The sequence below is a fragment of the Haplochromis burtoni genome, unplaced genomic scaffold (genome assembly GCF_018398535.1).
Source record: "Haplochromis burtoni strain Fernald_Lab_line unplaced genomic scaffold, NCSU_Asbu1 Contig_258, whole genome shotgun sequence".
In the NCBI taxonomy this organism is placed as follows: Eukaryota; Metazoa; Chordata; class Actinopteri; order Cichliformes; family Cichlidae; genus Haplochromis; species Haplochromis burtoni.
In genome coordinates, this window is record NW_024582619.1 from 1 (window position 1) to 71394 (window position 71394).

A 71394-nucleotide genomic window follows, 5' to 3' on the forward strand; every position below is an offset into this window, starting at 1 on the left:
CATATTATACATATTTCTATTGCTATTTAAATGATGTGCACCTTTATCTATCCATGAAGCTAAAAGACACAGCAGTTAGTTCCACAGTGCCTGTTTTACCTCGTCTTCCTCCTCCTCCTCCTCAACAGCAAAAAGCCGCCCCTCTCCCTGAGCCTGGAGAGTTCTTCCTGTTAAAAGGGAGTTTTTTCTTCCCACTGTCAGCAGTGGTTGTTCATAGGGAGTCATATGATTGTTGTGGTTTATTATCTATTACTGTAAAGTAATTTACCTTATAATATAAAGTGCCTTGATGTGGCTTGTGATTTGATGCTATATAAAGTAGGGCTGGGCCATATTATACCGTTCACGGTAATACCGGTATAATGTTAGGCAACGATAGGAAAATGAAATATCGCGATAGAATATGAGTAAAACGCGCATGCGCAGTGCCTTTGTTTTCATACGCACATGGCCGATTGTTGAGTGAAACAGATGAACCAGGTAAAAATGGTGACTTCTGATTAACGTTGGTTGTCAGATACACGACAAAGCACATTTTTTTGCAGAACATGCAAGCGGCCGTCGGACTAAGATGCCCTTAAATCTGGGAGTAATCTGGGTCCTAAATGCTTCAGGTCAAACGAACACTGCAGCATCTCTTTCATCTGATCACATGTTCACCAGCTGTAACTATAATAAAGCAGCACATGAAACGAGTTAGAGTTAGCAGGAAGCTAGCGGAAGTTAGCTCGCTAGTTTCGCTAGTTACCTAAGCATGATATAGCATGTTCTGACTGAGAGATTTCTAAAAAAATCAAACGTACAGCTCTGCTATCACTTCCAACATAAATGAAGACAGGAAACTAAACAGCAGTGACGTTTGTAGGGTTACTGAAGTTGGGCTAGCTGGTATATAATGATGTGCTACGTGATCGCTAGCGACACAGCTATGTTAGCATAACATAAACAGTGAAGCTGGACGAACACTAACACTTTTCCACTTATAAAAGTTAACGTTAAGGTTCCTCGTGGTTGGCCAAAAATCGTGGATGATGTGTCTTCAGTCAGGAGAACAACTGAGATAATCCATCCACAATACGAGGTTAGTCATTAATATACTGCAACAACATGGGAATAGAGCAGCTGCCAGAGAATTCAACATTAATGAATCAATGGTACAGAAGTGGAGGAAGCAAGAAGAATGAGTTTAATAAAGTTTGATTTATCTGACTGCTTTGTTTCGCTTAATGTGCCTTATAATCCCGTGCACCTTATGGTCCGAAAAATACGTACTGCACACTGCAGTTTAATGTTGCAAAGCACCTCTTTTTAACTTCAGTGGATATTATACATGGTTATGCTCAGGATATGTCAGCCCATTTCTACTGGAAATGCCTTTTGGTTAAACTTTCAGCAAGGAATTTGCATTTGCACTGTTACATTTTTATAAAGCTTTAATGTACATAAAAACCAGCTTCTTGTTTAAGTGAAAATAAATGATAGGTTGTCTTTTTGCGCTAGTAATGTTGTGGAGTTGTATTTTGTCTCGCATCAATTATATCGTCAGTTATATCGTTATCGCAAATTTTCAAATATATATCGTGATAAATATTTTTGGCCATATCGCCCTGCTCTAATATAAATAAAACTTAATTAAAACCAAACTGAATTGAAATGTCATAACTACATCCATGAAAGTAATTTATAATGTGACAAAACTGCAGTCATGTCATATATAGGTTGGTGATAAATGTCCTACTAGATAACTGACATGCTGCAGATTTGATCACTGTGACAGTTCACATGAAATGTACGTGTGAATCAGTTTATACAACTGTCTGCATTTAATCAGTAGTTATTATTAATCTCTGGCTCTCTTCCACAGCATGTCTTTGTTCTGTCTCATCCACTCAGCCCCTATGTGAGCCCGATTTTAGTGCAGGTTTCTTCCTGCTTGCTCATAGAGGGGTCATATGATTGCTGGGCTTTCCTCTATTTTCTGTATTATTGTAGGGTCTTTACCTTACAATATAAAGTCAAATCACAACTGTTGTTGTGATTTGTCACCATTTGAATAAAACTGAATGAAATTGAAGTAAACACTCAGTCTTACAGGAACTCCTTTTAAACCCCTGCAGATGAAGCGTCTGGGAATAAGAAACAACTACAAGCATTCTAAGATAAATGGATGAGAGCAAGTTGGTACAAATACAGAGAGGCTGAGAAAAGAGGATGCATTAAAAAAGAAGCAAAACTAACACGTGTGTCGTTTCTGACCTGTGGTAAATGGTGTCGATCATTTCACACCACGCTCTGGCCCTGTCCACTGCACAGCCATCAGAGTCTGTACACTGTGCAGTGAGAGAGACATATTTATAATGAGCAAGACAAACATGCTTTAACAAATGTTTTTGTTATTAGAACACCAATACATGCAAAAATGTCAAATGGAATAAACACAAATAACAGATTAAATAAAAATAAGTAATCAGGGCACATTACAGCAATGGCCAGAGTTAACCACTCACAGACATAAACTGAAAAATGATGCACTCACACAGTCCACCAGCATTTTGCCCAGCTCTTTTGCTCCTACAAAGGACTTGGCCAGCTCCAGTGGGTTGGAGGGTCGGAACACATCCACAGAGCTCACCACCACCTGAGGAGGTTTACCTGGAGACACACAGGAGCACGCGTACAAAATGATAAAGGGGAGGGGGACTTCAAATAGAGACACTGAACTCCAGCTAGTTATTCACAATGTGATAGGTATGTATTCCTGTGTAGCTCTGATACAACTGATATATACACCCACTGGCCACTTAATTAAGTACACCTGTTCAACTGCATGTTAACACAAATATCTAAATCAGTCAATCACATGGCAGCGATTCAGTGCATTTAGACATGATCAAGATGAACTGCTGAAAATCAAACTGAGCATCAGAATGAGGAACAAACTTTATTTGAGCGACACAGATGTTGGTGCCAGACAGGCTGCTCTGAATATTTCAGAAGCTGTTGATCTGCTGGGATTTCCCCACAAAACCGTCTCTAAGGTTTACAAGAGAATGGTCAACTTAGTATCAACTAAGGTAATTAAGAGCATTTCTAAACATAAAACATGTCAAACGCATGGGCTAAAGCAGCAGAAGACCACACCAGGTGTCCTTCTATCAGTTAAGAACAGCAAACTGAGGCTACAAGTCACCAAAAATTGACAACAGAAGATTAGAAAAACAGTACCTGGTCTGATAAGTTTCAAATTCTGCAGCAACATTTAGAGTGTTGGGTCAAAATGTGGCATAAAAAACACAAACGTCTGCACTGCTACTGGTCGTGCAATGGTTTCAAGGACACTTTCCCGGCACTCTTGGGCCCCTTAGTGCTAAATGACATCATTTAAACACCACAGTTACCCGACTATTGTTGCTGAGCGTGTCTATATTGTATGTCTATGTGGTTCTTTATCACCCCACTGTACCAATCTTTTGAAGGCTGTATCCAGCAGGATAATCTGCCATGTCTGGTTCCTTGAACATGACATCATTTATGTGCATCCAACCAATCTGCAGCAACTCTGTGAAATCACGTCAATATGGACCCAAATCTCTGAGGAATCCTTTCATCACCTTGTTGAATTTGTGCCACACAGAATTAGGGCAGGTCTAAAAGCAAAACAGAGTCCAACCCAGTACTAGCGATATGTACCTAATAAAGTGGCCAGTGTGTGTATATATCAGTTTACTTTGCATTTAATGAATATTAAAGACACAGAAGAAGAGATATGACTCACATAATTTAACATTTTGACACACAATTACTTGGCTCACCTGTTCCAAGAGAGACCACTATACCCAGCTTCTTTAAGTCCTTCTCGCGGCCCTAAGAGACACACGTGCAGAGAAGAAGTCACGAACAAATCCATGTGGCTTAACGTCCATTAAGTGCATAAAGGAAGGAAAGTGAATAGAGCTCCGGTTGCCTACCTCTGCTTTTAAGGCCTTATTGTACTGATGGACTTCTGTCATGGCATCTAGTGTCGGGTTATTGGCCAGCAGCCCTCCATCCAGAAAGCGCCCCATTGGTCGGAAGTAGGTGGGAGCAGCGCCGCTGGAGCGAGCAGCTCGCCATACAAGTTGTTCTGATATGAACACAAGGATATAAGTAAGAAAGTCATGCATAGTAAATGCAATTACACTGTTCTGAGTTCATAATTATCACTTCCTGTCTGTCTTTTTCACGACTTTCCAGGACTTGGTCCTGTACGCATACACACACCTTCATCTGTCACCTTCCTTATCTTTCTGGGTGGCTCTTCTGTGTATCCTACTATCAACACATCTTCATCCTCCCAGCCTGTAACAACAACACGGCTGGGACTCAAACAGCACAGGACACGACTCCTTCATGAACAGCACACAGTCTCAGTTTCAGTGTTGTGCTCACACACAGGCTTAGTTTTCAGCTTTTATTGCCTCAGTGAAGTGAAAGAACATAACCCTCACATTAAAATATGAGCTCTGAAAATTCCTTTGGTGCCATCCAGTGGTATGTTCAGAGCACTTCACTATCCCATTTAATACATTTGACATTTGAGGGCTGGTGCTGTAGCCGACAAACACAGGTGATATCTGACGTGCCTTGTGGGATGGTGAGAGGCTTGAATGTGGCAGTGGTGGTGTATGGGGCCTCTCTGGAGACGGATGGAGGGTCATAGTTCCTGAATATATGAAGCTCGCCTGGATGTCTGTCTGCCAGAACACTGGTCACCATTACCCTGTAAAGAAAGAAAGAAGTGAAAGGATGTTTGCCTGTTCTCCTTAAACACCTGAAAATTTGAACAGCAGCATTTCAACCAAATTACAAAAATATTTTTAAAACCAATCTGGCTTCAGATGTATTATTTTAGTGTTAAGAGAGCCATGCTACACATATCTAAGCAAGTCAGTACCTTTTTTTAATTCTCAGGAACTGAACCTCGGAAAAAAATTAGGTGACTCAATTTAACACATCAGGGTAAAACCAGCTCAAAGTTTTAAAAACTGACCAATCACAGCAAAAGAGTGGGATATTTAAAGCTTTTATATGACACTGTTAGCACCAGCAGAAACTGGGGCGACTAAATTCTTAGTCGAGTAAATAAGGAAAAATCTTTGGCTAATTGATTAGTATAAAACCTAAGAAACACTGAGGTCTGAACAATGACAGACTTAAAAGAAGATCCAGGCTGCATTAACAAATTTCTGGTGCTTTTCTATAGCAATGGAAAAGCTGCAGCGCCATCTTGTGGCAGAGGGCTGCATAACATTTAGAACGCAACAATTTGTCATTCTCTCTGTAAGCGTGACAGGTCGAAAAGTTATGAATGAATTATAATAAAACTTTGTAGGAGTGTAGAGTGGGTTCATGTTAATCACATTTGACCTCTGACCTCGCCTTCAATGTAAAACTCAAGGTTAAAGTGATAATAATTCTATTTAGAGCTATTTATAACTGTTTATTACCGCCATTGTCAGTATTGACAACATATAAATATATAGGGAATGGTATATGGGGATTGTAAATATCATGTTACTGTTGATCTCTGACGTCTTCTTCGAGGTCAGATAAGTTCAAACTTTCATAAAATGTCAATTTTCTTAAAATGGTGTTTAAAATTCTGCTGCCTTCGTTTGTATTGGCATTACTTAGGAAATGATTCTGCTATATGGGGATTCTAAATGTCACACTATAGTTACCATTTAAATATCATGTCACATTTGACCTCTGACCTCACTTTTACGTATCACATCTGCCTTTGTTTCACTTTGTTTCACACGATGATGAATGAGCTGCTAGTTGGTTAGAAATAGTTCCCAGTTTATTCAACTAAGATCATTCCGCTCTCGTCTATTCCCCGTCACCTCTGGTGTACCCCAAGGCTCAGTTTTAGGCCCTCTTCTCTTTATAATATACATCCTCCCTCTAGGTACCATCTTCCGCAAATTTGATCTTCAGTTTCACTGTTTTGCTGATGACACCCAGTTATATCTCTCTTGCAAACCTGATTCCTCCCTCCCACCTTCTTCCCTTACAGAATGTCTATCCGAGTTAAAATCCTGGTTTACCTCTAATTTTCTAAAGCTCAATGAGGATAAAACTGAGATCCTCCTTATTGGCACCAAATCCAACCTTTTGAAGGCAAACCATTTCTCACTCACCATCGATAACTCCACAGTTCTCCCTTCTCCTCAGGTTAAGAGCCTTGGTGTCATCCTAGACAGTCACTTTCTATAAATCCACATCAATAACTCACCCGTTCTGCCTACTTCCATCTACGTAACATTAACAGATTGCTTCCTTCTCTTTCCACCCAGTCTACGTCCATTCTTGTACATAGTCTTGTTACCTCCCGTATTGACTACTGCAATTCTCTTCTGCATGGTCTCCCCCAAAAATCCCTCCATAAGCTTCAACTGGTTCAGAACTCTGCTGCTCGCATTATCACCAGAACCCCCTCCTACCAGCACATCACCCCTGTTCTTCAGGAACTTCACTGGCTCCCTGTGAAATTCCGGATAATTTTCAAACTTCTTCTGCTCACCTTCAAGGCCCTTCATAACCTCGCTCCTTCTTACCTTTCTGACCTGTTAACCACCACTTGTTCTGCCCGTTCACTTCGTTCTTCTTCTTCTGTCCAGCTTACTGTACCTTCCTTCCGCCTCACCACCATGGGAAGCAGAGCTTTCAGCTGCTCTGCTCCCAGGCTGTGGAACTCTCTGCCCCCTGAAATAAGAAATATTGGTTCTCTCCCCCAGTTTAAATCCCAACTCAAAACTCATCTGTTCAAATCTGCATATTCACTGTGAATCCACTGTTTGTTCATTTTATCTTGTGCTTTATTTTATTGTTCTTATTCTGCCATTGTTTTACTAAGTGTTTTATCCTATTGTAAAGTGTCCTTGGGTGACTTGAAAGGCGCTCAAAATATTTATATATATTATATAATATTATTATTATTATTATTATTATTATATAATAAGCTCAAGTTATTTCAGTTATTTACAAATCAATACCTATTATCTATTGCCTGCTTGTACACAATGTTTTAATAGAAGATACATTACTCTTTGCTTAAAAGTAAATGCTGCCCAAATGACGAGCAGCTTGGGCAGAGGTCTGCAATTCTTTTGAATTTTAGCTTTTTCTTGGCATTTTTCTGCCTATTATCACATTCAGATATCTACCTGGGGAACTTTATGTCAGTCATCTTGGTGTTTTCTCCAAACTCTGTTTTGAGGAAGTCCTCTAGCGGTGCTGATTCATAGGGTCTTGATCCTTTGAACACCTGCTCCTTCATCCTAAAGTACAGGCAGCGCAGGTACTCCATGGATTTACCTACACATAGAAGAAGTGTCATTGTTGTTCTGGTGCTATGTGATGAAAACTCAGCACTGGAAAAGAGAACACAAACACACCGTGGATTATAGCCAGAGCCAGGATGCCTCCCGTGCTCGTGCCAGCTACCCAGTCGAAGAGCTCTCTGGTGGGTCTGCCCGCCTCCTTCTCCAGAGCGATCAGCATCTGGATCAGCACCAGGCCTTTAATACCGCCACCATCAAGACACAGCAGACTGTCCATCCTGTCGGATGGCCAAGACCAATATGATGAATTTTATCCAGCCAATCACTTGCATATCCAACTTTTTAGATCCTCTGGAACAGAGCAGAATCCTCGAAACAGAGTTTACTGAAAAGAGTCATGTGACCAGCAAAACCAAACATCACAACACACAGAACAGCAAAATACAGCAAAGCAAAGTAAACCTGGAGAGAAAGGCCTTAAACGCATGCAGGTCAAAGCCCACAAATGGTAAAGAAATCAAGGAGGGCAGAGGCTTCAATGCATACTGAACAATGGCATTACTACACTGTGAAACCTATTATTGTGCAGCACAGAACAGCAGAAGTGCTTTGACCCTGGATTCTTTCTAAAAGTGAGCTGTGGGTGTATCAGTTATACACTTTACAATAATATGAATTATTAATATTACATTTGTATTAAAGTGGTTTTAGAAACACTTTCATGGTGAGTTTATGGCCACAGTCACATTGTCAGTGTGCATGTGTATCTCAATCTGAACACAATATGATTATTTTATAAATGATGGTCCCACTTAGAGTTAAATAGACAGTATAGATAAAGCAGAGTATGATTTAGGATGAAGTATGAGGAATATCACATCCACCTGTTACCGTCACATCCACTTTGAAAAAAAGACACATAGTTACTGTGCTGTAGGTAAATATGTGTCTTTGTTACAGCACAGTAACTATACAGAACTATGATAACTGTAGGTAAAGTCACAACGGCCATGTCTGTCTTATATATTCAGTGTTTGCCTACAACCTTCTGTGTGTGCTTTGATTATGGGTAAGTAGTGGCAATAAAGGCGCGTGATGTGTAGTGTGCAATCAGAAATTTTTATACTCACTTTCTCGTTTCCATTTGGGGGCCGTCTATTTCAGATATGCCTCTGCTCATTGCACCCACTGCAGCCCCCACATACAAGATGTCCTCAAATCCTAAAAGCCAATCACAACAGCTGTTGGTACAGGAGCATCACATTTGTGCATAAACTAAACTAAACTAGGAAAAAACGGGGTCACCAGGATTTTGTGGAGGAAGCATTTACTGGTGGTGTCACTACTGTAAAAACCATCACCATACACACTCTGCCACAGTCTGCTGCTTTTGGGAAGTGTTGAGGAGCTCATCACACCATGCAGCTCACCTTTTACAGAAAATTTAAATTGTGCTGGGTCCTAATTTTTTCACAGCTCATTACCTGCCTTTTAAAAAGATTTAAGAGTAGTCTTTGAAGACTGTTTTTGTATCATTTAACCCCTTAACTGATCCCCTATCATATTATATACATGTGGTTTTTATGAGTTTTTGAGATTTCTACATTACAGTCATTTTTATTCTCCCCAAAGAACCTCTAAAAGAATTGTGCATTACATTTTTAAGGATAAAATTGCAAATAACGCACAATGTAACAAATATGATACAATTAAAAATCAACTATCAACTATATATATTTATATATTTTTTTAATTTGTGAGAAGGCTCAATAAACACTCCATTAAAAAAATTTCTGGCAATTATTTTATGGTTCAGGCTTAAAGGGTTAAATGTTATTTTAACTTAAATATGAAGGAACACTTGAATCCAGCTCTTACATTACGTTTATACTAAATTTGATCATTAAATATATAATACAGAAAGAATGATCTATAGCTAAGAAAAGTAAGGGTAAAAAACTGACTGACAACACAAACTCGAATATTTGAAGTGACAGAAAAATGGAAATGGAGAAGCATGAGGGAGGAGCAGGGGTGAGGGGGTGGTGGTGTTACCTATGCCTTGAGGCTTGACCTTCTTGGAGATGGGAGGAGGAGGAGGACTGCCGGGGGAGGGAGGGAGGCAACGCTGTACTCCTACACTACACAGCAAGTCCAGCAGTATCTTTCTATTAGGACCTTTCATGTTCCAAACACACACAAACACACACACAGAGCAGCAGCCAACAAGTTAGACGTGCACACACGCCACAAAGAGGAGAGACGGAGAGAGATGAAAGGAAGAGAGAGAGCAAGAACATAAGCAAGCTGTTAGCAATTATCATGCATTTTCATAATCAGTAAGTCAATACAAACTTAGTTTACTCCCATTTCTTCTTTGTGAATGGTTTCCTGCACTGTCTATGTATTTGAAAGCAAACATCCATTAGCTGGCTCAATTTAGCCGTAACATGCTCTGAGCTTTTCTAAGAAATCAAAGTGAAATTTTAAATCTTTGTCTTTGTCTCCAGCTTTCTGCCAAAAAAGAAAGTGATCAGAAAAATAACAGTAAACAGCTGCATATATCAACAGAAAGAAATTAGAAACTGTTTTTATTTCCTGTGGGATGACTAAGGCTAAGTTCACACTGCAGGCGAAACCGCATCAAATCTGACTTTTTTGACCCTGTGTGACCCATATCCGATCATGGTGTGACAGTGTGAACGGCACAAATCCGATATTTTCAAATCCGATCTGGGTCACTTTCGTATGTGGTACTGAATCCGATACATATCTGATGTTTTAGAAAGCGACTGCTGTTTGAACGGTCATGTCGCATTAAATCCGTCTTTTACGTCACTGACACAAGACAGACGCCAATTATCAGCGCCGGAGAAGACATCGCGAACGCTTCCTGGCCATCCAGTGTAGATGTCAGTGAAACTGTTGGGAAGACAACGTTGGAGAAACGTGAACATTTTATTTGTACTGTATAATCTGCAGATTATCTGCAACTATCCTTTGAAGCACCGCTCCTCTCTAAAACAGCAATAAGGATAATTATTAGGCCATATGTAAATAAAAAAATAACTTTATAACTTAAAGCAAAATTGGAAAACGTAAAGTCCGAAACAAGTCTTTATATTAAAGGCCATCAGTCAAACAATACTGTTTGGTCTAAACAGAGCGCGTTGTGTGTGACGTCTTCTTTTGCGCATGCGGGCCGCAAAAGAAACTAGAGCGCGTTTGCTGTCGCATTTTATTTGTAGTGTGAACAAGCAGACAAAAAAATCGGATTTGATCAAAAAATCGGAATTGAGCATTAAGACCTGCAGTGTGAACGTAGCCTTAGAGTTAGTGAGTTTATTTGTATGCTCTTTTCCATTTTCTGCTTCTGTGGACCAAAATCTAACCTAATCTAATCGGATATTTCACTTAAAGGCAGTGAAGCCAAGATGCTGCAATACTGCATACTCCAAAAAAAAAGCATGATCACAAAGTTTAACTCACTATAAGCAATAACTACGGTAATATTTTTTCATTGCTTCATAGTGATAAAGCAATATATCTGTAACAGGAAGTGTTATCATATCATATAATATTAATACATAATGGGATAAAGTGGCAGATAATAAAACCCTTAATTACAGCTCCAACACAACAGGCAGACTAATATCATCCACAGTGGACACATGCTTTCAAATCAGACTACATGAGATCAAACAGGGTTGTTAGGTCAGGCACATTAACTCCTAATTTCACTGTTAACACCACCAGTCCAAGCTCAGACTTCTATGTTCTTTATATGTTTAAATGTTTCGCTTTTAACCCCCCATCTCACTCTCTCTCTCTCATTACCTTTGCTGGTGCGTGCAGCGATGAGTCCAGGTGTCTCGCCCAAATCATTGTGAATCTCCACATCTGCACCAAACACTATTAGAGCTTTGATCAACTCTATGTGGTCCATCTGAGCAGTCACAACAAATGAGAAGAGGGTTTTTTTTAAGGATATGGAACAAAGGATAAAACAAAAAAATACAACCTCAATTCCAAACAAATTGGGATGCTGGGTAAGAAGTAAATAAAAACAGAATTTCTGAGTTTCTCAGAGGTGAAGATGGCCAGAAGTTCCCTAATATGGAAAAAATGTGTTTATAGAGGAAATCACTGATTGGGCTCAAGAAGACTTCCAGAAGTTTTTGTTGAAACTATTACATCTGGAAAGGTTCCACGAATGCTGGAAGGTGCTAGCAGGTTTTAGAGCAACATACGCTTCCCTTCAACAAGGCAATACTAAACCCCATACTGCAATTATTACAACAGCATGACTTTGTAGGAGAAGAGTCCGCTGAGCTGGCCTGCCTGCAGTCTGCAGGACTGTTGAGCAGCTAGAATCCTAAATCAGACGTCCAGCAACTGGTCTCCTGAGTTTTACGTACTGCTGTCAAAACAAGAGGGGCTGCTACTCAGTGATGTCGCAACAGTTTTTAAGATGTGTTGCTGCCATTAAATTCAAAATAAGCAAATGTTTTTCTCAAGCTGGCACATTTTCACAGTTTAAACATTTAAAACAAAATTTGTCTCACTGTTCTATTTTGAGTAAAATATGATTATCAGATTTGCGAATCATTACATTTTGTAGTTAGTTACATTTCACACAGCATTGAGGGTTTTTTCAGTTGTATTTGAACAATCAGTACTTGTTGCAATAGCTTAGCTGGGTTTGTACCCCCATTGTGAAAAACCTCAGTTATGCAGCTCACATTAAAATAATACATATTTTTAAAAATGGAAACACTGTGGCAATTCAGACAGCATTTCTCTAACCATACATTTATGCAGTGCTTTATGCTATACGCACTATTAACCTCACATGGCCAATTTACAATCACCAACTAAGCTACAATGCACATCTTTGGTTTGTGGGAGGAAAGCACAGGGAGAATATGTAAGCTCCAGATACAAAGCACCAGCCTGCCAGGACATTTGAACCAGGAATCGTCTTGCTGTGAGGCGGCAGTGCTAACCATGTGCCCACAAACAAACATTTGATGTTGAATAAGAACTCGTCAAAACAGACTGGAAAGAGATTTTGCAGTGTGAACACGCTGGCTGTAACACAGAGCATGACCTCAGTTTTCTTTATGAGTGTTGCAATCTGATTTCAAAGGTGCTGCGTTCTACAACTCCCGTAATCTCACAATGTCTTGCAAAGTAACCTTTCTCTTTTCTCCTCATGAACATTTTGCAGATCGTATACACACCTTCATGGCTAAGTGCAGAGCTGTGTTTCCATCCTGGCCCCTCAGGTTGGCATTCGCTCCGTGGGTGAGCAACACCATAGCCGCCTCAAAGCGACCCTTCTTGGTCAAAATGTGCAGAGCGCTCTCTCCGGTCTTACTGAGGTAGTTCACTTCACAGCCACACTCTAACAGCATGCGACACATCTATCACCCAGACATGAAGACAGAAAGAAACATGAAGTCAAGTCTCTAGCTCCGTGTTAATCCCTCGCAGATGTGCTGATTTGAGAGACCAGAGGACGCACAGCCATCACTGGCAGGCGGCTAGATTTACTCAGGATTAAACTCAGTGTGAATTTCTCAGGATGTTTGCAAGAGTAATGCCAAACTAAACAAACCATTATGAATTTTTACACAGCACACGACGTAGTGTTTCTAACCTCAGCAGTTTTAGCCCAGTGGAGAGGCGTCCCTCCATACAAAGAGTCCTCTGCCTGGAGCTGGTTTGGATCTGCTTTGAGGATCTCCTCCACACAACTAACAGATGAACACGAAATTAAAACAAGAATATTAAATATGTACTACATTCTTTATTATAGTGTAGAGAAGTCACACATTACAGACAGACAGACAGACAACTTCTAGAGAACCGGTAAAAAAGGAGAACCAGAGAAGCTGTTCCCATTTTCAGTGTTCTTTAGTATCGTACAGACGCACAATCGGCCAATTCTGCTCATCTATAGACACAAAAATAACTCATTGTTCCTCCCACTCACCCCTTCTCGCTGTATTTCATGGCGCTGTGGATGGGGTAACCTGTACCGCCAATGATGTCACACTTGGCCCCACCTCCTAACAGGGCCTTGACAGCCTCCACTCGGCCTGTACGGCAGGCCACATGGAGCGGCGTCTCTCCGTTCTTGTTGAGTTCGTCCACACCAGAGCATAACCGCGAGCAAAGGACCTGGATGATGAGAGAAAGGTGAGAACGAAAACAGCAGGAAAAGTGGAGAGAGGGAGAAATCATTTTAATGTGCACTTTAGAGGGTCTGAGGTCTGACTCTACCATCTTGCTTTAGCTGAGGCTCACCTGGATGATTACCGTAGAATCCTGCTTGGCAGCGTAGTGGATCGGTGTCTCTCCGTTTTGGTCTTTGATGTCGGTGCGAGCTTTGCTTTCTTCCAAAAGCTCCTTCACACATGTGGCGTCAGCTCGCCCACATGCCAGATGCAGCGGCGTCTGGCCTGATGCGTCCCGAGCATTGATCTGACTGGAGATGCAAAGATTTTGAGCTGATGTTGTGGGAGCTCTGCACCATGAAGCACCACAGAGGCTTTCTGTGTGCTTTAGTCAACAAACTTTCCTAAGCTTCTTTTTATTTTCTAAATTCTTCAGCTATATGTTTTCAAGTCATATCAGTAAAGCATGAGAGCTGGGGAGAGGGGGGGTTGTTGTTTTGTTTTTTAAGCAGACTTGTGTTATTATTGCTTTGGTCAAGGAAGGACTGCCTTTTCCTGTTTTTCCTCAGCAACTCATTTCACTTCGGATTTCCTTATTATGTTATTCTCGTGTCCAGACCGTGTCCGTCCATTCTCTCTGCCGCTTATCCTTTTCAGGGTGGCTGGAGCCTATCCCAGCTGTCTTAGAGCAAGAGGCAGGGTACGCCCTGGACAGGTCGCCAGTCTGTCACAGGGCTGTCACAGGCACACTGACAACCATTCGCACTCACATTCACACCTACTCTCCAGATCGTGTCTTTTAAGTTAAACTTCCCAGCAACGCTACTTGTAGAGGATGATTTTCAGGCTGAATCAGAGACTTTTTTTGTGAAACCGTTAGAACTAAATATCCACTAATAGACTAACTGAATCAAGTAGCTTTCAATTTTACCTCAAAATTACTCAAAAGTCACATTTTTTATTAATAAGACAGAAACTTTTGCCAATAAGGGAGCAATTTAAAAAATGCACAAGAAAATGAGTGAAAAAATAAATGACTTGTATCTAATGAGCTATAAGCTTCGATAATACCATAAGTGCTTTGAGGCAACATTTCTATAAACCAATTAAATAATCAATACCATCTGTTGCACTGGATTCATTTAGCTGGCACAGACTTCCTGACTAATGAGTTACATCTCTCTTCATTCGGCATTATTCATCCACCCATCCATCAATACCATAAACACGAAGATGCAACTGTGAGACGTACTGCTGTCTGATATTTCACTCACTAAAAGGCCAATAAATACAAAATAATCACAGAAACCCAAAAAAGAATATCAATTTGGCTCATCTTACCTCTGCACATAGTTATGTTTGAGACACTCTCTCAGGCCTGTTTCAACAGCAATGTGGGCAGAGCTCCAGTCTGGGTGAGCACGGATGCAGTCCACGATTGGCTGTGTCGACTCACACTTCAGAAGAAGCGTTTCATAGAAAGGTCGAAGTTTGAGGGCGTACTGTGGGAACCAGTTCATGGCATCTTCCTCTGACACCACCTGAAACAGCCTGCAGGCAATGCAATGATTACAAGAAGAGGAAATGTGGATAGCTTACCAAAAATTCTGCTAATGTGGTACCAATGAACTAGTAGATAAAGAATAAATAATGATATTTCTCCTCTGCTAAGAAAAACAATTCAAAAAAGCTTCAAGCATTAGTGTTTAAGACATTTATTCCTTTTATTTCTTTGCTGCTTTAGCTTCCAAAAGTTCCTTTTAATGTTTTTTTACATACTATACATAAATAATATTTTACGTTTGCTTTCAACATATCCACAATCAATCCTTTGCTTGTGTCTCAAACCATCTCAAACCTCACCTCTAGTTTCTCTCCAAACCACTCAATCTTAGCTGTCTCTCTGATACACTCATCTATAATCCTGTCCCTTCTGGTTACTCCCAACAAGGATCTGGTTTGCGCTAGTAAACTAATAATATTTGACATGTCTGGTATCAGCTGAGGCCAATGCTAAGACCTTCTTTCTATCTTTCTTCAAACCTGCCTTTCAGATCTGTAGCCAAGCAGCAACATCCCGAGCTGAAAAGTTATGCCAGCGCAGATCTGCCAAACTCTGCAGCTCCCGGAGTGGCAATATGAGGCCAACTCCAAAAGCAGGTCAACTCCCTTATAAGCTCATGGACAACTTTAACAGCAGAAAGAAATAAACATGTTTACAGCTGGGTACATCAAATGCTTTGGTTTCTATGACTAATCCTTTTCACGACAACTGTTCAAGTTAAAGTGAAGACTTGTTAAGGGTTAAAGTTAGGGGTAAGGCTACCCTGATTGTCAATTGTGACAACACAGGAGATCTCCTCACCTCTGCTCATAGGAATAACAAACCTGGACCTCTCAGCTTGTTTGTGTTCTTTGATACTTTAGGGGCATTTGTAATGGAATTACCTGACAGGACCTATATGCTTTTTGTAGTGGTAACAGATTGTCCAGATAATCCCGACTGATAGTCTCTGCTTTCATTTTTATGACTGAAGTTGTAACATTTTACTTGAAATGTTACTTAGCACTAAATAGCAAATATACATGTACTTTACAGATGCAACTTCCCAAGCAAGATTGCTAGTACTAGTTTATAATTTAGTACTCCCTCCTTGTGTCAACTCTGGTGCACAAAAACCAACAACATGCCTCCCAAAATGCTAACAGTGAAGGCTGAAAACAGGGTTTTGCAAAAAAAAATGGATGATGTCATAGTTACTAGCATATCACATGATTGCTACAAAGCTTTATAGCTGATAAAATAAAAGGCATAGCCTTAGCTGCCTGTTTGAGTAATAGTGATGTAGGCTAAACCAGCAAACCAGTAAGATGACACAGGATGAAATGAGCAACTATGCTAATAAAAGCAACTCAAAGTGCAAAAGAAATGTTTTTGCAGCTGACACTGAACTTTCACACCCATGTCAGAGTCTGCAGAACACACAGAACAGTGTATCTACGTGATCAACACAGACCTCAAAGCCACATTCGGTGTCTCTGGGCAGAGAAGGAGACAGTCCCATGACTGACTGTACTTGTACAGAACTATGCGACCCTCCTCTTTTAATTTCACTTTCCCTCCTCCTCCATAGTCAGACAGCGGCACTTCTCGGACCCGGTAAGGGTTGGTGAAGAGGGTTGACACAGAGGAGACTGTGTCCAGCAGCCGCCCTAGGAACTGCATCGTTACCTGGGAAGACAGAGGGGAGGCTGAAACAAACTACAGCAGCCTGTAGTATTGCTGTCAACATTAATGAATGATTTATTCCACCCCAGGAGCGCATGTTACCACTGAACAGGAGCGACATGTGCAATATCTAAGAGATACATACATATAATACTTATCGTTTCTATTTTGTGGAAATACAAGTGAAGTAGCTTGCGGGTATAAATAAGCGCTATATTACAGTTATTATTAGGAACTGAGTGAAGGTTAGCCCACTCACCACTTCCTCTGACACTCCAACACCTGCTTTGTTGATATGAACACTGAGTATAAAAGAGGCTAGTTCTCGTTTGAATTATAAATAAGTGGCTCCATTTATGCTGCTCATTCACGAGTTTCAGCTTATCTACAATCAGCCAGACAAACTACCAAGGCTAAAAAGCCGCAGACGGCGAACACTGAGCGAAACACCCTAATCGTTCATGGGTTTTTTAATCGCAAACTCATTTAGAGCACACAGAGTACAGTTAGTGGGCTACTTGTGAAGTGCGGCTAATCGCATTAAGCAGTAAATACGCAGCCTGCTGCTGTCTGCTTACCTGCTAGCTGCTCTCTGTGCCGACTACCTGACTTCTGACACATACATCAACAACCGCCGCCCTGCAACCAACCCTGCAAAAGAATTTGATCGACGTGTGTTTAACCAATCACAGCTTAAGAACGTGAAGGAGCTTGGCAGAAAGGGCGGGGCAAAAATAAAGTCACACCAACAACGACACGACTTTTGACCGACCAATCAACGACATGTGAGGATTTCAACAGTATTATATAATTGACTTCAGGCGCGTGAAGTAATTGTTTGCTTTAGAAATAAAAAAGCTAATTATTTAAATTTAAATTGTGTTTCCACACAACTCTGTCGAATTAATTCGATTAAAATACATTTTCTTCCTATTTTTTTCCCCTTTTTCAATTTTTACCAGTCTTTATCCCTAAGTCCTTCTTTACAACCCTTGATTCTAGAATTTCCTCCTACGTTTGGAGGGTAAAAGACCTCAAGTAGCTAATATGCATTTACAGAAACCTAGGACTGAAGGGAGCCTGGCACTCCCTAGCTTCCGCGTTTGCTATTGGGCTGCCAATATTTGCTCCATGGCCTACTGGTTAAAATCTGGGAAGGTTGTGGGCCACACCACTTGGCTAGCAATGGAGTTTGACTCAACTCAGGGTATGTCTCTTGCCTCCTTTCTGGGTTCTTCTCTACCTTTGTCAATTGACAACTTCACATTCAGCACTTCCTCCGGGTGTGGGCTCAGTTCAGGATGCAGTTCAATCTCAAGAATTTCTCACTTCAAAATCCTATCTTATTAAATCACCTATTATTCCCTTAAGCTTTGGACAACTTGTTTTGGGTCTGGTTTAGAGCAGGTATTATTTACTTTAAAGATATCTTTATACACAACTAGACTAGCATTATTTGATCAGCTGTCAGCAAAATACACTCTTCCCAAAACTCACTTTTTTAGATATTTACAACTCAACATTTTTTGCAATCCAACCTCTCCAGTTTTCCAGAAGCTCCAGCTACTAACTTACTGGACAAGCTCCTTAGTTTGCAACTATCAGGCAAAGGTATAATCTCCCGCATCTATAGCAAACTGTGCAGGATAACTTCAGCTCCCTTTGAAGGCCTTAAATCCACATGGGGGAAGGAGTTGGGTATATCTATGTCAGATGACGTTTGGGATTCAGTCCTCACTCTGGTAAATTCTATGTCACTCTGCACCCGCCACTCCCTATTACAATTCAAAGTAGTTCATAGGGCCCACTTGTCTAAATACAAATCAGCTAAGATTTATCCTGGCTCTATCCCTCGCTGTAACAGCTGCGGGTCTGATGATGCCAATCTAACCCACATGCTTTGCTTTGGACCTGCCCTGACTTGGTAAATTTTTGGGAGGCGGTTTTCTACACTCTGAACAAGGCTACTGACCTGAAACTGGCTCTCAACCCCCTACTTGCTCTCTTTGGTACAGTGGGTGAGGATGATAAGTGTATCACTGGGGCAAAACGTTGGGTGCTGTCCTTTGACTAACAGATTTGCTCATCCCACAGAGGTCTGATGACCTACCACTCTATAGGTTTTACTGTGTTAATGTAAATGTGAAGCTCAGCTAACTTCTGTGTGGTTTGCAAAGAAAGGTTTTCCTGGAATCAATCGCGCCTCCGTTTGTCCGTTTTGTTCCAACGTGAGAAGTTCTGTTTTGTATTCAGTGTAACCAGTTTTTATGTTTCCCTTGTTTTTTTTTTTCCTTTTTTGTTAACTGTATCCACAATTGCTCAATAAAAATATTTTGAGTAAAAAATTTTGTTTCCATTTTGTTCATTTTTCTCAACAAGGCTCCCTTAAAGGCAAGACGACAGACTGATGTAAAGGAAAGTTTAGCTTGAACATAAGCTACCAAATAACAGTCATGTGGTATAAAACTGTTATTATTATTATCATTATTAAGCAGTTTTAGTTGTCAGCAAGTCCTTGGTTCAAACGCTATTGTAAAACATACCCCACAAGAAGCTTAAGAGTACCATGACTGTGTCATAAAATGTGAACCTCTCTTTGGCTTTGAGTAAGCTTCAAAACAGCATGTTTATCACACCTGTTCTTATTGTTTGTTTTTCCTTCCAGAAAAACCTGACATTCACACCAGCCTCCAGCATATATCGCCTTTGTTTTTGAATCCTCGTGACATTTTGGCTTTTGCCATCTTTGTTTTGGTTTGTTTTTTTCTATGAGAGACGTGAACATGTTTGAAGAAGAGTTTAGAGTTTTCGATACTTACACTTAAACCGTGCTTATAACAGGGTGTACTTATCAGACGAGTTAAACTGAAAGCCCTGAGTCTTTCAGTACAATAACAAGCTGAATGAATTGTGACAAAGTCAGCTTTGTCCCTCCCTTAACAACACTCCTTCAATTACACAATACTTAAAGCCTGAACACAAACCAGTCACATATACATTGCACACAAAAAAAATAAAAAAAAGTTAAGGGAGCATGTGATTATCACATTATAACAGCAACTCAGTTAAGTTTCGGGGATATCAGTCAGTCCTCTCATGAATAACAAGCCATTGAGAGGCAACAACAAGGCATAGATCATTGCCCTCTCCTTATCTTCCCTGACTGATCTTTCTCTACTTTTGTTTTTTGTTAGTGTCCTTGTTACTGCTGGTAGAACAACGGCACATTCAGGTTGCACAGGTAGCGCAGCTCCCGTTTTAGGATGGCCTATCTATACGTGCCACTACAAGAAGGTTTGCTGGGTCTCCATAGTCTTAATAGTGTAGATGAGATCCCATTAGGCATGAGGAGAGCTGGATCAACCCACCAACGACACGGGTGTCTGCTCCTTTGCGCAAGGAGGAACAGGAAGAGTACTGCAAGAGTCTCCGGTGGGACACTCATGCATGTTTCCAAACTGTCAGATTTAGATTCCTTGAGGGTCTCACAAGGTCACAACATCCTTTAGTTTTGACCTTCCGGTTCTATATAAGCGGAGTTCAACAGATGGGTTGAGTTTCCTTATATTGTGCTCATTTACAAAGACTCATTCAGACTGATGGCAATATGTTGGCAATTTGTTTGCATTTATAACTTTGACAACAATCATTTGCAAGACTTCAGCAATCCCTCTTAGAGTGATTACAGTCAATCCAAGTCAGACTGCACTGTTTGCAGAGAGGTCGCCACTTATCAGGTGACCTGTGCAATCCTCTTGTGATCCAAAGTGGCCGTGAAAGTGTAAACTTGTCAAGCTATGGGCAACCAGGTAATCACCACAAGTTGCAATCAGTGCAGAATAGAAAATACAAAATAATACAATACAATCACCAATCATACAGTCTTTTTTTTTGTGTAGATTCAAGAATGTTGCTGTGCTGTTTTTACTTATGTGACTGAGCCATTAGTTTGCACTGAATTGGGATGAAGCTTTATCAAGCTAAGTGTGTCCAGTGTTTGATGAGTTTTCGGTTAAGCCCGTTTAATGAGAGTTTGCTCAGCTAATGCTGGATGGATGATGTTGGATGATATGAGCACTCTTGTTCCTAGCATTCAGCAACTTTTTAAGTGATTTAATAAAATATCAGTATGTTCTGAGCCTGTATCAATACAATCTTGCCATGCAAAATATTGCCATACTATGCTGTATCGATTTCCCCCCCCCCACTACTACTAATTGTTTCATAAATAGCTTCTTGCCTTAAACCAGAGGGAATTTTTAACTTGGAGGACTAATGTTTTGCATTCAAACCAAATGTCGGACGTTTATTTTATCTTTAAAATAACTAACTAAATAAATACATGTTTAACAAAGTAATGGAAATAAAATTTGTCAATTTCATGGCATAGAAGGGAATTTTCAATTTTCGTGGCTTAGTGGGACGCTTGAAAAGAGCCATTGATTAAATTGCCCACTGGTTCAAATGTGTGACTGAATACTTGAATAAGGCAAATATTATTAAACCAGTTAACATTATGAAATGTAAATATAAATACAATGTAAAATTCCGATGACCTTCGGTGTTAAAACATTTGTATGAAGTCTAATTAGGTCTGTAATAATTTAATTAACGTTAATAACCTTTTCGTGTCTTTTGACGCTGATGTTTAAAGCTCAGAGCCGCGCGGGCTTTTTTTCTCCTCGGGTTGCCGGCGACCAGATAGGTCGCACCGCCGCCGCTGCTGCTGTGCTGTCTCCGTGTGTGTGCAGCCCTTCGCACGGTTTGGTCGATCCGTGCAGACAGCGGAGCTTGTCGTCTGGAGAGACGGACACCGAGACAGGTAGCTCAGTTCGGGTATGAAACATGGAGCTCTCGGCGGCGGGGGATCGCATTTTCGCCGCGGAAGCCATACTTAAACGCCGCGTCCGTAAGGTGAGCTACAGCCGCCACTGTCCCGCGTGTTTTGACTACGTGCAGATGTTCCCCGTCGGCAGCGCGGCACTGCTTTAGTCCATAGGCTCAGGGCTGTCATCTTACGCCTATGTAATACTGCAGAGGCCTTCATGCGTTTGCTTTTACTTTGCTAGTCCGAGCTAGATCAGAGCAGCGAGGCTTATGACTCGTGGCGCGGACATTGAGGCAGCGACAGGGCAATAAAAACAACACAAAGAACGGGGTGGCTGCAAAGACACGCTAGCCCCGCTGATGGTATTGTGGACTGTGCTGTGAAACTGAGAGGCCTGGTTTGCTTGCCAGCTAATGGTAGCTAAAGCTATACGGTCACAGTCAGCGGTTCATAGCCCAGTTTATGTGTAGCTGCCACATTAACGACAGCTTGACTTTGTTACTTTCTCGTGCGAGTTATGAAGGTGGTTGCAGAAGCACAAGTTCTCTTACGCCGGTGATGGGAAAGGAGTCTTCAACCATAGCTGATTAAGGACTTTTGAGAGTTTCCAATGTGTTTTCAGGATTTTGCATGTAAGAGACTCTGTCCATTATGGCATGTTGCCTTCTGAAGTACCGGTATACAGAGTTAACCAGCAAGGCCAATGGCTTCAGAAGTCCCTGCTTGGAGTTTTTAGCGTATCCTTGCTGTAAAACACTTGCAACACACGAACAAACGTAGATTTCACATAAACGATACCTAAACGTGAAATGTATTTGATCTTATTATAAAACATAGGAAGATTTAACCCTAGCGGAGACGTGAAAGAAATGAAGTCATCTTCTGTAACTTGGACTGAAATGTGCTAAAGTGCATTCAGTTGCATTGCAGATTTGGTGTTGCTGTGCATTAACAGCATGTGGAGTTTTGTTCCCATGTTGGTGTAAAGGCAAGAATATCCTATTTGTAATTAAAAGACTCAAAACCTGTGTTTGAATGTTGTTGTGTTTTTTCCTTTTTAAAAAAATCTATTCTCATATGAACTGTTTTAGTAATTCTAACATTTGTCTTCTTCTTTCAGGGAAGGCTCGAATACCTGGTGAAATGGAAAGGATGGGCAATGAAGTGAGTGCCTTGAATCCACAATGTTAATGTGACACAAGCATTTGTTCGATTCAGCTGAAAAGTGCATATTGACTGTGCTTTGGAGCAAAAATGAATGCATGCTTTTTTCTTCATGTTGCTGCATTTGTGTTCAGGCACAGCACTTGGGAGCCGGAGGAGAACATCCTGGATGACAGGCTGATTTTGGGGTTTGAGCAAAAGTGAGTGTAGCTGCTTCATGAGGAGCCCTGCGTGTGCTTTGAGTAATCAGTTTGATTTTTATTTATGTATTTATTTTTTCTCTCTTGCTTGTTTTTATATTTTGGCTCCTATCTTGAAAAGTTTAAAGCATGTCTGCTCAGTCCCCCGGCCCCCATTTACCTTTTTATCATGTGTTCTTGTTTTAAATTACTTCCAGTGTCTCTTCCTCTAAGTGCTTGTGTTTACTCATACTTTCATCCCCCCGCATCCCCCTTTCGTGTCTTTACATTCCTCCTCTTTGCTGCCTAATTGAAAAAAAAATCTGCACCGAACTTCTTTTTGTCTGTTGCCAAGCTCTTTGAAATGCTCGTGCTGCTCATGGAAATGTTTAGAGTAAAGTTCAAGTATCAGAAAACTTTTAATGGGAGGCAGGGGATACAACAAATGACTGAAACGGTGTTTTCGCTACATGTCATTCCTCTCTTCGCTGGCTCTTACATTTCCTGTCCTTCTTCAACATTATCCCTGATGAAAATAAGAGCAAAGAATAAGGTTGTTTTTTTGTTTTGTTTTTAAAGGAAACCTAGCTGTGTTCTGACATGGCTGCAGAGATGCTCTTTTTGCCCACGCTCACCCACAGCTTTCATGTCTGTCATCTCCTTTGAGTCATTCTATTTGCTCTCGTTCTCTTGTTCTTTTTGTTGCGTGTGTCTTTTCATTTGTGGTCATTGCCATTCTAACTGTCACTACTTTTTTTTTTCTTTTTTAGAGAGCGGGAAAGAGAGTTGCACGGGCCAAAGAAAAGGGGACCAAAACCCAAGAACCTTGTAATTAAGGTACCTTTTTTTTTTTTTTTTTTTTTTATGCTCCTCCACAGGGAGGAGCTGCTGCATCTAAAATCATATTTAAAATTTTGACGAGTGGACTGGAAACTATGACTAGTTTGCATGAGTTAAATTTGCAGCTTTGTTGAAATCTGTACCTTTGTTCAGTTTGCATCACCACCCTGCAGGAAAGTGGAACATTCTGTTTGTGGTTTCTGCTGTTAAAGCTGAGAAAAAGGTCAACCTACTTGAACCTCAAGCGGTGTCTGAAGTTTATTTAAATCTTCATACAGTGCATGCTTTGTCTTTGGAAAATGACATGAAAAGAAGCGTGAGCGGCAGGGACACGTTTGTCCTGTGCTACATTTCACCTGAGGCACATACTGCAGCAACCTTTGGTCACAGAAAAACGCTTTCAGAAAGCCGTGTGAAAGGGGGGGGGGTCATTTATATCAACAACAATAAATGGAGTTACAAAGGAGACACGTCTGACTGAAGTTACATTCAGAACGGCTAAACGTTGTGGTGTTGGGTGCATTAACTTCTCTTTGTAACTGCCGATTTAGTTAATTTTAATTCTTTTGATCTCAAATTAACTTTAGTCTAATATAAGCTAAATTAGCTGGAAAGTGTGCACTTTTGAGGCATTAGTTACAACGCTGTCATCCAAGAAGCATTTTAATGGCTGATATAAATCATTGTGACTCTAGTGTTGCCAAAAAAAACTAACTTGAGTGAGTGCCCATGGTTACATAGTCTCAGCTCCACCCTCCAGAATTGTAGCTAGAATGAGCTGGAGGAGATCTGGTTCACTCACTGCTGAAGAGCAGAGCAAGAGCTACCAGGGTTAGCTGCAGTCCGAGGTGCTGGAGTTGAGCCAGATGTTTTAGCCAAATGTTTAAAAGTGGCTGCTGTTGCTGTGTATCACTCAGTAAACATGTTTAGAGGTTCAAAAAGCTCACTCTACAAAAATGGTTTCTTAAATGTGCTTTGTCTCGCAGGCTCGCGGTCAGAAAGGAGAGAGCGGCAGCCGAGCCTCAAACACCCGCCAGACCACTTTGCGTCCTACTTCGTCCACTTCTAACCGGGCAGCTTCCTCCTCCTCCTCTGCCTCAGCGCATCTTTTACCGTCGTCCTCCAGCTCGGCTGTCGCACCTTCCCCTAAACTTAACTCCCTTGCGGCCACACACAAACTGAAGAAAGACATTCACCGCTGCCACCGGATGTCCCGGCGCCCTCTGCCTCGCACAGACCCCATGGCGACCACCTTCTCCAACCCTGGTGGCTTCCCGTCCCGCATGCACGTTTCTCCCTTCTCTGAAACCGTCCGCATCCTTAACCGTAGGGTGAAACCCCGGGAAGTCAAGAGAGGCCGAATCATCCTCAATCTGAAGGTCATCGACAAAGCGGGCCGGGGTGGCACAGCGGCCGGGGGTCGGAATATTTCGGCAGGACGTCAGAACATCCCATCCCGCAATCGCATCATTGGGAAGAAGAGGGAAGCCCCATATAGACCTTTCCAGCCTCCTTTGAAGATGCTGGGGTTCCCGATGTACGGGAAGCCATTCGGGCTGCAGTGCGGAGGACCTGTGCCTTTTCACTCCCACCCAGGCTCATGCTCCAGCACAGGAGCTAGGGAAAGCCGCACCAGCCCTTCTCAGTTCCAGGCACCTCCTTCTCCTTCCAGCTCCAGTGGGTCTGAAGGAAAATCTCCCACCAATGCTACTGCTGCCCAGTCTCAGCCTTCCACTGGGGCCTCGCCGTCTAGCAAGGATCCCAAGTCCAGCAAACCTCACGCAGACACTCAGAAGAGCCAGAGCACCAAGTCCTCCACCCCTGCCGCGTCCTCAGATGCAAACCAGGCTGCATCATCATCATCCCCCTTCCTCCCCTCCTCTCCCTCTTCCTCCCTGGAAGACGAAGAGGACGAGGGCGCCCCGGACCGTACGGTGCCCTCAGAGGAAGGCAGGAAAAATCCTCGCCAGTGCAGGGCTAAACACCAGTTGCCCACCACGCTTCCCCTTGCCGCTCCCGGGGACCAAACCTCTGCCCCCACCGAACCTCCAAGGGTGCCCGCTGAGGGAGACCCCGACTGGCACCCTGAAATGGCTCCGAGCTGCAAGGATGTAGTGGTCACAGATGTGACCACCAACCTCGTCACCGTCACCATAAAAGAGTTCCCATCCCCTGCCTCCTGCCCCGCTTCACCTTCTGCTAGCCCCGAAAATGCCTCTTCCCCCCCTCCCACCGCCGCCTCCGACGACCCCTCCCCAGCGAAGCCATAGGAGGACGGACATTATGAAGTCAAATGCCATTGAAGAAAGGAAAAAAAAAAAGTGTCATGCCACTTCAGCTCTCTTCTACCTTTACCTTGAAGGGTATGTCCATATTTGTGTAATGAGTAATGAAATATAACCCAACACCGCCCTGTCATTGAATAGTTTAAAAAAATTGACATATTTTTTTTAGAAGAATTATATAAATTTGAGATGGGGCAGCTAATACGCCCTTCTTGGCATTTCGGTTGCCATATTTTGTCCACTTGCACAACACTGACTGTTTGGCTTGGATGGAAATGGTGGTAATTCTTTCACTTGCTTCATGCTGAGTTTATCTTGTTTGGTACAATGTAACATTGTCCTGAAAGTGGAACCGTCGCCCGTTTAGTGTGCAGGTTGAACTTTTAGAAGGCATACTCGGCCTGTGTGGAAGAAACTTAATATTTAGATGCAAGCTCTGCTCTGGAGGCTGTTGTCAGCAGCCTGCAGGTGTCCTGACCTGTTAGTCTCGTTGGAAGTTCAACTCAGTGAACTTAACACAGCTGGATTTGGATATTGCATCGATGCAATAGCGAGGTAAATGCACTTGACTGCATCATTTAAAAACCAACCTATTCTGTGCGGTTTATCAGTTTTTCCAAAGCCTTCTCCTCTTGCTCTCTTGAATGCACATGCATATACATGTAAGTATTTATATGCACGCACAACCATAAAGGCTGATAAAGAATATGAAATTCAGTAATTTTTTTTTAAGTTATTGCTGCCATTTGCAGTCTCTTACATATTTGCCTTGTTTTTCACTCTGATCTCACCACCTACTTCGACTCCATAACGTCCACCAAGACCCTAAACTGGTCTGCAGTGAATTTGAACAGTTTCTCTGTATGCCGTAATCGCTAAAATTAACTTCTTAAACTGTCCAGGTCTAGAAGGTCCATGAGCTGAACACAGTTCAGACTGAAGCCGTCGACAAAATGCAGCTAAAAATAGAAGTTGACTCGGCGACAGGTGTTTCAAATCTGTGGAACATGAATCCAGGCAGCTGTGGCTTGTACAATGTAGCGACTGTTAAGTTTTGTCTATTTATCTTCCACTTTTGACTGGTTAAAAGCTGTTTCCCATGCTTTTCGTCCTGTGGATGTTTGCCAGTTTGTCCTTTTATGCTTCGTAACTGTTCTTTATTAGTATGTGCTCTGGTAGTAACGTCAATAGAAGTGCTTTATTCTTGCTACCCATAGGGCATGCGTGTGTCTTTCCACTGATGCAGAGCCGGTGCGAAGCCACTTCCAACTTGGGTGCCTTACGACGAAAAGCCTACATTTCCGCAGATTCATAACCGAACATTACATGGGGTTATGTAGCAAAGGCTGGGGTGATTTACATGGGATGGAGAATCTGTATTTGGTGAATTTCTTGAGAGACAACGGTGGTTACAACTTTTGGCGCAGTCAGTTTTGTGAAGCTGCTGAATGTCGGCTGTTTGGAACCAGCATTGATATTTTCTTGTAGTGGAAATGCATGAAACTGGTTCTACAGGGGGCACCTGCACTACTGTAGTGGAAAAGGGTTCATCTAGGCCTATAGCCATCAGACTCTAGTCATCATGATGAGAAGTAAGACAACTTTGCCTCTTGCTCCTGTTGTACCAAGATTTGTTTTGCTATAACTGAGGCCCAACATGTCTTTTAAGTCCTGGCTTTAGACTTAGTTGAGCTTATTGTCAGCTTAATGTAAACAGTGCTCTTGGACACATGTAGAGGAACAGTGAGGACCAAGGATACCTCGATGTTCCAGTCTAAACAGCACACTGCGTTTTTACTTCCTAAATGAAGCGCCGTTTTGCCTGTTTCCTGTCTTGTTGCTTTTACCCGTTTATGAAGGATAAAACCTTTGGACCGCTGTTTAATAACTGGAGAGGATGCTGGCACAGTTGTCTTCCCCTTTTCAGACACATCAGACAGGCTGTCTTTCAGTATGATCACAGTACAGCTGGTGTGTCGGGGAGCTGGATGGTTAGAAAACCTGCTTGATCTCTAACGGTTTGATCCAGCGCCCTTGTGTTCTTGGCTGTAAACCTTTTGCCGTGTACGTTAACCAGAGGTTGTTTCCAGCTAAATCCCTCAAGCTCGAAATTGATCAAAGTTTCTGACCTTACCTTCAAACGCGTCTGCCGTACTTTAAAGAAACCTTTACAGACCCCTTTATACACAGATTCTTTTTTCCTCCTGCTCTTTCTAGGCCTTCCCAGACTCTTCGGCTCTCAACTCCGCTCTATCTACAGTATGTGTTAGAATACATTAAAAGCTTCCGCATGCTTTGCCTTAGAGCTCACCGTCGGCTGCACTCGAGGCAACTGTAACCTCATCACACTTGGCTCTTATCAAAGAGAACGGCTGAAAACGTCATTAAATCTCGACTTTAGCTCGGTGACTTTAAGGGTCGCAGACTGTAATAAGTTTTTAAGTTTTCTGTCGTCTTCTTTTCCAGAAGTTGCGAGTACCGCTTTTTCCGTGTCTTTTAACAGGCGAAGGCGACGTTCCTGTCATATACTGAATGGTTCTAGTTGTTGTCAGTGCTGTTTCAGTACTCTCTCTCTTATAGGTTACACTTGGAAGGATTTATTCCAAAATGACACATCCATTAATATGAAGAAAAAGAGAAAAACGGTCTGTAGTTCAAATTCGAATCGATGTCTGTTGATAATAACACTACTTAAATCCTTATTTGACACAGTAAAAGCAGAGTGGTCCTATTTTTTTTCTAGAATTATTTTCTTCTCAAATGGATATATTGTAATTTGGAATAGATTTTTTCATCTACTCTATAATATGTTTAAGTGGTGGATAGAAGTGACTCTTGCAGTTGGTAGATTTGTAAGGTATTAGACTGCTAAGTGATGTTTTTTTTAAATTTTGTTTTAAATTTTTTACTTATTCTTTGTCATACGGAGTAGCACAACTCGATTTAGTGGCCTCTTTCAACCAAATAGGGCTCTTGATTTTTATAATTTCCGATTTTTAAAGCTTTTCTTTCCCCCCTTTTAAATAGTTTTCTATGTGATCTAAGTGCTAGATTCATGTTGGCACTAATTAGAAGAAAAAGAAGGATCCTTGTTTAAACGTATGAAATGTGATGCTTAACGAAATGGACACGAGCATTATTTTGTTGTTTGTACTGTAATTAAGTACTTTTTTTGAAATATGCATAACATTGTCAATGTGATGATGTTTATTTGAATGCCATTTTCTTTTGGCTTTTTTAGTAGTCTAAGATGGGTTTGATCAGAAGGACTCACTGATTTTTACATGTCAAGACTGCAGTTTCGTCTGGTTTTATGCTAATATGAATTATGTACATTGTATTGATGCTAAAGAGGAGGAGTTGGAGGCTGACATTGTAATGTATCTGAACTTCAGAAGCATGTTTTACAAACCCTTATTGTACAGATTATGTATTCAGTGTCACGTTACCTGTTACTGTTGTTGCTTTCTGTGTGTTTCTCGTACAAAGCTTTTAATTAAAAGCTCTCTAAAAAAAACTTCCTTTTGGCTGTTGTCATGTTTTAGTGTGATTTAACATAAGAGGCAGACTGTAGAATTAACAGCTGTAGTTTTTCATTTTACTTGGTGCCCGAAGTGGTGCTGACAGCAGAGCTGCAGTTAGGCTCATCAATTCAACTTCTACACTTAAAATCAACTCCAGATCTGCCCAACTTATGAAACCTCACCTGACCCGGGCTACAGCCGTCTGTTAAATAGATTTCACAGGACTCTGAATTCCTCTGAAAAATTAAGTGTACCTTTACTGCTTTCACAGGAAATAAGAACAAAAGTAGCAGCTGGCTGCTGCTAATCAGACGCACAATTCCTTCAATTCATTATCAAGTGTGAGCACCTTTAGACTTTTTTTTAACAGTTTGCTGCTCTGGAGTGTTCTGGTGTGTGTTAACAAAGTGCTAAATCTTCCTAGGAGTGTATGGCTTAGTAAATTCACCCTAACGTCAGACTGAAAGGGCCAAAAACTTGGCCCTAACTGTATCAGAAAAGAGGTGGAGAGGGAAATCAAGTCAAGTGGCTTTATTGTCATTTCAACCATATACGGTGGTACAGTACACAGTGAAATGAGACGGTGTTCCTCCAGGATCATGGTGCTACATGTAACAGAAAATCAACACAGGACTACATAAAGTGCACGTGTGCAAAACTTGCAAAAACAGTGCAACACCAGGCAGAACAGAAAGATGCAGACACAAGGCAGTGCAACAGAAAAGTGCAACAATGACAAAGGATTGTGCAGAAAGCACTTGAGTTAATGGAATGTTTAAAGGTGTGTGTGTGTGTGTGTGTGTGTGTGTGTGTGTGTGTGTGTTATATGTAATATGACACTGTGCAGGAAATGTTTGACTGCCAGAGCTTCATATCAGGTAATCTCTCCATATCCGCCACCCTATTTGTCATGTTTGTTCATATTCACATGGCAGAGTGTACAGGGAACGTCTACGAAGTACAACACAAACAAAAATATAATACATATATAAATGTTCTCAGACAGTGTCACCGATATGTAACGGGCCTCTCACAGCCGGCTGCACATAGAGACCAGTTCTGTTATTGGAAAACGAATCATTTAAAAAAATATATATATATATATGAAAGTTAGTTTGTGTTTTTACTACAGAAATATAGAGCATGAAAAGGCTTCCAGTTACTCATGGATGGTACGTACTGACACTACTTAAAAACACTGATAAGTTCTTACTCTGATACGGCAGAAATGGCTAATAATAATAATCCTGCTTGGACCATCTGGAAAAAAAGACCAATTTCACTTGAGCACTATTGCCAGAGTCCACTGTGAGGCGCTGTTGAGCTGCTCATTTTCTTTCAGAGTAGTGGAGCAGCAGCATCTGTGTTCTCAGATGGATTGTGAGAGTTGGGGGTCATATTAAGGTCATCACGCCTGTGTATTCATCTTTGTGTGTTTTGATGTGGAGATGAATACGTCGAGTTCAAACAGCTTCATCCTTTTGCACAGGCAGTATTTCATTTTATTCTTCTACCCTTCAGACTGTGGGACGTATAACAGAAAGACACATGTAGTCTCCTTTCACTCCTTCCCCGTGCTGCCTTTGGTTCTCTGTCTGTTTCCTTCCTGGCCCGATACCACAGGCGCTTACTGTATGAGCCAGATGGAGCTAAAACAGACCCAGAGTTTGATACGAGTGGCCAACATCTGTGTGTTTGTGTTTGTGTGTGTGTATATAACATACACATGTGCATTAGTGAGTGCAAGCTCAGTCACCTCTGGAGATTAAGCCACAATCTGGGTTACTGGTCATTAGACTGAAGCCCATCTGCATTTGGTGTTTGAGCTTCTGATGGTTATAGATACATATTCCGTATTTTTCATGTGATTTCATTCATTTCATTCTGTAGGAGTTTGACTTGAGGGTAAAAACTAACACAGCAGTGTAGTTCCACAGTATTCCTTATATCCTGTTAAATAGAAATTTTAAACTGTGTGTGTCCTTGCAAAATAGGTACTAAAAGTGAATGTTTTCTCTTTGCTTCATAAATATTCCAGCCTGTTCACAGCGAAAAGGCCGGGTCAAGTTGATTGCAATGTTCCACACTGAAAACAGACTCCTAACAAGGTTAAGCTGCATCGAGAAATTTTTTTAAAAAACACTCTCAAACATAAGCCCTGCAAAATCAATGGGTGACACCTCACCTCCTGTATTATGGAGCAAGCACACAAGAAGAAGAGGCAGAGATGCCTTCGTTGGCTCTGCAGACTGGAAGGAAAGCAGTCGGAGGACGTGTTTACATTCGCTTCGCCAACTGTACACAGACGGCAGTGCTGGTTTTACTTAGCCGGTCTGTCGCTTTACACTGAACAGATAGGTAAGACGTTTTGAACAAACGGTGAATTCTAATGACTTTGACAAACACAAAGTGCCACCAGCTGCTCCAGGTTTTCACTTATGCCATTCATGGATGGGCTCAAAATCTGACACAACCAGCCCTGAGACGATAAATCTCACTTTAGATCTTCTAGCGTTGACAGCTGCACTTTTTAATTTGACTGGCTGCCTGGAGTGGTGTTGACAATAGAGACGTCAGACGAGGAGCGCAGAGGGAAATGTTTGGCTGCCGGAGCTGCGGATCTGGTTTCATATTCTAAATCATCTGTTCATCTGATATCCATATGAAAATATTGTTTGCTGCAATTTCAACCTTGTTGGTTGGAAACCATGTTTTGGCTGCTGTGAATCTAGCCAGTGCACTGCTGCTCACTGCCTGAATGCTATCATCATTGTACCCGACTGGGTGGGACACATGGGGCTGCTTTCACAGTCTTTCTCCAGACATCAATTAAATCCTTAAAAAAAGTCACTTGTGTTCATCAAACAGAGTGTGAGTGTGTGTTTTTTAATCCACTCTGTAAAATAGCTTAGATTTAACTCCACACCTTTAATTCATTTACTATGCACAGCTATACAAAAATGCAATCCACTTACTATTGGGTGGAGGCTGTACCTCAAGAGGTTCATCTGCTAATGAGTGGAGGGTTGGTGGTTCGATACTAAGCTATTTGAACTCTTGTGTATGGGGCTGCATAGCTGTGGACCAGTCAGGGTGCCTGTGCTGACTTCTGTCCACTCCTGAAAGCACCAACAATGAACATGTGAGCATCAGAACTGGACCACAGAGCAGTGGAAGAAAGTGGCTGCTCTATGAATCACGTTTTCTTTTACATCACATAGGTGGGGCTCTGTGTGCATTGCTTACTTGGTGAACAACTAGCACCAGGATGCACTATGGGAAGAAGGCAAGCAGGCATTATTACTTTGTTGCATATCACATACACCCTTTCATGCCTGTGGCTTCTAAGGTTTTGATGGGCCTCCAAATTCTCCAGATCTTAGTCCAGTCGAGCTTCAGTGGGATGTACTGGGCAAGTCAGATTCATAGAGGCCTCACCTGGCAGCTTACAGGATCTGTTGCTAACATTTTGATATCACATTACACCTTCAGTGGAGTCCATGCATTGAAAGGTCGGGGCAGCAAAAGGGGAACCTACACATTATTAGGCAATTAGGCATTAGCTAATGAAAACTGTCACTGTGAATCGAGAGGTCCAGGCTGACGCTTATATTAACAGCTGTGAGAGAAATATCTATTGGAAAGTGTGTTACAGACATCAACAGCCGCTAAGAATGAAATAGAAATGAAGTAATGAACAAGTCCCTGAACCTGTTGAACATATCCATCAACCTTAATTTTTTTGGTTAACGCTAATAAAACCTACTCGCCTCCTACACTATCACAGCAAATACAGTAAACACTGCTGCAGTAACGATGTAGCAATCCCAGGGTGTCAAAAGCTGCTGTTCCGTGAGAAGCTGCTGGTGATTCACGCAGAGATACACAAATTCTCCTTTAGCTACAGCGGCGCTGGATGTGACAAAGATAGCCCTGCTGACATTAACCCGATAATTCGTGACACCAACAGCAAAGAACACCTTGGTGTCAAACGTCAGCGTTTGACCTGCCTTAAAATGAGAACACTGAAGTCCAGGGTTGTCAAACTCATTCATGGTCCACCTACAGCACAAACAGGCCTTTGATCTCAGATGGACTGAAATAAAAGTGCTGCATAACAAGAAAAAGAATACAAGTTGTTTCCATTCCTTTGAGTGTAATTAAGTACAGGCTCATTCTGAAATTAAACGTTGAATAAAACATGTATTTTCAAAAGACGTGATGAGCATCCAGAGCTTGCTTGAGAAAAATAAATGCACTTTCAACAATATGTCTCAGTTTTTCAACATTCAGCTGGTCGACTTCTGTTGTAAGTCAGGGGAAGACGTAAGCACGATGATGTCTGTGTGAGTAAGAAGGCTATAAAACTGCAGATGATTCAGACCTCACAACACAATGGCTGCTGCTGTAAAACACAGTGAAAAGTTTCTGCTTCATTCTCTGCAATCCAAGCAGCGGGCCACGGGTGGATATGGCAAGTATGTGTTTGTGAGATATCTCTGGAAAGTGTAAGCTAGGTGAAAGGTGTGTCATGGGAAGTGACCTCACTGATTTTAGTTGTTTCATTACAAAGCAAGAATCGCATATTAATAGCTTTATTTTCCCTTCTCAACACTGACACTACCAGATCTTTTCACAGTGGTAGATTACATGTCTTTCTTTTTCTTTAAATTTAAATATGCATATTTATTTGGATTGCTATGAAGAGAAAACTTTGTAAAAGTCTTTCCTCCATCCAGCGGAGAGGATTTGTTTGCTGAACAGAGCCACAGAGGACAGAGGGTCAGGGTTAGACCATTCCTGTTGGCGTTAGTGCTGCATTAGTCGGGACTGCCTCTTGAGGAAAACATGTTCTTCCTCCTACTCAGTATAAAAACCCTGGTGTTAAAGGTCCCACGTCTCTGTTTTTCCTTTCTTCTTCTCCTCTACACTATCCAGCCTTTCCACTTCTGCTGCAGCTCGTCTTATGTGCGATTTCTTACATCAGATGTCGCATGTAAATAAACTCAGGCTGTACACATGGTTGTGAAAGAAAAAGTGCACTGCACGCTGGGATTTTGCATCCCTTATCAATGCAGTTTGGATTCTTTACATCGGTTTTTATGTTAAGTTTTAAGAATGTGTCCACCCCACCTACCCCCCCCCCCCTTCCTTCCTTTTATCTTCCAAGCCTCCAGAACAGGATGTGCGCTCAGGCAGCGCAGTCACACGCTGATCCATCATCGCCTTGTTTGCTCGGCTGCTGCTGGAGGTTCACCTAGGCTCTGACCCGCGCATGCCCACAGCCTCGCTCCTCCTCTCCGAGAGATCCCCATAGTAACGCGCGGAGGAGAGCAGCTTAGCAACACGGAGACTGGAGAGGGAGCATCTCTGCTCCAGACAGCGCGGTGCCGTCAACATTAGGTACACACAGAGGGTGGTGAGGAAACAACAGCAGCAGAGCCCCGGATCTACCCGCTCCTACAGTAAGTGTCACATTCCGCCTCAAAGATCTGGCGACTTTATTTGACACGTCAGGCTGAGATTATATTGAGGCGGGCTGCAGTCTTCCTACATGCTGTTCTGAGTTCCAGCCTCCAAAGCCCAGACAAGTCTTTGTTTTTGTTTTATTTTTTTAATTATTTTTTAAAGGATTTTTATTTGTATTTGTTTTTTATTGCAGGCTCGTGTTTGTGTCACCTTGTGTCTGAACTCCTGATCTACATCACTGCTCTTCACGGTCACCATGAAGTTCGCAGTGGTGCTCGTGGGAGCGGGCACTCTGGCCTTCCTCGGCGCGGTCATCTGCATCATTGCCAGCGTTTATCCGCGCAAACGCGCCGCTCTCGTCAGCGATAACGGAACCCTGACGTCGGAGTCGCTGCTCCAGCCTCTGGAGCCGGGGTCGGTGGCTCACGCCGGGCCGCTGGGCGCTCTGCACGGCGCGGAGTCGTACGATGGTGGAAACGGACTCGGCGGCATCGGCGTGGAGGTTCCCACTCTGAACGAGCTCAACCTTGGGGAGGAGACGGGTGGAGGGCCGGCGAAGCAGTTCAGCTTCAGCCGACTCATCTGCACTCCTGTGCCGGTGGGAGAGTGCAAGACTAAAGACCTGAGGCAGCGGAGGGACCACCAGCAGCAGCAGGCGGACGATCCGCTCTACGGCACAGGGGATGAAGACCTGCGGACCACCGCGGAGGAACTCCGGCAGATGGTCCTGCAGCAGAACGACCAGATCCTCATGGACCAGAGGACCATAAGGGAGCTGACCGGGAAGCTCAGCGAGTGCGAGAGCGGCCTGGAGGACGAGCGGAGCATCCCGGAGCGCAGCATCGGGGTCTGGAGCGGGAACCGCCGCGTCATGGCCGGGGATGATGTGACCTCATCCGCCGCGGCACAGCTGCAGACGGCGCGGGCCGTGGAGGAGCTGGCCCGGGCCATCATGGAGCTGAAGGATCGCATTGAGAAACTGGAGGTAAACACAGGGATGCTGAGTGCGGGCTTGTCGCTGATTAACCTCCTGTCTGAGTTTTGTTTGACAGCGGGAGATTTGGAGAGGCACCAGAATGATGCATTAGCAGATGAGTCAGTGCCATTCAGTCTAAATTAGGCTCATTTCAAGATCTATCCTAATTTTAGTTTGATATCCACTGTGGTGGTTTAGGACTAACCATTAGAATTGACTTATGATTCAGATTAAAGTGCCACAGCTCTGCTGGTTCTCTGAGCCTGAAGAGGGGCTCTGGTCTTTATCTCTCTACACCTCTTTTCATTCTCCCCTCCCTCTTTTATCTTCTGCTCCTCTTTCCTCTGACAAGTAGCCTAACTCGTGACACAGATACCCCTGATCTCTTGCGCAAGCTCCACACGGACCCATGGGAAATCTTTCCACCTGCTGGCCCTCACGCTCCTCCGCATCCCCCCACCCTGCTGCCTCATACCCTGTACCACCGCATCTCCCACAGCAGGATGGAGACATAAATAAAACATGAAGCTGGCTGGACAGGAAGGAGGGAGGTGGAGTAGGGGGGTCAGATTTTATGTGTGTGTGTGTGTGTGCAAAGATTGAGACACACACCCACACACAAACACTGCTGCATCACTGCTGGTGCTCTCCAAGCACAGTCAGTTACAAGGTTGTCTCCGTCAGTGAGAATTTATATCCTGGACGTCCACATCCAGTCCTGCCTCAGCAACTCTCTTGATATTATATATCGCCCCCGAAGCCGTCTCATCCACACTAACAGCTCGCTCTCTCTTTACAGCTCCTCCACCAACACCTTCTTTTTTCAACTTATGCTCTGCATAGGCTACTAATACTGCCAGTGCCCGGCTGCTACAAAAGCTCTCTCCATGGCGCTGCCTTATTAGTCGAGCCCCTTCCCTGCAGTTTCATTTCAGTTTTAAACCACCACTACATCTAACATCGATGGCAGCCATATTTAGAGGCAATAAAGACAGGACTGGGCTCTGCTCATTGCCATTATGTTAAATCTGTTCATGTATTTTTCACAAATATCCCCACAGTGAATAGGAACTGCACTGACAGCCTTTTTTAACAGCATTTTCCACTTTTAGCCAATATTCTCACCCTCAGCTCTCATAAAAAATAGTTAATTAATATTTATTGACATTGCTCAAGGCATCTCTACGCCCAACCTAAGGCGCAAATAAACAGCATTAAAAATTGAAAGTGATCAATACGATTAGAGGTCATTGACATCTGGACAACACGCTCTGAGGAGGACGGAGCTCAGAGTCCTTGTGCTTTTTTCATTTAATCTTGGGAAAGGACTCGTCTGCAAGGCTGGGTGTAATCCAAAGATTTAATTACAAAGTAAAGATTCAGATCTTGAGACATAGATCAGGGCAGATGTTTGGCAAAGGAGAACTAAATGATTACATCATATTAAGCATACGTGGAAAAAAATCAGCTCACAGGAAGCTTTGGTGATGCAAGATTAGTGCTAAAGATAAAGCTGCGACAAAGCCATAAAGAAATATGGCAAATTATAATTTACTCATCCCAAAAAGCAAATAAGCTGAGAATGATGTGGTTAAATATACAGCTTAATAAATTAAAATATCACAGTAAGCAGATGTCTCGGTAAGATAAAAAACTACATAAAAGAAAGGAGAACAATTAAATAGAAAACCAAGTATTAATCTAGATAAATACCATGTAAAAATATACACAAACATATAACATATAACAAACACAGGTTTGTTATAAAATGTTCAAATTTGTAGTCATTTACAATTACCAATGTAAATTTTCATGACAACAAATGAGTCATATCTAAATATATTATTTTTGGCACAAAGCCTACATGGTGAAAATATGTCTTTGCATGTAACAACACATATTCTGGGGTGGATATTTCCAGACATCATGGGTCAGGAAAGCCAGGAGTACAGCAACATCCAGGATAAATGGCTTACAAGGAGATGCTTCTGTGTCTAGACAGTCTGCATTCAGTGTCACTGTGTTGTTTGACAAGGATGTCTTTCAGTGCTTGAAATTCAAAAAAGTCATTTCCTTTTGACATTGAACAAAAAGCTCTAACATTACCATGCAGACTGACTCTTGGTTAGCAGCTGTGAAAATGCTGCCAAGATAAAAATGTTCGATGTTAAAGCACAGAAAACATTTATTTTAAGAAAAGGCTTCAGCCAGACTGATATAAGAGTAATACTGATATTTAGTGATTCAGAAATCCAATATATCAATCGATATTTCTTTTAAAAAACACAAATCATAAACAGATTTGCTTAAAATTTATTGTTTTCAGTTATTTATGACAGTGAACTTTAAAAATAATCTTTTTGTTATTTTAACAAGTTGTTCAAATCAGCTGGTTGATGAATTTTTGGTGTTCCAAACACTGGCTAACAAGGAAGTTGCAGAGTGCCCTCTGGTGGACAAACTATGTAACATCAACATTATTAACAAGTCTGAAGGGTGTTTCTCCCACGTCTTTGTTGCTTTTTTACTTTTCATTTATCTTCAGCTGTAAAACCTATTTGCTGATATGTCAGTATCAGCAAATAGGTGAGTGATATCGGCTGATATGATATTTGATTGGTTGTACTCTAGAAAAGTAATCATTAAAGGGCCACATGTAATAAGCCAAAACAGTTAAATAGTAGCGTGACTTTACTTTTGAACAGTGAACACAAAACACGGTTTGTAATCTACAATCCTTCTGCCACTCTCCCAACCTGACTCTAAAACTACACTAAGTGTAAGCAAATATAGAAAGTGTTTCATGCTACTAATGTTTACAATCAGACATAAAATGCTACTTTTGCAAAGAGAAAAGTGAAACATATTCCTTTGTAGACTATCTCCAAATCACACGGTGGTTAGATCTGGGTGGGTTCAAATCCCACTACTTCATGGAGTTAAGTGGGTTCAAATATTCATAGAGGAACAAATTATGATTCATTTTATTATATTATAAACACATCATTAAGTGTGGGTGTGCCCGGTTTCATTTGTGAATACACAGGTGACATCTGTCCCCAATAGCTCATTCTGGATCAAAGTGAAGTTCCTATTATTTTAATTATCATTAGTATTTATATTTTATCATTATATATATATATATATATATTACTTCCAAACTGTCACTGGAACTGTAGCATTACTCACCTACTGAATCATTTTATGTCCTTGTCATAAATCTGCTGTTTTTAAATTTGTTCTCTAAATGTGTCTAACCAGTAATAACTAGCATCAATGCTAACACAGACCTTGTGTTTCTTATTTCTCTCCTACAGGCAGAGATAGGCCCTGCTGCTTTGAACCTCACAGACACATCTGTGGGTGTAAATAGTGGCGGCAGCAGCAGCGGCAGCAGCAGCAGCACAGCTGGTAACACCGGCAAGGCTCCAGCTCCGCCTTCCAGCAGTACTTCCTCCCTATCTGCAGGGTCTGCCCCAGGGGGCCGCCGTCCTGCTTCCCCAGGCTCCTCTGCCTCCAGGCCTCCTGTTAAGGGTCCCCCTGGGCGTGGAAAGAGCACCTGGAGGGTGGAGGACCTGGAAGGGGAGCTGGAAAGGAAGATAAAGATGCTAGAGAAGGAGAGACAGGCCATGAGGAAGGAGACTCAGGGCCAGCATGAGAAGATCAACAAGGGCATCGACAACGTCAGCCACCGTGTCACCGAGCTGGAACACAGTGAGTATGGGGGTGGGAAGAAAGGAAAAAAAGAGGAGGCGAAATAAAGACATGACATTGTTGGCTAAATGAATGAAGGAAGGGACAGATTAACTGATGTAAAGGGTAGTAAGACAAGGGCAACATCAAGCTGAATGTAGATCAGAGCATTGCAAGAGAAGGCTGAAATGAAAGTTTAACGAGCTCTGCTGGTGAACTGGGTCATCTCAGCAGCAGAGAATATGCTTTAGATTAAAATTAGATGATTAATGAGTGCTTAAGAGTGGGAAAATGTCAAAGTGAGAGCTGAGAGCTAAAAATAAAAAATAAAATAAAGGAAGGAGAGAATAATATATCTGAAATCATCCGCTGCTTTTACCTGCTTTAATCTTCATCCTCACGGGGGACCTATGGGAAGGATTCTTGCTTTGCGGGTGTCAGGAACGAGGTCTGGATGTGTCACGTTGGTTTTGAAGGGCTTTATTTGCAGATTTTCTGAGCAGAAATAAGGTTACTGCAGGTGAAAGCTTCTCGAAAAAGGAGTATACGCTCTTTGATAATGGGAGAAGTGGACGCTCGGAGGTGAGATTGAGAGTTTGCGAGGTGCCAAGAGGAAGGTTAATAGGAAAAAGCGCTGATTTATCCCCTTTTTTTTCACCACTCTGTCATTCTCCCAACCTCTCTGACCACCTCTACATCTTCTCAGCTTTAAGAGCTGCAGTGTGGCCTCGAGTTAGAGAGGGTGATCATTAACTGTAACATCTGAGCTCTTGCCAAGCGCTCTGCGCCCGAGTGTGGGCTTGAGCGCAAACTAGCAGAGACAAGTGAGAAGGGAAGCCTCAGTGTCCTTGTATAAATTAATGCAATCATCGCTCGCTGTTTTCTCTCTGGGTCTGCTTTACAGCGTCTAACTTCTTTCTCTTCATCTCCTTCATGTGTGTCTCCAAAGCGATGACGGAGCCACCGTTCCCTGACGGCTTTGTCATCTCCTTCCCCATGCGGACCAACTACATGTACGGCCTGGTCAGGAAAGAGATTACTGAGATGTATGCCTTCACTGCCTGCCTATGGCTCAAAGCCAAAGAGGGTGGCATTGGGACCCCCTTCTCCTACTCTGTGCCGGGGCAGCCCAATGAGCTGGTTCTGTTACAGGGAGTCCACAATCCCGTGGAGCTGCTTATCAACGACAAGGTAACGAGGGTTTCTCAGACCTACCTGTCTGTTGTACCTGTGCTAATATCTGGACGTTGGGACAAGTCAGAGCATTTTACATGGGAAAATTAATGGTTCTTGTCGGGAAAAGCATTAATATCTCATAACCTTTAAGGTTTCCTTGTAATTACTCAAGCACAGAAGCCTGCAAGGAAACTAATTACGATGTCTTACAGAACAGTAGAGTATAGTTGATGGCTTACTGTTATTAAAGTGAGCGATGTAAACATGTTCATTCTCACAGACTTATTGAGTTTTACAAGAGTGATGGAAAAAGCAAACCTGAAAATGTCACAGCTGTGTGCTGTCGTTTGAGTAAACAGTACGTGAATCACCATCTACATTAAGTTTGGGTTTTGGTTCTCAGCCTCAGGTGTGCGCTGGTGTTGATCCCACTTCAGCCATCGATCACCCCCCCCCAAAAAAAGTGTATTCCCACAATGCAGAAAGCGTAAAACTAAAACAGACGGTGCACTTCAACAACACATTAAAAATTTACAAGTATAAACTAGATAGGAGGGAAAAAAAGAGCATTAAAATCAGACTTTTTTGTGATTTATCACGGCCAGAATTCAGTCGCAAACTGCAACATTACTTTGCCTAAAATTGTTCTTTGTCCAGAACAAATGCCTTGATTAAAATCGATTAAAAGTAAGAAGAACCTGTCCTCTGTTTGTGTTTTTCTGCATTTATAGCGGCGGGATCCACAGCAAACATACATTATTGAGGAACAGTCAGTTCCACGCCAGTGTTTTCCTTTAATATTGCTCATATAGTTGCTGTATAGTTCCCGTGAGAGAGTGCAATGTAGTCGAGGTTTACCGTGGTGAAAGGTGTTCCAATTATAATGCGAGCTCAGTGTTTGCAAGTTTGAGAAATTCTAACTGCGGCCGCTGTTTCCTCTGGCCTGTAGGTGGCGCAGCTGCCCCTGTCCCTGCCACAGGATGAGTGGCAGCACATCTGTGTCAGCTGGACTCTCAGAGATGGGGTTTGGAAGGCCTACCAGGGTGGGAAGATGAAGGGACGAGGGGAGGGACTGGCGGCCTGGCACCCAATCAAACCCGGGGGAGTCCTCATTCTGGGACAGGAGCAGGTGAGACGGATGCATGGATGGATGGATGATTCATAGGTGAATGATCCATGGATAAACATACACAGAGAAACCAGGAGAGCTATTTTAAGGAACCACCATTAGCTTTTCACACATGAAGAGGCAGAAACCTAATGGTGTTTATCCTCACGCTTGGCTGCTTCATTAGCGAAACAACTACATTACAAAATGGTTACGAAATGCGACATTATCCCTCCCTGGTGTCAGAAGAACAACCCGAAGCTCATCCCGCAGCTCTTTTGTCCTTGCATAAAAGACAAAAACACTGATGGAGCACGACGTAATTTGATGGATAGTTTCGAGAGGGAGCAAGTATTTCATTAATCTCCTCTGAGGATGGCTGATGGATTGCTGCTGGCTGAGATGTGTTGACTTGATTTTATCGAGAAAAATCCCAGGACACAAGAGGGAAATTAATACTTTTAATTGTATTTGTGCGAAATCAGGAAAAAAATTTAATATTTTCCTGCAGAATAAACTTTATTTTAGCTCAGTGCCTTCACCAGTTACCTGATTTGACATTTAAAGCATAGTTTTGGTATTTATCCAAAGAAGTGGGTAATCGTTATTTACTTAATGTTAATTATAAACTTTGTAAAGCAAACTGCTGCCAAACGATATTCCAATGGAAATCGTTCTTTTCCCCCCCACCACAAATAATAATGTAATAATGTTTAAAATGGCTGGTGTTGAAGTTCTGAATGTGCTATCTCTTCTACCCAAGGACACACTGGGTGGACGTTTTGATGCCTCCCAGGCCCTGGTCGGGGAGCTCTCTCAGTTTAACCTGTGGGACCGGGTGTTGAAGCCAGCCGAGGTGGCCGCCGTGGCCGACTGCAGCTCCTCAGCCCTGGGCAACATCGCGCCCTGGACCGACCACGACGTAGATGTCTACGGCGGCGCCACCAAGGAGTCCCTGGACCCGTGCCACGCTGCCCAGAGATCCAACCCCTCTGGCCCCAAACAGTGAAGAATGACTGGGAGAGGGCAGCCATGCTTGAGAGGTCAATTTAGGAGTGAATTGAAGAGTCTAAAGAGTTTTTATCCAAGTTGGAGCATCCAGTATAATTTGCTTGTTGGGGGTTGGTAAGCTTACTACCAGTGGACTATTAAATTGTCAAGCGTGGTGTATCTGTTCTGTTCTTTGTGTTGGTGTCCACGCTCATGTGTTTACTTCTGCAGTGAGATACAGTGAGCTTAGTCACAGAATCACCTTAGTGAAGGCTTGCATGGGTCAATCAACCTCTGGCGTGAACGTGTTTAAACGGAGACTCTGCATTGATAGAGTGGAATCTGTGGTTTAGATGGTAATCTCTTGGGCCAGTCAGCCATACGAGATTATTCCTGCAGGTTTCAGTGCAGTCATGGAAAGAACCTTTAACGATGCCACATCTAAGGGTTTCTCCATTTTTGTTTTTTTGCAACACAGTGACACAAAATTCCATCTTTTCTTCATCCCGTGTCCAGCTGGTTGTGTTATGATGCTACAGCTGATTTCTGACATGCTCTAGTGGTCATATCTATTTTTATTACTCAATGGGGAAACCGAGTTTGGTCCGTTTTTAACTGTATATGATCCTGTCGAGTAAAGTCTGTGTGCTTTTCGGTTTTTCTATATTGCATACCACGATTCGGTAAACCAGTGGACTTATAAATGTATAATGTGTAATGTACTTCTGCTAATGTTGCTCTGTATCAGTCTGCTCCTCCCCGCCCCATGCCTGCTGTAGCCTCTCGTGCATCTCACAGCCCAGCAAAGTGAAGTTGCAGCGTTTTTCTTTTCTTATTGTTTGCAGCTTAGATAAAACAGCGCTCTCAGCCGACCCCTGAAATAAAACGTCATGTCTAACTAAGCACCACTAAGAGAACTGGTATTACGATATAACTGTGGTATCACTGAATGTAAATCAAATGAAATGTAAATGTTTTGTTTTTTTGGTGAAAATTACAGTGTACGTATTCCACACTGCCCCACTCTACACATGTTTTTATTAAATCCTCACAGACTGAGGGGGAGGGTATGAGGTGGACTGATTCCATGATGGCCATTTTGTACTTAACAGCTGGCTCTGTGCAGAAAACACAACCTGAAGGGAAGACTGTGCTTCCACTGAGCGACAGTAAAGTCAAACTACTGCCACCTTTTAAGTAACCTGAAGAACTACAAGCCAAACAAATAGACAGTAAAATCATTAAGCCTTTAGATTACATTAGATTGTTGGCATTTTTTATTGATAGTTATGCACCATGGAAGCATTTGAGTCCCGTTTTTTACATTTAATGAAGGATATATATATATATTTCCCTTGTTTTAAGTTGCTTGATTTTGAGCACATTTTTTCCAAAGTTGATCGTAAGGGACTTTTTTTTACTTAAATAATTAATTAAACTTGCTTGAAGACATTTCACTTCTCATCTGAGAAGCTTCTTCAGTTTTAGGGTCAAACGGTGGAGTGTCCCAGATTTAAGCTCTGTGGGAGTGTCCCCCAAGAGGGACAATGGACCCCCTAATGATCCTCTACCTAATCACATGAGCCAAGGTGTGAAAATGGGTGTAGGTCACAATTAGCCAAGGTTTCAGGTGAGCTCATTGTGAAACCTAGCCCCACCCCATCATGTGATTTGAGGTCTGATGGCCCAGGATGTGAGTGGGCCTTCCCAGACGATGAGCTCAGAACCTTAAAGAACCTTAAAGAAGTCCAGGCGTTTTGTTTCTAAGCTCCTTAGACTACGATGACCTGGATGACTGAGAACCTTCACAGACAATTAACTAAACTGTGATGCTCTGTGTTTTGTTTTGGGTTTTTTTTTGCGGCGAATCTGTAAAGTCACATGGCTGTATTCCTCTGATGTCTGGCATTTGATTAGAATCTTTCATAGTCAGCTTGAGATGGATGCGCTTAATGGCCTGCATGGAGTTGAGGCGGATATGCGAGGCGGACATCACAGGAAATAGAGGAGGGAAGAGCAAACCAGATGCACTGTGAGGGCCGAGGGTTTAATTCTTGCTTCGTCCAGCTACGCTAAAAAATGTATCCAGTCAACACTGTGCAGCAAAATGAACTGTGGTTAAGATACACTCAGTGCTTCTGTTCACTTATTACCTCAATCCATCATTCCCGCAAACAATTTGACACCCTGTTGTAAAGTGCCTGCCAGGGCTCTCGTGCCCAAAGAATGGTCAGAGGTTTTTTTTTAGAGTTTTCTTCTTCGTCGTCTTTGTCTTCTGTTTCTCTCTCTCGGTTTTGTTTGGTCGTTGATGGCTGTGACAGTGTTGCGCTTGTCCTTATCTGCATCTTCATGGATCTTCTTTGGTATTGTGAAATAGGTGGATAAAAACTAATAAAGTGGTTATGACAACAGTTCTGGAGTCGTAGCTTTTTAACATGACCTCAAAAAAACAAAAGCAAAAAGAAAGAAAAGAAGAAAGTGTGGGATGTGTGTGCTGGGTTTGAGTGGCTGATTCCTTCAGACTTGCCAAGCCATCCGGATTACACTTCAACTAAACAATTGCACTCAGCATGCAAGCCTTTATACATAATCACACACTAAGAAAAGGCTTTAAGCTCTTTTTGTTGTGTGCCAGACTGGATTAACAGCGTATTTGCTGTCAGATGGCACGTGTGTGTCTTTTACATGGAGGCAGTACTCAGCAAAGACACTCCACAGAAATCCTGACCGCTGATGTAGACATAATAGATTACTCATAAATTTAACGAAGATCATGATGATTCGTGACTGCTCATCTGCCCACACACCACATTTCTTGGCGATCGGTTCATCTTAGCTGTGAGCTCAAGTCTAACCTCCAACTGCACAACACTTCATTAAAGTTCTCAATCTCACTTCAGCTGGTTTCCTGTGACTTCCTCAAAACCCAACCTTTACAGTCTGATGACCAGCAATTTATGTCTACACTCTCTATACTTTTATCTCTAAAACACCAAATTTAGCTGTAATTTAAGTAAGTTTCCTTTTATCTGTCTAAATTCATTTATTTTTTTTTGAAAGGGGAGAGTTTGGTTAGAAGAATCCCCTCGAGGTTCTCACTGTGTTTGATGCCAAAGAAGAAGAAATAAAAGATATCTATGATCTGTTTCCCAAGAAGATATTAATAATCTATGAGAGGCAGGAAAGAAAGCTTTAGAGGTAAACTGGCTTCTGCCACTCTAGACTGAAAAATCAACAACTGTGTGGGTCACAGTAAGATTTTCATGCAGAAACGAATGGTGGCTAGATACCTTTGGTAATAGGAAGCTGACCTTTGTGGCTTCAAGGATAGACTGTAAAAAATCAACACATCAAGTAATGTTTTCAACCCTTGAGTTTATTCTGGCTGTGCATATTGGGTTTTTTTTTCAAAGCCAGAAATTAGAGGACAAAAGGATAGACCAACTAACCACTAACCATTGGTTAGCTTCGTTACTAAGGTACATCCTTTTTTCTATGATTTTAACAGAGACGCTAACAATGGATCATTAAAGATGATTAAATTAAGCTAATAGGTAGGCTACTTAGAAGCTAAACAGGTCTCTGTAGGTTCAACAAGCGATGTAGGTACACCAATCTTTTATGCCATCGGTGACACATCAGTGGCTTGTTGGTCTAGGGGTATGATTCTCGCTTCGGGTGCGAGAGGTCCCGGGTTCAAATCCCGGACGAGCCCCATTTGTTGCTTTGCTCTAGAAAGTTCCAAGGGAATGAAGAAAAAGAAAAAAAAGCAGGGAAAATGGTTAAAGAAGTGGGTTTTATTAAAGTTTCTAATAACAACTAATCTTTTTGCAACTGCAGTTATTGCCATCTCATGGCACTTCTGCATTGGCCTAATTTTTCAGACACAGAGGCTACGTCCATGTTTGGTACCGTGTATGCCCACAGCTGAATATGAACAAGAACGTGAACAAGGCTCAACAACACCCACATGCCACATGTCAATAATTCCTAATTAGAGTTTAAATTAGCATGTTATATAAAAGGCTACTCCCTGTACAGCTGTTGCGAAGGAGGAAATGAAAAAAACAACACAATTTTTTGCACCAGGCTGAATAAACCTGCTTCTGCTATAAAGCTGAGTTGATTTTTTGGAGCCAGCAATTCATTTTCAATTCAGATTTTTTTTACATAGCACCAATTTCCAATAACAGTCACCTCAAGGTCATTTATACTGTAAGGTAAAGACCCCACAGTCTTCTGAAGAAAACCCTAATAACTAAACTTTGTGACCGTGGGAAGGAAAAAACTCCCTTTCGACAAGAAAAACTCTCGGATCAGAAAGAGGCAGCCGTCCATCCTGACAGTTGGGTGGCTGTGGCTCAGGAGTTGAAAGCAGGCCTCCTGCTAACCAGAAGGTTGGTGGTTCGACCCTTGTCTAACCCCAAGTTACACCAGAGTATGGATTTGTGTCAATGTTAAATAGAAACTACTTACATTAAAAAAAAAATGAATGAGGTGAGTTGTATATAAAAAAAAGTGCTCAGTTAGAATAGAAAAGTGCCATATACCATGAGGGGAAACAAAAGAAGATAGAGAAGAGAATGTGCGTCTAATATGGGGACACAAGCCCCCATATTAGACGCACAATAGTTTCCTGTGGATGGATTATTGTGGGATGTTTGGTTTTCAACATCAAACCATGCTTGTATACAACAATGGCCATTTGAGGCAAACAAGCACAACCAGCCAAATCTGTGAGAACAAGACAGTGAAAAATTGCTTCTCTTTCTGTCTGAACACACTTTTTGCCACATTTGTGCTGATGCTGGCTCCTCGACATGGAGATTTAAGGACATATTTCGAGAGTCATCAGCCAATCACTCAGATGGATAATTAGTCAACCACTCAGATGAATCATCTAAGCAGCAAATATTGTTTTTCATTGTTAATTTCTGATTCTTGGCTCCATCTTTCTGTTGATGTCGCCTCTGTCACAGCTTGTTAGCAGAGTCACATGGAGCGTTCCTTTCCTCTCCCCAACAGTCTGCTTCCCCAGCTGTTGAATTATAGATACCTTATTACCTCTGTGTAAGGGCGGCATTTTATTATGAAAAACCTTATGTGGCACACTACCAACCAGCGACAAGTCTAACACGAGTTTTTACATTTAATCTTACAGCCTCTCAGAATCTTTCTGCACATTTTTTTCTCATTTCATTCAGGACAGACTTGGCAGGGAGGCGAGCGCCAGTCTTTCTCGTGACTACAGAAAAAAAAAAGATTACAGATGGATTTTATTATCACTGCAACTCATGGCTTCATTGTCATGAGCCCTGCAGTCATGCAGCTCTTACAGATCCTCTCATAATTGTACAATTAAGTAGTTATTCACCTTTACTTGCTTTGCTTTAAAAACCTAGGCTCCACTATCCAAACTACTTTTACTTTCTTTTTCTTGGCCTCATCTCATACTTACCATAAAATATTTACAGTGTGTTTTCCCCTTGTGATAAATAATTTCCTCAAGGTCTTTATATCACCAGCTTTTCTCTTGACATAGTTTCAACACACCGTTTGTCAAAAACATCTCCTTTCCTTTACTTTGACATTCTCATTTCAGCGTACCCACCAGCCCTCTGGCACCTTTTTTGTGATTTTCTCACCTGGGTATGAAGTGCTTGCTTTCTGCCGCTCAGTGTATTTTTGAAGCTGTTTCACATGTGATTGAAGTGTGAAACAGCTGAGGAGGGTAGCTGTAGCTAAGGAGATGGAGCAGAAGATTCATGGTTCGATCCCTGGCATGTCAAGTACTGTATCCTTGGGGAAGATACTGAACCCCAGGTTGCCACCAGAGCATCCATTGGAGTGTGGATGTTAGGTTAGGATCACTTAGGCATAGTTGGGGGAGGGGAAAAAAAGAAAAGTGTGGGTGAATGAGGCTTGGAGTAAGAAAGTACTTTGAGTGCTCAAGTTGTGTAGAAAAATACTATATTAGTACAAGTGTTTTATACCACTCAGCATTTATTTTAATAAGTTCTTGATGATTTTGAATGTAACTAATCCAAATACATATAAAAAAGTAAAGGCCAGCCTTGCTATTGTTGTTTTCATATGCAAATTTGCGAACATAAGTCAGGCTGTCATGTTCTTTTCAGAGAGAAGAGGCTTTTTCCTGGCAACGCTTCCCAGAAGCCAAACATGCTGTCATGAACTTTCACATGCTATCTGAGATCTGGAGAGTCTGAGATGTAGCTCTTGGGTTTCTTCCAGTTTCTACTACATTGAGTCGCCTGATATTGGGGGGAATTTTAAACTCCTGGGAAGATTGTGGGACATCGTGGCTCAAGAGTAATTTCTTATACATGTGTGTATTAAAGCTAAGCAGTTTAACATGGGTGAGTCTGTGGGGGGCTGAATGGTCCCGCCAGCCTCAAGTGGCCATTGAGGGAACTGCAATTTATGTTGCCTCTGCTTTATCTCCATCTGCCCACCCAATTTTCAGCCATGTGGGGTACAGATCACATAGTTTATATGCACCTTTTTTTCTGATAAGCATGAAAACTTATTTTTAACCTGAATAATAATAAATGAATGAAACAACATGTGATATAGAGATAGGAGATGTGGCTTGAAAGCTGTAAGACAAAGTTAAGTAAAGACTGATCCTTAACTTTAAAAAAGAAAAACTTGAGATCTTTGAGAATCATAGTGACCAAATTCATTCTGTGGCTTTGAAGACTGCGTGCGTTGGTTAAAGGCTTCAAACAAAGAATGTAAACAGAGTCAGAATGTGCTGTCAAACTACACATATCAGGTGGTCAGACCGATGCTGTAATCCAAATGGGTCAATTAGGCTGATCAGAAATCCTGCAAATCATGTCATAACATAATGCACTGCTGTGCAATTAGTTAATGGCTCGGTGTTTCTCTGAGCCAGGGCACTCCCTTTTCAGAGAAGCGGATAAAGAGGAGGTGATGTGAGGGTTGAAACGTCCCAGCATTTGGTTAACAGCATGCATTTTTCTCCAGGAATTAATCATAGAGACAAGAACAGAGGAGACCGTGAGAGTGGAAGGAGAGGAAGATTATCAAGTGATCTGATTGTTTTCTCTCTCTGGGATTGATTGATAATCCACTCTAATCCACAACAGAGTCGATTATTTATTTATTTTTTAAGATGCTCGGGTTGGTATTTCAGGTTGGATTATACCATAGAGTGTTTGAGGCTAAATGGACAACCAGCAAACGCACCTCTCACTGACAGACCGTGGAATTATTTATCTTTCAAAGCACTGTGGAGTTTTCTGAGCTTGGGTTTGGTTTTGTGTGCTTGTGGGTGCACGTATGTAGAGCAGACTGACGATTCTGGGTCAAATCAATCCACCTGGGGGATTCCTCGCTCATGTTTCCAGCTGAATGTGGGTCAGAGACTGTCAGAGAGCTGATTAGGATGGATAAAAAAGGTTTTACCCATGCTCTGCCTGATTGACAGGAGAGTGGCCTAATTTAAAAGCAGTTATGCATGCAGGTAGATAGTGATGATAAGTGTGTTAGCTCAAGCTCTGTATCACAGTAAAAATCATTTATACTGGTCCAAATCAAGAGACCTTCTGTGTATTTTCCACTAAATGACAGAATTAGACACCTTTATAAAATTATTCTTAAGGTATATGTTATTATAACCATCTTGTATCAAAAAGCTGTTAATAATAGGTCCACCTTAACCAGTGTCAGTATTAAGAGTTCTCCTTTTTTTCTATATGTAATAAATGAATCAGAAGTAATTACACAGTTACATAGTATTTCTGTCGTTACATTTTTTCCTTTTTTGTTTCCTTTTAATTTTCCTTGCATTTAATCTTCATTTTTTCAAATTTATTAAAAAAAGTACAGAAGAATAAAAACTTAATTTGGTTACGTTACCGTTCTCGGAAACGGGCGGGTTGCTTTCCATTTGATCGACGGACTCTCAACCAATAAGAACTCAGCTCGGCAGAGCTAGGCGGGGCCCAACTCCACGGATATCGCTTGTTTAAAATGTCTCCTTAACAACCGAACTGGAAGTCAAACAGCAGAAGTTTTCGTGGGGCAAACGCTTCGTAAGTGACACATCTGCGGGTCACTGCGCATTTATCAAGTCTCGATAACGGACGGCAACCCATAACGGCGCGACGGTGGATCTAAATAAGGCGAGTTTTAGCTAGAAAACAACCAGTGCATCAAATGTTTGCTATGAAAACATGCTAAGCTAATTAGCCTGTTAGGGCTGCTAACCTGATAAGGCGCTGTCCCGTTAACAAACCTGCCGTGACGCGATACCTGTGGACACTGTTTAAGTGTGGAACCGCTTATTATTATGGTGTGAACTGCGATGTGAGACTTCTTGTCGTTAGCCAGTATAGGGCTAAGCAATGTTAGCTAACTTCGTCCCCAACACAGGTCATGTTAGCCACAGATGTGAGCTTGCTGTGCAGGATAGCCACTACTCCTGATGAAGTGACACTTGGTGACACGCTCCGGGGACAGCATTTTTAACGTGCACACACATGCTTTATTTGCAGGAGTCGGAATGGCCGGGACTGGCGAGGGAAAGAAAGAAGAGGCCGACTACAAGAGACTGCACAGCTTCCCTCTCATCAGGGTAGGAATGAAGTGACATTGTTCACCTAGGACCAGGACAAGGAGGTCCTGAGTGTGGATGAGACTTTTGTGATACTGCGAAATAAAAAGATTATGCAGGTGTGAGGCTGCTCTGGTTTAGTAGATGTAGTTGTGATGCATAAGCAGACTGTAAATGAGTGAAGGACACAGTCAACTTTATTTAATGTTAAGTTTAAAACAACTACTGCAGACTAAGATGGCTCAGATGAAAATTAGTGTTGCGACAGATCACAGTAAGTACTGTAAGGACTAATTCGTAGTTAAAAGTTGTAGGGTTAAATATAACTAATGCACCACCAGTTTAAAAAAAAAAAGAAAAAAAAAAGCTGATTAGGTCTGCCTTAACGACTCTGAAAGAAAGCGGCTGAAAATGAGTAGGAAAGTGGTGGTATGCACTCATAGTTTCACTCATCTTTGGGACTAAGAATCAATATGCCTGCACTCAAAAATGATAATTTAGATGAAGATACCTGTTATGTAATCACTAAGAACTTGATAAACTGATTTAAAAACCCTATCAAACCACCTATTCAGCAGCCATTAGTGTGAAAAAGTCATCTCACGCCCACGCACAAAGCTGCCTGTTTAGTTTGCCAGTGGGAAGTGTCTGATAAAGTTTGCTGCAGGCTGACAGCAGCCCACTGCCATACATGCAGCATGCAGGGATGAGTGTACAGGTGGCACAGAACATGCTCTGCTGTGTAAATTAAACTTCTAAAAGTTTAGTTGGAAATTTAGAAACATCTCTTAAAAAGTTGCGGTGCACTGTCACTTAAGGACGCCTGTGTAGCCGGTGCAGTGTCATGAAGAAGTCCATTATCTGATGGTGACATTTGCGTCTCAGTGACACAGAAACTGTAACACTCATGTAGGAGTTAGTTTAGTTATTACTGGGAACCTTCTTTTTCTCTTTCTGTGAGAAAACAAAAGAGCGCACACCAAACTTCGCAATATTTGTTTGGTCGTTAAATACGTGCACGCTAGGCAACACAGCAGGCTCAGGTGTGGCTCACACAAGGTGTCGTATTCTCTAAGATTAGCAAACAGCTCCTAAGCACCAACTGCAAAATCAAGTCTGCACCTATTGTGTCTTCACACATTTGATCAGTCAGAGCACGCTGACTAAACCAAGCATCACAGTGACAGACAGCGCTAGGGAAGAAGTAGCTCGCATGGCAAGTTGTCTGACCACATTGGGGGACGGTCAGAAAGGATGAAGGCAGTGTTGTTTCTAGCTGACTTGTTTATATTCATGTCATAGCTCTGTGTTTGTCCTCAGCACACAGACATGCCAGAGGAAATGAGGGTTGAGACCATGGAGCTGTGTGTTACAGCCTGTGAAAAGTATGCCACCAACAATGAGGTGTGTATATTTTGCTCTCAGTCTTGAGTAAAATATTGAGGATGCCTTTTCAAATTTCTCGTGTGTTGTGCTGATGGCCAGGGCTTCTGTTTTTCTTTTTTTTTTTCTTGCCGTCTTCCATAGAGTGCTGCAAAGATGATCAAGGAGTCCATGGATAAGAAATTTGGCAGCTCGTGGCACGTGGTCATTGGCGAAGGCTTCGGCTTTGAGGTCACACACGAGGTGAAGAACCTTCTTTACATGTTCTTCGGAGGAAGCCTGGCCGTCTGCGTGTGGAAGTGCTCGTAGCACCTTCTCTGACGTTCTCGCCGGGCTGGAAATGAACCACCAGCTACCATCCAGATGCTGGTTATACTTGTTTCGGCAGGTTAGGTCAGGTCGCTACCAGCCACTGAGGCAGGAACTGCGAAGCGCTCGTTGATTTTAAAAATGCAGCGAGAATAGAAGAAAGGGGGTTTTGATTGCGACTTTGGTTGGTGGGCCTAAAAATAGCGTCTCGCCTTGTCTGTCACCGGTCTGTTCCTCTCTGTTGTTAACCATCAATCTCTCCATTCATACATTAAATAAAAAAAAAAAAAGGAAAGAGGCGAGAACATTTGTGAGCATGCATGTGCAAGCAAGTCCAACTTCTCCAACAATTACAGCCAGCCAGGGTCTCCAAAGTCCTTTACCCTCATTCCTCTGCAGGGAGTGTGTGTATGTGTGAGTGTTTTATGTTGGTGTGTGCTGGACACACACATTTTTGTTTTTTCCTTCTTTTTAAGTAGCACCACGTCATCGCTGTGCTCTGCAGTTTGACAAGACTGCGCAACACTAAGCCGTCCACGCCGCCTGTAACTTTACACGTGTCTTTCTCTATCCAACTGCACTAGTGTTTCAATAAAATTTGTAAGATTTTTTTATGTGTACATATTTTGATGCAACTTGAAAACACTTCTTTTTAAGGACCAGTTCATCTTCTTACGATTAAAAAGGCTCTGAGTCTTCTGAGCCGAACACGGCACCCGACCTCACCTTTTCTCCTCGTTAAGGTGTTTGTTATTATCCCTAAAAATATCATCACCCCACTGGGTGATAACAGCAGTGTGATTGTTTTCATGTTGATGCCAGTTTTAATGATCCTTTGCTGGATCATTACGCGTGAAGTGACCTGATTGTATAATAAACTGAAATGTGTAAAACAGAGCCCGACATCTGCCTCTGTTTTGTTCTTTGCTGTTTCTGCGAGCTTCGTTACAGTTGCCACACAGCATGCTGCAAACTTCGGGCTCACGTTTCTGATTAAATGCAATTCATGAAAAGGAGGTTTTTGTGACCGATTGAGAGCAAATTGGAACCGTTTGTCCTTGAAATGTAGTCAAGCAATTATACTGACATGAGTGATTGCATCCAGCACAGGAAATGTCATTTCTCTCATGTATCAGTACAAGTGAATATGAATGAATAAAGGAAATATATGCTTCACACAGAGGAATAAAATGGTGCCAGCTGCTTCTGCTTGGCTTTCTAAGAATAGAGAAATACAAAAAGGAGGAAAAAAGCTTTAAAAAAAAAACAAGATGCCAAGGCTTTATGTTCATATGGAAAAAGGAAAACATCAATGTTGGAGCGATGGGGACTTGTCATGAGGGATGATGACGCCCGACTCAGTTTTTGTTGAAGCATTAGTCTGGTTTACAGTTTAAATATTATTTTCCACTAAAGGCAAAGGATGTGTTTGGTCAGACAAAAGTGAGATGACACAAAGTTAAACTGTCAATACTACACACACACACACACACACACACACACACAGAGCACTTACATGAAACATTTCTCAGGCGCTACATAAAAGCTGAAAATGGCTTAAAAATTCAAGCTTATGAGCACAGAGAGATAAGGCTTAAAGAATATTTGCTCTGGCCCGAAAACGACGTGTTTATATTCAACACGTAATAGCATGTTGAATATAAACACTGCTCTCATGCTAGTGTTAAACTCAGCCCTGAAGTGAAAGGTCCGGTGCTCTAAACCCATCAGCCACAAGATTTAAGGTGATGTTTACAACATTAATAACCTTGTTTCAATGATTTCCTAGGAGACCACAGGTCCTGACATTTATATGGGTGTTAGTGTTACACTTGGCACAAGCCTGACTAAGCCCACTGCAGTCCCTCACTGGACTCAAGAACCACAACAAACACTCTTAGGTGTTGACTTGGCCTCCAAAGAATTATCTTAAAGCTATTTTTAGATGTAAAACGCAGCTACTTACATATTTGAGACAAATTTCTGTGAGCTGGAAAGCACCAGCTGCAGGTGATTACTAACTGTGGCCTCACAAAAGTGAGCCAATTTGCTCAGTTTTGTGGTAAATGTGTACAAATAATACACTGCTCAGAAAAAATGTACACTTTGAAAACACATCAGATCTCAATGGGAAAAAAAGACGTTGGATATTTATACTGATATGACCTGGGTAATGTGTTCAGTTTGAAAGCATGGCACAAAATGAAAATGGTCAACCTACAGGGGGCTGAATTAAAAGAAAATCAAAGTGGAAAAATTATGCAGAGTCCTTTTGTTAAAATCTTATTGCAGTGACTCAAAAATGATATCAGTAGTTTGTATTGCTCACACATGCTTGCATGCATGCCCGACAACATGAGGGCATGTTCCTATTAAGATGATGGATGGTGTTCTGGAGGATTTCTTGTCAGATATAGACCAGGACATCTCTGAGCTCCTGGACAGTCTGAGGTGTAGCCTGGTAGTGTTGGATGGACCAAAGCATAAAGTACCAGAGATGGTCTATCGGATTCACGTCAGGTTAGCCTGGGGGCGAGTCAGTGGTATCAGTTCCTTCATCCTCCAGGAACTGCCTGCATACTCTCGCCACATGAAGTCAGGTATTGTCATGCAGCAGGAGGAACCTCGGACCTACTGCACCAACGTAGGTTCTCACAGTGTGTTCAAGGATTTCATCCTGATACCTAATGGCAGTCAGGGTACCGTTACCTAGCCTGTAGAGGTCTGTGTCCCTCTCCATAGATATGTTGCAGACACTATAACGTTCTCCATGGCTTCTCCAGACCCTGTGCTCAGGGTGAACTTGCTCTCATCTGTGAAAGCACAGGGTGCCAATGTTAGACCTGCCAGTTCTGGTATTTTATGAGAAATGCCATTTGGGCTCCACAGTTCCGGGCAGTGAGCGCAGGGCTCAATGGAGGACATCTGCCACCCTCATGAAGTCTGTTTCTGATTGTTTGGTCAGAGAAATTCACTCCAGTATCCTGCTGGAGGTCATTTTGTAGCTCTGGCAGTGCTCATCCTGTTCCTCCTTGCACAAAGGAGCAGATACAAGTCCTTTTTATTGGCTAAGGACCTTTTGCGGTCCTGTCCAGTTCTCCTAAATGAACTGCTTGTCTGTGGGAATGGAATAGAATAAAATTTATTTTCAGTGTACATGTACAATAAAATTGTGGATTTCCTCTGTGCTCCCGAGACTGTGCAGGGAGACATAAACCATCTGGCAATGATACAAATACATGTGGCATCATGGAGTAGATGAACTATCTGTACCATCAGTAGTGACACTGACTCTAGCCAAATGCAAAACTAATGAAAAAACAGCCAGGAGGGATGAGGAGGGAAAAATGTCATTGCCCTGCAGCTGCAAAACCATTCCTGTTTTGGGGTTTGTCTCATTGTCACCTGCTGTTCATTTCATTAACACCAAAGCAGATGAAACTGCCTTGATGTTAATGAACAACCCTCCCTGCTACTTAACTGAGCAGATCAATATCCCAGAGGTTTAACTGGCTTGATTCCTTACTCTGATTTAAAAGTGTTCCATTCAGTTTTTTGACCAGTGGTTTTAAAAACTCAAAGATGTGAAGCTTGTCTGCCAAATGGGAAGAACTCTGTTGTGACTCAATCAAGTGTCTGTTTGCTTTCAAAGTGTGCAGAGGGCTTTTTTTTGGCTCAGCATTGGAGGGAGAGAAACCGCCTTTATTGACAGATTAGCAGTATCTTGCAGCTTCTGCCACAGTTTTTGTGCACCCAAAGCACCATGACCCCACACTGGGTCAGTCTGCACTCACAAATACTACAATGCTTGCCAAGCTGTCCTCTTACCTTCGCTTTTATGTCCACACTGTTGTCTGCAGTGTCACCATATTTTCATCTTATGAAGGTAATGGTGACAAATATGTCTATTTTTCTGGCTGTTCCCTACTAGTTCAGCAAAAAACTCAACAAAAAGCTGTCTCCTTCAAAACAGAAGTACAGGCCCGTTTATATATTAGCTCTAAAACTAGCACACATAAATGGTATAAAACCCACAGTTATTTTGGGTATGCCTCTAATGTCTCTCTGGAGGCTTTGGTGTTTTTGTCCGCATGCCTCAGACTGAGTTTTCTCCTTTAAGAGGTGAATATCTTTCATCAAATCTGATTTTTATTTGAATTTTTTTGTTGAAATGCCAGAAATCATTAAGCATTCCTCAAAGTATGAGCCAAGAAGTCAGCTGGCACAGCTCTAACAGTTTAAAATATCGCTAATCTCATCGCTCCCTGTCTAATCATACTGGATCAGTTGCAGTATGTATTCTTGATGATCTGCACATTAGATTCTACAGAGATTTTATGCTGAACACCGTTCTTGACACAACCCATTTATCCAGAGGTGATCAGCTATGGTGTATATAGACATGTACAGAGAAGGGATGGTGGGTATATTAGCTAAAACATGTTGAATGTGGAGATGCCCTGAAGGAGGAACAGAGGAAGACCATGGAGAAGATTCATCGACTGGCCTCTAAAATCTATGCATGGGGGACCACTCTTTAGGGTAGACAGCATTAGTGGAAATTAGCTGCCTTTTACTTCTATTCCACTACAGCTAGAGAAGCCGATTCTATGGAAAAGGATTATGGACACTGAAAAAAGTGATTAAAAAAAAGGAACAGAAAAGTCAGATTTCTGACATCAATCTCAGAATTGTGACCCGGCTCCAGAAAATGGATTGATGAATGGATAGATAATGAATGTGGCGGGAGCCATAACTGTAATTACAATGGTAATAATAGCTGTGCTACAGTGAGCCCATAGAAATGACAAGTACACTTGGCTATATCTTTGCCACAATAATGATTAGATGCCCTGAGCTGTTGCATACTGAGTTGGTGCAGCAGCTCTGTGTGCTTGTGAGTTTGGCTGTTGGCTCGGTGAGGGCAGAGGTAGCACAGTTGTCATCTTCTCTGTTCAGGATTCTTTGTGCTCCGTGCTCTGATGTCTCTGGCCACTCACAGTTCTGCTCTTTTGACCTTTACTCTTGCCACCTAATCAGAAACACCTCTATCCCCACTGCCCGTCCAGTGCGAGTCCAACTAAACTAAACGTGCATCTTCCCCACTCAATAAAAACGTAACAAAAAATATATGCAGTAGACAATTCAGTCAATAATTCCAGCAGCATTTCTAACTTCTGATTAGGTGCACAGCCTACAGCCTGCCTCCGTAGTCGCCCACCTCCTCTTCTAAACACACCGACCTCTGAAGCCTGCAGATCCCTCCACTTAGCGGAATACGTTGTGATGTCTCAGACTGCACACATCAATCCCACACACTCGTGCTTGACCCTGCTCTCCACAGGAGGATGTCAGGCTTGCAGCTGGCCTCCTTCTTAACCCCTGGTCAACAGCTACACTCAGTAATACAATATAGCAGGCCACAGCCCTGCTGTTCTCTGTAAACTGATTTGTTGTGTAGCAGTCTATAATACAAGTAATAACCGATGTGAAAAATTCCTCAAATTCTCTTTGAAAACCAGTTTTTGCAGAGATGTAACACTAAAATGTTTCCCTTCTGGTGAAAAAAGCCTCTGTTCTATGCAGTTTATATAGACTGTTCCAATTTTAGAATCACTACAGTAAGACCCCTTCTTCTGCGATTCTCCATCAGCCCGACAACCATTGTAAACACCTCAGCTTAATGGCTGACATGGATTTGACAGGGATACGCGTGGATTTGCTTGGGCTGAAGCCAGTGTAATACAATGACAGGTTCACCCAGATTCGCCCGGTCCGTTTTTATGCGAAGGAGCCCGTTTGCTGTGCAATTATTGTAACAACGCTCAGATTAATCCCGTGGGTCCTGTGACAGTAAACATTTATTCCACCCTGTGATGCACCTCATTCATTATTCACCTCAGACAGTCTTTATAAATCTCCTCCTTCTCCTTGTGTCTCCTTGCATTGTTAAATATTTATACAGTGAACCACGGAGTCACGCTGCTGGTTTGCTTGGTGTCAGCGCTGCGAGAAAAGTGTTATTATCCAGCAAGAGGCTCTTTGGAGCTGTCATTGAATTTACAGGCACATTGTCACCTGGGGACAGTGTTAAATAGCTTGTACACATCTCTAAAATACAACACAACCAATGCGCGTAGTGCTGTGTTTCCTGCTAATTAAAACAGTCTCTTTTTAAATATTGTATACTTATCCACAATGCCAAATTTAGCAGTTCGTAAGTGCGAGTTGATGAATAACTGAACAGACTCTCTTGTTCTATATTTGGCACTCTTTGATGTCTTTACTCTTAAAATAGCCATTTGTGAGCAATTTATGACCCAAAACATTTGCACAGCCCCGACATATTTGTTCCTTATAATAAAGATGAGCCTACCTACATTTCTAACACGTAAATAATTGACATTTTTTCACCACATGTGACTACTCTTCTTCTGCCGCTGCTCCCTTTAGGGTTTGCCGCAGCAGATCATCTGCCTCTTTCTCACCCTATCCCTAACATTCTGTCACACCAACCCTCTCTGACGTCTTCCTGTTTTTCCTGGCAATATATCCACTATTCCTCCTGTGCACATGTCCAAACCATCTCACTCTTGCTTCTCTTTCTTTATCCTATCCCTCTGACACTGACTACTCTGCATTTGCGATCATTTGGTATTTTAACTTTGCGTTTTCATTACACTAATACCAAGTTCTGTTGCATTCATAAAGTTATAGGACTAAAATCACAACCTTTGTTTACCTATTACTTTTTTATTACCAACAAAGCGGAGCATTTATGAAACAGACTGGCAATAAAGCTCTGCAGGGCGGAGTGAGTCCCATCTGTGTTTGTGAAAATGAATGAAATTAAAAGTAGCCTATTTTGATTAAAAAAATAACAGCCTAATAGTTTCAAGAATATTAAAATGCAATAAATAAATAAATATGCAGGACAGCTGGGATAGGCTATTACCCTAAATTGGATAAATGGAAAAAAAATGAATGGATGAATACTTTCAATAACATTTTGAAGTCTCAGGTCACATGAGCCAGGAGCTTTGGAAAGGTTCATCCCTCTCTGACTTTAGCTCTATAGCTCAGGTGACTCATGACTACTCATTTAAGGTTCATCAAAAGAGGATAATTTGTCAGGAAGATGCAGTCAGTGATGCAGATTTACTTCGGTTAACAATTTTTACAGTTGGAGAATGTAAGATAAATAAGATTTTACCATACATGCCCTTTGGCTCCTCAGTGTGTTGGCATTGACGAGCCAAAAACATAATGTTTCCACCTCCGTGCTTGGCTGTAGGGATCGTGTTCTTTGGTTCATACTCAGCCCTTCTCAGCAAGCTGAGCTGATGCCAAAGAGTTCGATATTGTTTTCCACCAACCACAGCACTTTCGCCAAAGCCTTCTCTGAATCATGTTTACTGGCAACCCTAAGACGGGCCTGCACATGTGCCTTGTGGAGGATGGAGACCTTCTGGATGCTGCAAGATTTCAGGCCATTACAGCATAGTGTGTCACCAATGGTTTCCTTGGTGACTGAGGTCCCAACTGTCTCCAGATCATTAATAAGCTCTTTTCATGCAGTTTTGGGTTGTTTTGGCACCTTCTCATGATCATCCTCACCCCATGAGTCAAGATGTTGCATGGATTTTGGGCCATTTTATATTCCTTCTATTTCTGAATAGTCACACCAACAGTTGTCACCATCTCAACAAGCTTCTTGCTGGTTTCTGTTGCCTGGCGAAGCTGTTTACATGGTCTCGTGCTCCATCTGAGTTTTATAAAGGTCTACAATCTTGTCCTCGATGTCCTTTGACAACTCTTTGGTCTTGTCCATGGTGGTCACACTTTTTTTGTGATTTTGTTTAAAAATGGTTTTACTTTTGTGAATTCCTTCAGGAGTATTAATCTACACGGGATTACTCAGGCTCAGGAGCGCCATAATTTAGAGACCGTTCCAGTGCTAAATTGCAACATCTGGTAGCAAGACCTTACCGCTATGTATTGATTTTAATACTAACGTGTAGTCTTGGAGCCATCATCTGGTGACAGGAAGTTGGCATTGTTCTTAGCTGGGGTTCCAAGTAAGCAGAGTCAAGTTGAAAATGTGATGAAAATGTCAGCAGATTGCATGCCAACGTTTGCCCTGGGAACGATGTCCCTGGATATGGCATAAGAATGAGTCCTTTACAAAAATCAAACCTGCCATTTTTTGAGACCCGGCTATGGAGGAAATCGCTGCTGCCTTCTCTGGCTTTCTTCTTTTACCCTGAGTCTGAGAAAAAGCCACAGACCAAGCAGCATGTATACTGTCACCTTAATATCCTCTATTTTTGTGTTTTGTTTTCATCTTCAGGCCGCCTTGCTATAATGACCCCACCCACATTGAGCTTTTACTTAATTTTAATGGAAAATGACCAAAACCGAGCAGAGTTGAGTCAAGCTGAGCAGGTGATAATGGAAAAGAGACACAGGTAGAGATCTGTATCTTCTTTTTGCAACATCCTGAAAGAGTTCAAGACTGAAGACGTCTATAGGCTGCTTACAGATTGACTAATACTAAAGACCTGAAGGAAAAATGCATAGTTATCTTATTTATGTAATTAAACTAGAAAATATTACTTATTGAATCTTTATGTTCTCTTCTTCTAGTCATATTAGTTGCGTGAAATACAGAGAGAAAGGGAGCTACAGAGATCATATATTAAAGTTGATCTTTTCCAGCCCTCCTCGAAGTAAAAACAAAGAAGGAAGAATAATTCAGTAAATTTGTGAAGAAAGCTCTTTAACCATCATCTAGGGAAAGATTAAAGAGCATTACAGCAGTGTCCTTTGTTTTTCTTAGATGTCCCTGAAAGCATAGCAGTGGTGAGCCTTTTATTATCATGGCAACAGTCAGCGGGCAAACCGCACGTGAAATGGGGTTTTATTATCCACGAAACTACACCAAACATTAGTCCTCTAACTGTTGATGCCGAACTTCAATCCGTTTTTTTTTTCTTTTTGTCATCACACCGTGTCCTCGTTTGAAGCATCTCTCTGTGTTGGAAAAGCTCAGTGCTGTCTCTTAGCAACCTCCTTACCACCTGTGATGGTGAGCGGAAGGTTGCAGCGTCCCTGGGTGTGTGTGTGTGTGTGTTAGTGAATGACACAGGAGGTAAAACACAAAAGAAACTCTTTGGTGCTTGAAAATATAGTGAGTGACAACTCTCAAAATTCAGTAGCTAGTACTGAAAAATGAGGATAAGGGAAAAGAGAGAATGTGGCCTTTTAGAGGTTCGAAAATTCCACAGATTCACAAAGGTGCAGAGAGTTGGAGGTCAGAAGAGTGAGAGGAGAGTGTCAGGAGACAGCATTTAGAGGTGGGGGGTGGGTGGTGACAGAGGATGACAGAAGAGAGCAGGAGGGATAAATCTTTCATCTGAACATTGCTAGCGGCTTTCTTTTTTATGAGAAATAGGAAACACAATCCAATATTAATATGAGCGTGCGCATGTGGGTCTTTTTGCAAATGTGTGCGTGAGTCAGTCCCAGCTCTGACCAGCGCTAGATGTGGCTGTGCTTTCATTAGCTCTTCTCCAGACTGACATAAAAGGGAGTCATGAGTTTTTGGAAAATAGAGAGGCCGGTGAAATCAAATGAGAGTAAAAACATGGAGGGGATTTTTAAAAAAAAAGAAGAGATGTTTCAGTGTACGTGAGGATAAAACCTAAAAGGGCTTGATTATAAGAGAAACAGAGAAAAGTAAGTCACAGAAGAGAAGCAAATAAAAGGTTGGAAGGAAAGACAACCAAGTAGCAGTTGGATTGCTGCTTGAGTCTGAGCTTATGATGTATTTCTTTCATTATCTTGAAAATCTTTTGTTACACCTGTAAAATTTGTGAGTTAAACTAAGAGGCCGAATACAAATTACATCTTGTTAGTGGCTTGGAGAGGGGGCGTGTTGTTGAAATATGATCTGCACTGAGGACGGTGCTAGAAACTTTGAAAACCACATGAAATACAAACCATATTCACTAGCTGCAAGGCTAAACAAAGATGCCGCTTCAATTAAATAAGCAGGGGGGCAAAAGAGTTCAAGCACTCTCTAAATTTAATTCAAAGTGGCCATAGATCCAGTTACTGAATTATCATCCTCAGCAACATGGTGGATTTTTAAAAATTGATATATAAATCATTGTTGGGTTTCTTTTTTTTTTTTTTTAAATTATTACGTTATACTGGCTCACAGAGAGTTTATAGTTTGTGTTCACGTGGACGGGAACATACCTTTGAAATAGTGGTTGAAAAGGTTTGTTACACTGGAGTGATAAGAAAAGAGAACTCTGTATGCGATCCAGTCATCAGTAACCCATATCTGATTTCAATGAGCGCAAGCCTTCTTTCAAGGTCGTCACCATGTGTACCTCTGCATGGTATCTGCTACTTTTAGAGTGCCCCACTGAAGTGCCATTGTACACAAAGAATATTTGATACACGTGACCTACCCCGGTCATTGTCTTCTTGCCTCTAGTTCCTTTTCCTCAAAGCAACGTTTAAGCTGGAGGGTTCTTGTTTTGACGTACTAGACAAGTTCCATGTTTTACCATGATAGGAAGAGTTGCATAACATACATACATTCATGCATACATTTTTAAAAGTTCCATCCATCCATTTTCTTGCTGTCATAGGACAAAAGACGGGGATACACCACAGCCAGGTGGCCAGTCTATTTCAGGGCTAACAGAGAGGCAAAAAAGCCTCTCTCACACACAGACACTCACACCTACAGCCAATTTAGAGCACTGATATCTTTGGACAAACAGGTACAGGGGGAACATGCAAGCTCCATATAGGGAAGTCCTAGGCAGCCAGCAGATTCAAACCTAGGAACTTCTTTTTTTGAGGTGACAGTCTTAACCACCACATAATCCTGTTGCCTGGTAAAAAGTGTTTACCTTAATTAGTTTAGTGTAATTAAGAGGACACAAAGCATCAAAACAGACATGTTGTACTTATTTTACCTTTTTTGTTAGCAGCCTTTAAAGTCACCTCATTGCAATCCAACTCAAGACCTACCTAATGGTTTAGAGCAGGGGTGGGCAACTCCAGGCCTCGAGGGCCGGTGTCCTGCAGGTTTTAGATTTCATCCTGGGTCAACACACCTGAATCAAATTAATTACCAGGCCTCTGGAGAACTTCAAGACATGTTGAGGAGGTAATTTAGCCATTTAAATCAGCTGTGTTGGATCAAGGACACATCTAAAACCTGCAGGACACCGGCCCCCGAGGCCTGGAGTTACTCACCCCTGGTTTAGAGTGTCCTCCTCCACGATAAAAAAAACAACCATTCAGGAAACATATTTTGAAAGACGGCTTTTCAGCTCTTAAGTGTCGGAGACCTGGATGGTATGAAAAGCACCATTAAAGTAGCTCTTGAATACTGTGACGGTCATCATCAACTAAAACACTTTAAAGTGACTTCATTAAACACACGCATAGTTCCACATAAAAAGGATATTAAAAAAAATATTTCAATATTGAATGGACTGCTATAAAATTTGGTGCATGGAATCCACACCACACAATTTAAGCTGAACTTAAGCTTCTGCTTCAGTGGATGTGAGTGGAAATGAGTCATAAATGTCAAGTCGAGCCAACATTTATTCATGACTTGAGCTTTAACTGGAGAGAGAAGGGGTAAAAAAGGAGAGACTTTAGGAAAATAACAGAAATAACTAGAACTCCAGGTGGACTGAAATGAGTCAGTGGCTGAGCAAAAGATAAACACAGGCAAACAAAAACAGCAGAAGTGGCCCGACATTCAAGTATCGATACCAATGATGCTATTGGTATCCATATGATACTAGTGAGATGGGCTGCCCTGTGTCACCCCTCTTCAGTAGTTTTCCACTAATTCTATTGTTCTGTCCTCCCCAGACTCGTATCTGTGGCTAAGGCAGCTCTTACTCCTCATTTTATGACAGGCAGACACCCACTGTCAATAGATTCCTCAGTTACACACCAAAGTTTATAGCTAAACCAACTCATTTGGCACTTCAGAGGATGGGTTCAGCAACTGAATTTCATTCTTGAGAACTTTAAGGCCACATAAAATGCTTTGAGAATAAATGTCCACAATTGTCCTTTAAACAGGGGTTGACAACGTCATCCTAACAAAACACACTCTTAGAAATCCTTTCCTGTTCTTCTGATATCCAGCCACTCTCTATTATCTAAGCAAACCTAAACACATTCTATTCTAATCGCTGGTTTATTCTACTCACAATGGATGAATAAAATTTGCAGAAGAGCACCACTGCACACACAATCCACTGTAAGCTAACATACAGCTAGCATCTAAACTCTCTGAGTTTAAGCCTAGTGCTAGCCTCACTTTGGCTGTCCAGGGGTGAGTTCAACTAAACCCTCCTGTTATGTTGTTGAACAACATTCCTGGGTCAATTTGACCTGGGGCATGTTTACTCATCCAAAAGTGCCAGAAGCACTGGCATTGATTATTTTACAGTTTTCTTGTATAATTTTGATTTTTTTCGTTTTCTGTAGTGATGCAGATGACATGTGACATCTGTTCTGTTCTGGGTCAATCTGTCCCGCAACATAACAGGAGGGTTAAAAAAATGTAGTTTATGCCTAGATGACCTGGTTCTTTGACTTACACACAAATGCCTGTAAACTCTGTGAGACTTTCCAGTTAGCCTCAGCTATGGGCTACCTCTTTACCACTGATTAGCTAACAGCATAACAATAACGCCTACGTCAAATTCCTCATTTCAGCACAGTTGTTGCATTTACTAACAAAAGCTCCCTTTTCCTTGATTGCACAAGAGCTCTGTAATAAAGGGTGATAAACGTTCACCCCTACCTTTTCACTGTTTGGACATTGTGTCCTTTTTTCTCATCCATCCAGTAATGAAAATGAAACTTAAAATAATCCTTTACCTTTGGGTATTCATTTTTCAGAGACACATGCAAAAATATTTTTGAATTCCTCCAGTCTCCAACAGCTTTCAGCCCCACTGTGGGTTTTATAATGTGTACTTCTGTTTCTTCATTTGCATTTAGTTCATGTTGTTATCCAAAACGTCGATGTTTTATAAATGATGATAAATAATTAAAAGAAAACAATCACCTCTGAGAATAGAGGAAAATCCTCAAAGTAAATCTATTTTAATTATTCTATTAAGCTTATATAGATGAGTCACGATGTCAGCACATACCGTATAGGTGGGTGCGACACGTGGATTTTGGGGAGTGCTCCCATATCGTTCACGTGGATCTCTCTACACGATCACACGCATACACACACAGACTTTAAAAAGTCATGCTTCACAGAAACGGCGTATCCTGTGGGACTTTGAACGAGTCCTGAGGTACTTGAATCAAAGTCTCAGCAGAAACGCACATGCAGAATATGAAACATCTGTCTCGCCTACTGCCTGATTAAGAAGTCTGCTGCGGTGATGCTTCCAACAGACTGATAAACTGATATGTATCTGGCACATTTCCACAAAATTTAGGACACTGTGTAAAATGTGAATTCAATGATTTCTAATAACTTAAAGCCTGCGGGCATCCCTCTGTGTAATCAGATTTCATTATAAAGACATCTACAGAAAACAGTACTGAATATTAGTGATATTGCATTAAAAAAAACAGTGGGAATCACTGCATGAATTTAAGAACACTTACCATGCAAAGAAATACCAAGAAGATCCAGCCTGCTGCAGAAAGACTTCTGTCCTTCATTTCAGGAGAAATGAACAGTTAAGAAACAGACATGCATACATACACTACGATCATTTCAACAAGAAGATATATGAAGGAAGCCACATAAAACACGTTGGAGGCTCTGCCATGGTTTCATCTGCATTTCAGCCAGTGCCATTGGATATCTTGTCTAAACTGATGGAATTGTGCACGCAGAAAAGTACCATCAGATTTGAATCTACCATGCAATACCATCTAGAAAGCATCTGATTGGCTACACACTCATTTTTTAGCATGACAATGATCCCAAGCACATTGTCAAAGCAATACAAGTGAACATGGATAGAAAAAGACACAATAGAACATTATCAATCATGCACAGGTCTCAACAGAATCTCAACATCTCAGCGTTTTTGAAGCAGTGTGGGACCATCTTGACAGATCAGCACAAAAGGCAGCCAACATCCAAAGAAGAATGTCTTTCTAGAAGCCTGGAGAACTATTCCTGAAGATTTTTTAAGGAAATCAGAAGAAAGCTTACCTCAGGGAGTTCAGGCTATGTTGAAGAATAAAGATGGTCATACCAAATATTGACTTTCAAACTCATTAGAATTATATAAACTATTTTTAACCTTAAATATTGTATATGAGTATGTTTGCATGTTTCAGTGCATTGCTGCATTTATTTCCCATTTTCCTATCAAAATGCAGGTGTTGGAACAACATATAGTGCAGTTCAGACGACAGAAAAAACTTATTTCAACAGGCCAGTGCCAAAGCACATTCCTACAGAGTGTGGTGAAAAGAAGAGGTGATGCAACGTAGTGGTAAACACGCTCTTGTCCCAGGGATTTAAAAAAATCATGTCACTGCAATCAAGCTCAGAATGAAAACATGTTTTTTCTCTGTATCAACATTAATATTTTCTCATAGTACTTTTCACAGAAAATATTGTGTTTACATGATTTGCAAAGACAGCACAGTGGTGCAGTAGTGTGAAAGGTTTGTCTGTGTTGTGTCACATTAAATTGGATAAGCAGTTAAGATAATGGATGAATGGAGAGTTTAATTCTCGCTTTCTGGCCTTTTTCTTTTGCAAGCTTCCCAAAATAATGAACATTTAAGTAATTTAAGTAACATTTTGAATCAGTCTGATTCTGAAAACACCTTGAGCCTAGCCCCCTGAATAGGTTACAAAATTTCAATAAGATGCACAAATAACAGCTAATCTAATACTCTTTAGTAAAGGGTTCTGCAAGCTAATATATTCTGTCACTTGACTCTGCTCTGCTCTAGCATTTTGTGCGTTTGTATGGTTTAGAAAGATGTGTCTTTCTCATGAGTAACTGTGTGTGAACTGAATGTTCCCCATGGAATAAAGTTCATCTTGTTATCTGAAAGTGTGAATAAGGTGTTCTTCAAAGAGTTTTCATCTCTACATTGTCATTGGATCTGAGACCGGCCCGAAGCTTTCAGCTGAAAGCTAGAAGGCAAGGCAAGGCAAGGCAAGTTTATTTGTATAGCACAATTCAACAACAAGGTGATTCAGTGTCCTGCAAACAGACAGAAGAGCAAAACTTGTCTTGGAAAGTCCTGAAATGAAGGACAGAAGTCTTTCTGCAGCAGTAGCAATATAGCCATGCTTATTGTAAGAACAGACAAAATCAGGCTTTAAAACTGAAAACGTATTTAAACTGTGTAAAGATTTAACAGATTTAGGTGTATTTATTAGGGGTTTTTTTTGCCATAAGCTACATTTTTTGCTTTTACTCTTGTCAGAGAAGGATGACATTATACAGGGCAAATGCTTTACCCCCCAACCCCCTCTCCCCCAATCACTTGGGTTGAAAGAGATGAGTAAACACACTGATTTATATCCAGATCACTTTAACCTGGCACCACTCCTGGTCGCATGTAGATAAAGAAGACAAGGCTGACTGGATACTGAATCTCTTTATTATTCCTCTGGGAAACACACTAACAACAGCTGAGAGGTGTCAGGCAACATTAAAAGGTTTGTGTACGTCACTCTTTACTCACATTTTCTCTTCATATGCCAGATGGAGACTCCTGTGATTCATGAATGCATTACAAGGTCAAATTAGAAGAAGAGCAGGTGAAGGAATATGAGCCTTTATCAAGGCTATGTTCTACTTAATACTGGTATTTTGCATTTTTGGTATGTTTTTGCTTTAAATTTTACACTTTGCTAATGTTTCATTAAAAATCTTCTTCCATTTTCTTTTCTCCCCCTCATGCATTCACCTCTCCTCATTCTTTATCACTCTCTTTTCAGTAGGATGATGTGGCGTATACGCCGGCGCTCCAGGACAATCTGTCTGTCCTTGGCCTTCGTCACCATTTTCATTCACCTCCTCCTGGCTCTTGTTTCATTTTCCATTTACCACCAGCCTTGTGACACCCCACTGCCACCCAGGACACACATTCCAAGAGACCTGGCACACACCAACTACACCTCTGTGGTGATCAGAGGTCCAGCTGAGCTACCAACTGATAATATACAAACAGATTCTTCCCATAAAGATGGAAAGAAGATGGTTAAGAGTCATGTACGACCACTTTCTGACAAAGGAGGCAAAAATGCCTCAATTGAGTCAGACTTGCTAAAGCTGGAGGCGTTGTTTGGTCACCCACTTTACAACATGCCCAGCCCTCCTGTCCCTGAAGAGGACTGGCTGCTGAGGGTGAAACCAAAAGTCAAGGCGAGTGAGAGGAGCTCCCAGAGGTGGTCAGTATGATGCACTTAATAATATGCAAAGACCGTATGCTTGTGACTCATGCTTCCTTTGACAGCATCACTCCTCAACACCACAGTCAAAAAGTACTTTAGCTTTCTAAAACTACTTTCCTTCACCAATCTTTGCTTTGGATATTTTGCTTTAGCACCTTTCAGTTCATATTCAGCTCACTTTTACTTTTTTACTGAAACGTCTCATACAGTTAAATTCATAATTTGCTGTATAAAGATGCAGTTTTTGTAGTTCTTGGTCTGCACACCATCCCAGCGGAGTTAAAGTCAAACTAATACATGATTGAAGGGCAGAATTTCAGCTGTGTTTCCTTCCTTGAGTTGCATGGGAATAATTCTGTCATCGTGCAGGTCTTTTGGTCACAATGAACTAACCAAGGGATTCTTTTCTTTTTAAGAATGTGCCAGATTGTTGACTGACCCCTTAATTCTTTGATAGATGTATCTATTGTTTCAGCATAATGATATACTCCTCCTTGGGCCTCATATTTGAACTCCAAAAAGCTATGAATTGAATCAGATGTTAATTCTACTCCATTTGTCATGAAACAATAAGAGAACAGGCCTCATCTGGCCATACATTGCTTTTCAGTCAATCATATGCATAAAAATGGCCTTTGTATAAAAATCTGTCCGTAATTCCTAGAGTTCATGCACAGTTTAAAAAAAAACAAAAGATAGAAAAAAAGAATTAAAGCAGAGAGTGTGCAGTTCAGTCAAATACTAACTGTTTAATTGAAAATCCACTGGGGTGTATGGAAGCAGAAGTACAAAAAATGTATCTATGTCCTAAAAATGATGAGCCTAACTGTAAGTGCAACACTGTAAACTGTACAAACTGTTTCCACAGTAACTACAAGACATTAGATGAATCAATAAAAAGCTCCAACCTAATCACAGTATTTCTAATTTCACAGTATTCCACAGTAATTCTGGTTTTATTGCACCTCTTTGTATATTTCTCTGAAAACATGGTCGGTCAAGATTTTCACCAGATGGGTGAGACTGCAGGGAGCACACACAGTATCTTGTTGCTGCTGACAGTGTTGCTCCATGTATTCAGCTACTGTGGCCCATATTGATGTAGCCTAAGCAAAACTAAACATATGGGCTACAGTTTTCACAGGCACAACAAGAAATGTGAAGATGCTGTGCTGGCTTTGTGAAATACACTGAATATGCTGCGGTTGCTGCTGATCAAAGCGCTCCCAGCTGGCTCCTTTTACATTTGGCCTCGCTTCTGCGTGTTCTGTTGACATCTTTAAGCGTTCATTGCAACTATAGTAAAGCAACCAACGTGTCTAACAGCAGTTAATCTTCAAGTAATTCCTCTCCCCTTCGGTTGTCTTTTCCTGTGCATCTGTCTAACAGTGAGCAGACACACCCACACACAGAGACAGTGAAACAGCGAGCAGAGGAGAGCAGTGACACAGCCGAGGCTCTCAGCTAGATTAAAACTAAAACCTTAAAAAGTGCTCATCAGTTTGGTAAATAACACTGACTGAATGCTCCGTGCTCCACTTGTCCCTCCACTTGTAATGTAGTGTGGGAGGTCGCTCTCTCAGCCTCTTTGTGAACAGTGGTATGGATTGCAGTTCTCTAGTCATGAATGGTCATGACTGGATGAATGTGTGTCTAATTTTAAAATGCTTGGTTAA

The 71394-nt window shown here is 41.7% G+C and overlaps 4 protein-coding genes and 1 non-coding gene across 9 annotated transcripts in view; 4 read left to right on the top strand and 1 right to left on the bottom strand.

The window, feature by feature from the left end:
• Positions 1 to 2256: 2256 nt before the first annotated feature.
• On the bottom strand, positions 2257 to 17414 carry pla2g6 (phospholipase A2, group VI (cytosolic, calcium-independent); the record flags this gene model as incomplete). Of its 3 annotated transcripts, none has more annotated exon segments than XM_042227397.1 (17): positions 2257 to 2330; positions 2537 to 2652; positions 3813 to 3864; positions 3969 to 4123; positions 4623 to 4759; positions 7209 to 7359; positions 7440 to 7603; positions 8456 to 8546; positions 9381 to 9503; positions 11163 to 11271; positions 12569 to 12751; positions 12988 to 13084; positions 13324 to 13511; positions 13638 to 13818; positions 14849 to 15058; positions 16525 to 16739; positions 17315 to 17414. In XM_042227397.1, coding segments are annotated over 16 exon segments (2240 nt in total), but the record flags the coding sequence as incomplete, so codon positions are not given.
• Positions 17415 to 21409: 3995 nt separating this feature from the next.
• Positions 21410 to 44473, top strand: nptxrb (neuronal pentraxin receptor b). Its single transcript, XM_042227405.1, has 10 exons — positions 21410 to 21650; positions 22685 to 22728; positions 22863 to 22928; positions 23678 to 23744; positions 24734 to 26014; positions 35258 to 36010; positions 39319 to 39715; positions 40644 to 40885; positions 41820 to 41999; positions 42742 to 44473. The coding sequence occupies exons 1-10, from the start codon at positions 21582 to 21584 to the stop codon at positions 42985 to 42987; spliced, it is 3345 nt and encodes a 1114-aa protein (XP_042083339.1). The 5' UTR covers positions 21410 to 21581; the 3' UTR covers positions 42988 to 44473.
• A 2138-nt stretch (positions 44474 to 46611) lies between these two features.
• trnap-cgg lies at positions 46612 to 46683 on the top strand. Its single transcript has one exon. It is a non-coding gene; the product is annotated as a tRNA-Pro (tRNA).
• Positions 46684 to 50948: 4265 nt separating this feature from the next.
• On the top strand, positions 50949 to 54159 carry LOC102309566 (dynein axonemal light chain 4). Its single transcript, XM_005939448.3, has 4 exons — positions 50949 to 51139; positions 51512 to 51591; positions 52891 to 52974; positions 53098 to 54159. Exons 2-4 carry the CDS (start codon positions 51520 to 51522, stop codon positions 53260 to 53262), a joined length of 321 nt encoding a protein of 106 aa, XP_005939510.1. The 5' UTR covers positions 50949 to 51139; positions 51512 to 51519; the 3' UTR covers positions 53263 to 54159.
• A 14374-nt stretch (positions 54160 to 68533) lies between these two features.
• Positions 68534 to 71394, top strand: part of LOC121815641 (extracellular serine/threonine protein kinase FAM20C-like) — a 35739-nt gene continuing 32878 nt past the window's right edge. The window contains exons 1-2 of one of the 3 annotated variants that reach the window (XM_042227391.1): positions 68534 to 68980; positions 69263 to 69715. In XM_042227391.1, the coding sequence (XP_042083325.1) occupies positions 69267 to 69715 (449 nt within the window). In that variant the 5' untranslated portion in view covers positions 68534 to 68980; positions 69263 to 69266. Of the gene's footprint in view, positions 68981 to 69011; positions 69146 to 69262; positions 69716 to 71394 lie in introns of those variants that run through there. The other 2 variants (XM_042227392.1, XM_042227390.1) reach the window with 2 other exon arrangements.

What these genes read in the sequence shown, in the direction of transcription:
- LOC102309566 (XM_005939448.3), top strand. Translation starts at nt 51,520, where the DNA reads ATGGCCGGGACTGGCGAGGGAAAGAAAGAAGAGGCCGACTACAAGAGA. An exon ending in ACAGCTTCCCTCTCATCAGG is followed by an intron (nt 51,592 to 52,890) that starts GTAGGAATGAAG and finishes GTTTGTCCTCAG; the next exon opens with CACACAGACATGCCAGAGGA. An exon ending in AGTATGCCACCAACAATGAG is followed by an intron (nt 52,975 to 53,097) that starts GTGTGTATATTT and finishes CGTCTTCCATAG; the next exon opens with AGTGCTGCAAAGATGATCAA.
- nptxrb (XM_042227405.1), top strand. Translation starts at nt 21,582, where the DNA reads ATGGAGCTCTCGGCGGCGGGGGATCGCATTTTCGCCGCGGAAGCCATA. An exon ending in ATTTTGGGGTTTGAGCAAAA is followed by an intron (nt 22,929 to 23,677) that starts GTGAGTGTAGCT and finishes TTTCTTTTTTAG; the next exon opens with AGAGCGGGAAAGAGAGTTGC. An exon ending in TGTCACCGAGCTGGAACACA is followed by an intron (nt 39,716 to 40,643) that starts GTGAGTATGGGG and finishes GTGTCTCCAAAG; the next exon opens with CGATGACGGAGCCACCGTTC.